Source organism: Euprymna scolopes, chromosome 16, assembly GCF_053919585.1.
Source record: "Euprymna scolopes isolate OS-2025 chromosome 16, ASM5391958v1, whole genome shotgun sequence".
NCBI classification, from domain to species: domain Eukaryota; kingdom Metazoa; phylum Mollusca; class Cephalopoda; order Sepiida; family Sepiolidae; genus Euprymna; species Euprymna scolopes.
Window position 1 is genome coordinate 19,867,182 of NC_136497.1, and position 65,919 is coordinate 19,933,100.

The 65,919-nt window shown below is 35.2% G+C and overlaps 1 protein-coding gene across 1 annotated transcript; it reads right to left on the reverse strand.

Moving 5' to 3' along the window:
• Positions 1-30,099: 30,099 nt before the first annotated feature.
• Positions 30,100-60,477, reverse strand: LOC145295862 (uncharacterized). The gene is made up of 5 exons (XM_080141594.1): positions 60,158-60,477; positions 50,036-50,109; positions 40,832-40,931; positions 33,145-33,266; positions 30,100-30,427 (listed from the first exon to the last, which is right to left on the reverse strand). Exons 1-5 carry the CDS (start codon positions 60,270-60,272, stop codon positions 30,287-30,289), a joined length of 552 nt encoding a protein of 183 aa, XP_079997720.1. The 5' UTR covers positions 60,273-60,477; the 3' UTR covers positions 30,100-30,286.
• Between the last annotated feature and the right edge of the window lie 5,442 nt (positions 60,478-65,919).

Genomic DNA, 65,919 nt, shown 5'->3' on the forward strand with positions numbered 1-65,919 from the left:
ATAAATATTCAATATTTGTCGCTCGCCGCATGTGGGTTATTCTTTTTCCTATAACATCTTGGGGGCGAGGAAAAAAGCGTTCAGCAGTAAATGAAATCCCGTAGTCAAACTGACCTCATTAACTCATTAAAACGAGCACCTGCTAAATCCAACTAATTAAATAAATTCAAACGTGTTTCCGTAAGCATGTCGCGGTGGGGCAATGGTTAACGTCGCACGTTTCTTCTTTTTTTTTTTTTTTTTTTCACAACTTTGCCTCAACGGTTCGAGTTCGATCCTCATACTTACTTTTTTTAACCCCCCCCCCAAACACCCAAGCAACGCCGGGTACCCCTCGCTAGTCTATAATATAAATCTCACCTTTCTGTTTAAATGTATGTATGTTTGTATATCTCGCAAAAACTTTTGACAGAGGCGACAGATCCTGACAAGAGTGGTATCGTCTTGGAGCTCGATGTCTCGGACGACGAATACCGAAAAATTAGCCAAAAACATTAATTCCTTCACTCTAAACTCGGCCGTTTTGTACAAGGAGGGGTCGATTTTTATCGCCGACATTTTAGCAAGTCATCATCACTGTTGGATTGATTTTGGTTAATTTCAACGTTTTTTGACTTCCGGTCACGTCATGGAGACATCGGCAAAGACGTTAGATTTTCTTTCACTTTCTTTTGCCGCCTGCCTACTACCATTTCTTTCTTTTTTTTGTTTTTTGCTCAGCACATACATCCAAACACCCGGGCAACGCCGGGAACCCAGGCTAGTATAGTATAACTCTTTTTTTTCCACCTTGCTGTTAGTGCAATCAATGGTCCAACTTTTTAAACGTAAAGAAATAAATGCGAAAGTTTTCTCCATAAAAAAAAACTTACACGTATTTTAATTCTATGATTACAACATAAGATTTTTTAAATACCAAATTGTAGTTTGTTTGTATTGCCATATTTTCTTATATATATTGGCTACATCGATAATAAAACAAATGGTGTCGCTGGTAAACTGAGAATAGATAATAGTGTTAAAAATATTTATTTGCAGAAAAATAAAATACTAAAGAGCTATAAAAATAAGACTTTCAACGCTGTGTATATCTATCTATCTATCTATCTATCTATCTATCTATTATATAAAAAGAACTTTGTGTATGTGCCTGTGTATAAGTTCGTTCCCTATGAACTCGAAAACGGCTTGGAGGATTTTTATGAAATTTCACACAAATATACTTAATGTGTCTGGTAGTGGTCTTAGATAGGTTTTGTATCGAAATGTCTTCGATAAGTATCAATAATCGATAATTGATATAATCTGATGAAAGAAGGAACAGGCGATTCTCACCAAAGTTATACAGCCTAACATCACAAGTGCATTTGATAAGTTTTATTACTATACAAGCAATAAGACTCGGCATATAAAATAAACAGTATGTTCTTTGATATGGCAGGGGTGCGTCCGAAATGAATTTTTCTGTTTAGAGCACAATTGAACCATGATACTTGACTTTTGCATTTTAAACTTTAATTCAAGATATCATATATAAAACATAATTTTATAAAATCGACAGTAGGTTCTCCACAGTTAAACGTAGGCTACAATGTGTAGTGGACTTAGTCACTGCGAGGAGGCATTTGAAGCTTCCTTAAGGTGTACCGCGGTGTGTCCCTAACTAGAGTAGGCCATCAATCGATTTGATTGAAAAATGGGCGATTTAACCGATTTCGATGACAATAAAAATATGGGAGTATGAAAAATTCGTTGATAATCATTCAACTCCGGGCAACGTCGGGTGACCTGCTAGTTTTAAATGAATGAAAGAGAAATTATTTAATCTGGACTTTTATTATCTTTTAAAGAAAAATGTATAATGTAATAGCGTTTCTCACAAATTACTTTCTACTTTTTAAAACGCTAATCCTCCGAGGTATTAGATCCTCCTTTAAAGAGAGGGAATAAGTTAGTATTTGTTAGTATTTATTTGCTTCCCCACGAAAGCAAAATGTAACACGAGATCGTTTTTAATGTGGGGAAAACCAGCTCCCCCCCCCAAAAAAAAAAAAAATAAAACAAGGCAAATTGGCCACTCTGGTAAGGACCAAAAATAATAATTGTCTCAGTATAGAGGGTTTCCCCTCCATTGACCGAGACAAATTACCTCAAGAGTAGCATCGGAACAGATACTACACTTTGACCTTGGCCCGAAGGCCAAGAATACCAGTTAGTATTTGGTCTGTTGTCATGGGATCATCTCATGGATTACTTTCTCCTTATAAGGAAGATAGGATGAATAAAATATCGGTTTCTATGCGACCATGTTCGCGGCTATCGTTTTCGCCTTTTATGGCGGATCATCCCAAGTATTACCTCATCTCTTTAAAAGTAGTAGTATGGGTTCTCTTATAAAGATAACATCCTCCTTTGGGTATGAATAGTGCAGTTTATGTTCATTCATACTATCTTGCCAGACTCTCCTTGTGGAGTGAATCCTTTACTTTCTCCTTTTAGAATAGTGCGGTAAACTTTTGTCATGATAAATCTCCCCAGATATTAGCTCTGTTTACGTGGGGATAGCAGTATAGAATATGTTTTGCTCTTCATAATGCTATCCTCCCAGGATTATCTTCTTCGTTTTCTTTTATTTGCTCTGTTGTTATGAGATGCTTACTAGAATTAACATGTGCTTTTGTATAACATCCTCTTAGAAATTACGTCCTTTAAAACGCTAGCAATAATATGCGACTGAATGAACACATGTTTGCTATATGCATATATATATATATATATATATATATATATATATATATAGAGAGAGAGAGAGAGAGAGAGCAAATATATGTTCATTCAGTCGCATATAAAATATGTATATATAAATATATATATATATGTATAAATATATATATAAACATATATAAATAGACACGTTCATTCTAGCTACTTTAATAAAGACAAGAATATCTAGCCACACATCTTTTACCAACCAAATTTCTAATAATAACCAAGGAACTTCTCTAACCACTTTAATCAAAACACTCAAGTCTAATAAACCTTCTTTCTCAATTAAATAGGCTATCCTTAAAAAGGTTAAGTCTTACACTCCAGGCTCTAAGTCATGTTACCTTTGCACATCCGAAACTATAACAATAATTACTTCCCCCAATGTAGCAATATAATAAACTCCAAAAGTGAACAAATGTCTCATTGCAAACATGAAACTAAATTTAAGTATGGCCAATTTGAAATTATATAGCTTTAATATTAGCCCCTTAAATACATAATTTCATAAATTATAGATTTCTTTTACACACTTTCTGAGCACTACAAACTATGAGAAAGAAATGAATTTTCTTATTCCCTAGAAAAACTTATAATAAGTACATACTTAATTATTTATGGCAACAAAGATGGATCCTCACACGTAGTTAATGTATTCTGTAATAGAAACTTGATTAGTATCAAGATAATTAAGTTCAAGCAAGCGTGTTTTTGTTCTTGTTGTTGTTGTTTTGTTTTGTTTTGATTTTTTTTTTTTTGCATGGAGTGATCTGTAGTTTCACGTCTGCGCGTAAATTTCTTGTTTTTTATTAACTGCAAAGAATTTTATAAGATATGAAAATTTACGTGTGTTTTTGTTTCTTTTGTCTTGTTTTTTTGTTGTTGTTGTTTTTTTGCGTGACGTAATGTGTAGGTTCAAACCCTGCACGTAAATTTCTTGACGTTTTTTTATTCATTAACTGGAAACACGTTTATATAAAATAATTTTATAAAAGAAACAGTAGGTTCTTCAGAGTGCAATGTAGAAGAACATATATTTTGGACTAAGTTACTGCATGGAGGCATGTGAAGCTTCGTCCCGGGCGATTTCACGGATTTCGATGACATATGAAATATTCGTTAATCATCATTCAATCCCGGGCAATGTCGGGTCTCCCTGCTAGTCTTATATAAAACCTGTACCAAAACTGATTTGGAAAAATAGAGGTCAATATATAAGAATGCATGGTGTGCCTATTACGTGATAAGGATGGTCTGGTTCTTTTTTTTTTTTAGCAAAAGACAAACGTTAGAATTAAAAAAATTAACTTCTGTGTTTTATGCAAATCGATCATCTTTAGAAAGTATTAAAATAAAGACGAAACGTCGATGAATATTTTAAACAATTTTAAGCTTTCGCTTTCGGTTTCCATTGAATGTGCGTGTGCGTGCGTGCATGCGTGCGCGCGCGTGTGTGTGTGGGGGGGTGTCTGTGTAACAAAGCGAAGGAGAGAATAAGTTTAAAAGATAAAGAATAAAGTTACATACGAACTTTATCACATTATCATATTGATAAGGATTGCAAAAGATTAATAAGAGAGAAACCTCTTCAGGCTATGGGATTTTGAAGCCGAATGCTTCTCCTCAGAATAGGCGAAAAGGTCGGCTTTATACAACTGTAACGATAAAAAGACAACACCGACTTTAAAAAAAACACGTTTCAGATTAGAAATAGAAAAGCTTTACAATTAATTTTTTTATTGGGGAGAGGGCAATATGGTGGATATAAAAGAGAGAATAGCCAAAAAGCTAAAACATATTTTAAAAATATATAAAAAAAAAAGTAATAAACTAATAAGAACAGTTTTTTAATTTACAATTTTTTTTAATTTTAATAATCTTAAAAATTCTTGAAAAATGAAAAAAAAATACATTTGGCTTTGAAATACCATGATATAAAGATGTTTCTCCACTATCCTCCTTTCTGTGAATCTCATTTACTTGATAATGTAATAAAATTCCCATATAACTTTACTTTTTATCTTTTTAACTTATTCTGTTCTTTGCTCCTCTTAGCCGGGTTGATAAGTGTGTCTCATCATTGAAAAGTTATTACCATATATATATATATATATATATATATATATATATATATATATATATATATATATATATATATGTGTGTGTGTGTGTGTGTGTGTGTGTGTATATACATATATATATATTGTAATAATATATATATAATTATTTCCACATCCAGAGAAAGTTGTAGCTTACAAGAGCCATGAAAGCCAATAAACTGGAAGTCCAAGACTCGAGTTTCGCCCACATTTGGGCTCATCAGTAAGTCACATCCGAACTCGGGATTCGAAACACGAGCCTCTTGCATGCTAGCCAAGCACTTTATCAACTGAACAAACGTGCCGCATATAAGAAAGTCTTATTAACTCACACAGATCAAGCAAACCGCAACGAAATCCGACAGTGAAATATATTAAATATTTAGAGATCTATAAAAAATCGGAATCAGTAATTGTATCGGAATCGAGATTTTAGCATAGAATCGGGAATTTAGCACAGAATTTTTAAAAATATTTGAATCGTCCCATTATATAAATGTGTGTGTGTGTGTGTGTGTGTGTGTGTGTGTGTGTGTGTGTGTGTGTGTGTGTGTGTGTGTGTGTGTGTGTGTGTGTGTGTAAGAGAGAGAGGTCCATTGCCGACAAAGAAGGTAAATTATGGTGGGTGATGCTGAAACTTCTTTTTTATATATTGTATTAAATCTGTCGTCTGTTATTAAATATTTTAATGTTTTATTGATTTCGACATCGAAGCACTTAAGATCATCTTCAGAAACATTTGTTTTCAAATAATAAGATATTATCGAACTAAGATGTTATTGGATTTAGAATAAGATTTGCTTCGTGAATGAAGCATATGTGCAGCCGAGCGGGCATCGTTCATTAAATCGTTTGTTTGGGATTGTTTTCTGTTGATCTAAAATGATTTGAAAATGTATTCGACAGAAAATGTAATTCGCCGATAGCATGCATCTCTTTCAATTAAGTTTTGAATTCTTTTTCTTTTTCTTATTATTTTAAAGAATAAAAATTACAAATTAAAAGTAAACAAAATGCAGAAAAACAATTTCAGATTTTATTTCAATAGACAAGATCAAAGAAATATTTAAAAATGAAAAAGAAAGAAAGCGTACTTTAAATAATATGTAGCAGCTTTTAATATCTAATCGATATTTTTAGATTCAAAAAATGTTATCGATTAATACAGATTACAACCAACTTTAACATATAATCAAAATAATGTGTCTTTCCTGTGGAGGGAGATTGGTTCTCTATATAAATATCTAAATAAATCCAAACTGATTGAGACTAATCAAAATAAAATGGTCATATTTAAAGGTCGCGATTAGAAGTGAATGCAATAACAATTTTGTATAGGCATTGAAAGTTGTTTTATGTCGTTGTTTTGTTAAATATTACTAATTAAGCAACCATTTCTATTTAAAACCAAGTTGGTTTTGTACATATCAAATTGAGAAAAGCGCGCTTTACGCGTGTACACATTATATGAATGAACGTAACCAAAACAAAATGGCCACCAAATATGACCTGATGTTGTGTTTATCTAAAAAAAACATCGAGATTAAAAACAAAATGATTACTTATCTGTATTATTATATAAAACGAACTTTGCGTGTGTGTCTGTGTGCGAGTTTGTTCCCGATGGCTTCAAAAACGACTGAGCCGATTTTTATGACATTTCACGCAAATGTACTTTATGAATCTGGTAGTGTTCTTAGATAGAGTTTATATTAGAATGTCTCCGATAACTATCGATAAGCGATAATTAAAAAAATCCGATAAAAACAAACATGAGATTTTGACCAAAGTTAACACTCTGATACAGCCTAACACCACAAGTGCATTTTAGAAGCCTTATTACCGCACAAGTAAAAAGGCCAGGCACGTAAAATCAACAGTAGGTTCTTTGATACAACAGGGGCGCGTTCAAAATAAATGTTTCTAATTAGAGCACAACTGAACCATAATACTTAACTTTTGCATTTTAAACTTTAATTCAATCCGTTATATATGAAAACAGTTTTATAAAATCCACAGTATTGTCTCAACAGTGCAATGTAGATGTAGTGTGGACTAAGGCACCACAGGAGGTATGTGACGCTTCGTCTCAGTGCACCGCGATGGGTCCCTAACTAGAGCAGGCAATCAATCAAATTTGATTGAAAAATGAGCGATTTCACCAATTTCAATGATAAAAAAGTATGGAAGTTAACCCTCATTCAATTCTGGGTAAGGTCGAGTCTGTCTGCTAGTTTTATATTTATTAATAATATTATAAATTAATAATATTTATTAATAAGAATATAAATTAATAGTATTTATTAATAAGAATATAAATTAATAATATTTATCAATAATATTAGAAATGAATAATATTTATTAATAAGAATATAAATTAATAATATTTATTAATAAGAATATAAATTGATAATATTTATTAATAATATTAGAAATTAATATTTATTAATAAGAATATAAATTAATAGTATTTATTAATAATATTAGAAATTAATAATATTTATTAATAAGAATATAAATTAATAATATTTATTAATAAGAATATAAATTAATAATATTTATTAATAAGAATATAAATTAATAATATTTATTAATAATAATATAAATTTATAATATTTTAAAAAAAAACAACATAAAACCATTTTTAATGTATATACAGAATTTTTCTTGCGTTCTTCTATGAACACACAACTTTTAAACGTTACCAAATAAATCCATATTTTTGTGATTAAAAACAACTGATTTTGCTTTTCATAGATTAAGCACTATACTACACAATTTTGTAAATATTAGAAAAAATAATAATTTTCATCGTTCATTTGAAGCATTTTCAAAAAATATCTTCTTCATTGGATTTGGATTATTCAAAACTGTTGCACTTATCTTAGATGTTTTTATCGCAACGTTTCTGCCGACGTTACCTGAAACCTTCTTCAGGTTCGCTTAATCGAATTCAAAAATCTTTTTATCGAACTAGGGAATCTATACTTGATTTTAAATGGTAACCTTTAATTATACTCGGGTGTAAATTGTTCTCGTTACGTCAGCCATGACCAAGTAAAAGTCTTAAGTAATTATTACTATTTGTACTCACTAGGAGTTATCGCACAGGTCATCATCAAAAATTGCTTACTGGCAAGTCTCCCCAGATTTTCAGTACTTTCCACCTCTTTCAATAATCTTTGCAAATCAATTTGCGTTATCGCAGCAGCCGATTACCATTGACTTCTCACTATCAATGACCGTTGATCATCACTGGAATTTGGATGGCAATAAGTCTCCCTAAGGTCCCAGTTCTCTTTGCACTCATTCAGTAGAGGTCTAGTTACGGGCTTTCCATCCCCCTCGTACACTTCTCGACTCTTTGCAGTGGTGTCAGTTGATAATGGCACTAGAGTTTTTGTTTTTTTGTTTTTGTTGGGGGAGGAGTATTAATTACAATTATACAGTTTCAGTTTTCTTAGTTCCATGTGATGTTTCTCCATCTTTTTGTTTCACCTCCGTTGCAGTTTCCATGCAATCGGCTGGCACTTGTAGCTCATGTGTATTAGTCTTCGTATTCAAGGGTTTTCTTTAATATTTCAGCCGTTTTCATTAAACATATATATATATGTGTGTTATTATTATTATTATTATTATTATTATTATTATTATTATCATTATTATTATTGTTATTATTATTATTATTATTATTATTATCATTATTATTATTATTATTATTATTATTATTATTATTATTATTATTATTGGCTCACAAGGAGCTCTCACACAGGTCTTCAGAGATCTTTCCCTGAAAACAGCCTGTGGTGTTCCCTGGAAACTGAGTGACGACAAGTCTCCCCAGGTTTCTAGTACTCTCCACCTCTTTCGATAATATTTGCAAATAAATTTGCATTATCGCAACAGCTGCTTGCTGTTGATTTCTCGTTGGCAGCGGCTATTGGTCTTTGCTGGGATTTGAGAGGCAATAAGCCTCCCCAAGGTCTCAGTTCTCTTCGCACTTATTCGGCTGAGGTCTGATCAGTTCATCGGTTTTTCCTTCCTCCTTGACTCTACTTGGTTATTTGATCTCGCTCTTTGTTTTGGGAAAGGATCAGTGATGTGGCAATTCGGGATATGGGTAGGGTTGGGTCAGAGATCATAGAGATATACGGTTCGAGTTGCCTCAGTTCTTCTTTAGTCCACCCTATGAACGGTCCAGAGTATCTTACTAGCGATTATTATTATTATTATTATTATTATTATTATCATTATTATTATTATTATTATATACTCTTAGCACGATATGTATCTCCAGAAGACTTTCACTTAAGACTGTAAAAAAGTCATTTTCTACTCCGTTGGCTTGTATTCAATCTCCAGGTTACTGGTCATTAGCACAAGATGTGAGGGAAATAAGTTTTATTAATGCCAATTAGGCGGCTACAAGCAGTAAACGGTATGATAGCATTCAACAACTGATTTCGGAATATTGCGTGGAACTTATGTTGACCTCTTATTCTATTACTTAAAATAGGCTTTTAACAAAAAAAATCATAGTAAATGTTAATAATTATTTTTAAACCTCCAGACATATGTGTTTCAAATTTCGTTCTTATCAATGTATGAAATTATAATTATTCCCCGTCGTGAGATTCGAACCCAGTCACAAAGTCATTACTTGCTTAATATAATATTCTGTTCATACCTTCCTTATAAAGTCCGTCTATTATGCTTTACATATACGCCATATACAATTTTTGAAGGATAAACTGCTTCAAAAAAGGCCAAATTCTAGAATTTTGGTTTTAAAAAGGACAATGTGTGAGAATATTAGAGTGACCTCTTTTTAATGTATCCTAATTTTCGAATGTCATTATTATTATTATTATTATTATTATTATTATTATTATTATTATTACATTCAAAAACGAGGTAATATCCAAAGTGAAGTCACTCTCATATTCTTGTTCAAGGTTGCTACATTGGTATTTTAAAGCCAAAATCCGAAAATTTCGTTTTTTGTTGTTTTTTTTTGTTTGTTTGTTTTAGCAGTACGGCCTTTTCAAATCATAATCTACAAACTAAGAAAGGAACATGCAGAATATTTTAGAGACGATTATTGTTGTAATGGTGTGAGAAATGAACTCAGAAATTTCGATGTGCAGCGGTTCGTTGATGAAGAAAGAAATCAGCAAAACCTTATGTCAAAAAAGAAACATTCAAAAGAAACAGAGCAAAAATAAAAACATTGTCTGACAAGAAAGAGTAAATTAAAGATTGTCTCTTACAATGTGATTTCATTATTTTTATCGAACTGTGTAGCACAATACTATTTTCTGAGCAGTTTTTAGTATTTATTGATTTTTTCTTATTTGAGGTGATTCGATATTTAAAATACAATGGCTACTATTTTCAAAGAAATGTAAATAAATTCATATTTGATGCGTTTTATTAGTATTTCTGTCAAAAAAGATTTTTTTCGTTATCCAGAAAAAAAATCAGCTCTATCAGAACATATTTGTTTACCTATTATATAAAAGGGAACTGTCTGTGTGTTTGTGTGTGTGTTTGTATGTCCGCTAAAAACTTTTCCCATGCACATTGTATATGCACGAGTACAGCATCGTTAAAAAGTGCGATCTTTCGGATAAATAATATCCAAAAGTTAGAAAAAATTGTCAATTATTTCATGTAGAAAGGTTTTCTTTGAAAGGGGTTACCTAAAACTGTCCATTTCTAAATGATTTCAACATCTGCGCATACTTAAACCATTGCTCTCCGAATTAGTTTGAATACAAGAATTTTCAACGTGATGTCGTAATCAGCACTATGGTCGAATGCATTAGAATGTTGTCTCATAACCATTAGTTTCGAGGTTCGTGCATGCCTACCGTGGACGTTTTTTGTTTTTTGCTGTTGTTTTGTTTTGTTTTGTTTTTTTTTCATTTGAAGAGGGCTGTTTTGTAATTTGTACTATCTACTGGACATTTTTTATGCACGACTAATTATATTAAAATAAAAAAATAATTTCCTTATTTTGATTTTTTTATCAGCGGTTTAAATGAATTGAGAGTTAATTTTTTTATTTAAAAGAAACAAAAATTCCAATTACGATTTTTTTAATTAAAAACAAAAAACTTTCTTTCATTTTCATTTTTGTAACAGTTTAAAACTTCTTTAATTCTTTGTTTCATACGACAATTTTGAAGGCTAAAACCAGCGCAAAAAAAACATTAATAATATAAAAAAAAAGGTTGATGAATTGCAGAGTCAAATGTTTCGACAACTTTTTTATGAAACTAAGTTTATAACATTAGGTAAAAGTGTTCTAAACTTTTGGGTATTTGGGTTTGAACGAATTTAAGCAGTTTTTTTTTCACATTTTTAAACATTTTTGAACAGTTTATAAGCTTTTTTTTTCATTTCGTTATATTTAGAACATTTTCCCATGCAAACATTTTAATTTATCTGTTTTCATTTTTACTTTATTTTACAAATTTAGCTTTTGGTTTCAATTGTGGCTAATGAAGCCCTAAATCGCATTTATATATATATATATATATATATATATATATATATATATATATATATATATATATATATGCATTAAAATATCATACTTCAGCGGATTTTACTATTGATCACAACACCCCCACCCACCCCTGTTGTTACAATTTATTTTTTTCTGGATAAATTAAAATATCATATTAAAGTGAATTTTACGACCGAACAACCCTCACTGGAACAAGTTTTTTTCTGGATGAATTAAAATATCATATTAAAGCGAATTTTACGACCAGGCAATGCGTTAGTGTAGAGTTGAATGTAATAATCAAAGAGGAAAGCGCCTTTGGATGGGATCTGAGAGAAAGAGAAATTAAAGATGGCAGCCATGGATTTATAAGGTGTAGTCTCGTGAAATCTCACAAGATTTCATCTTCCACTACACATGTATGCAAATGGAATGGGGTCAGTTTTCTGATAAAATGTCTGTGGGGAGAGACGTGCTGGAAGTTGAGAGAGAAAGTTGTCAGTGACGAATTCTAGCTGGACTTTTGCGTCTTGTATTTGGTTTATTTTGTTTTGCTGTTTACCAGCCCATTTTTTTTTTTTTTTTTTTTACATTTTCACCCCAAACAAGGCACATTGTCACTTTGGTGTAGAGGGCTACTATCAGGGGCAGCAACTACTGGGGCACTATGTTGGGATTTGGGCAACAAGATGTCGGTTCACGTTACACTTGAACTTCTGCATGTCAGTACAGTTAGGGAAGCAGGGACCTGAAATGGAATTCCAGAGTCTAGCGGTTCTGGGGAAGAAACTACTGGAGTAGAAAGATCTTTTACATCTAGGGATCTCTATTGTGTGGGGGTGGGATTTAGCTGCCTGTCGGGTTTGTCGAGGGTGTCTACGTCGTGGGGGAGCAAGTGTCTGCAGTTCGTCAGTGCATTCACCATTAAAATACTTGTAGAACAGGCAGAGGGATGCAACATTTCGTAGATGGGACAGAGGCTGAAGCTTAGATGCTAGTTCAGGGCCTATCAGATTGGCGACTCTCTTTTGAACCTTGTCTAGGAGCGAGAGACTAGCAGCAGATGCACCAGCCCAAATGTGACAGCAATACTCCATACATGGGCGAATGGTGGCCTTATAGAAGTACAGGATACTTTCGAGTGTCAGTAGTTTCTAGCACTGTAGAGAGAGCCTACCTTTTTCGCAGCGGCCCTGGCAATGTTTTCAATATAATTGTTCCAACTCATGTTTCCTGTGAACGTTAGGCCAAGCAGTTTGAAAGATGTACTTTCAGACAGGGAGTCACTAGCCATTGATATTGGTGGCAGAGAAGGTTTCTTGTAATTATTGAAGGAAACCAGTTTAATCTTGGCAGCATTGAATGTGACCATCCATTTATGTCCCCATTCCACTACAGACTGGAGGTCATCCTCTAGTGTTTTTGCCATTTCTTTAGTTATGTGTTCATTTGTTTTCCTGTCATGCCTGTTATAGAGCATGGTGTCATCAGCATATATACCCATCTCAGAGGCAGTTTTGTCGGGAGGTCATTAATAAATATTAGGAACAATAGTGGTCCAAGGATAGACCCCTGAGGTACTCCCGCATTTATATCACACTGTTTAGATGTACGACCGTCGAGGACAACCTGGATTTTTCTCTTATCTAAGAAGGATTTAATTATGTTAAGTATTCTTCCAGTGATACCGTATGATTTAATTTTCCTGAGGAGACCCTCAACGTCAGTTAGTTAAATACATTTCGTATTCAGTGGAATTCTCACAATATTAATGAACTCTAGATAAGTGTAATACTCTGTTTGGTTATGATGTTAAAAGTAACACTGGCCAACACAGTTTTGAGGCCAAAGGTTTTTTAAGCTTATTTACACTAAATTGGAGTGCTGATTCTGAAAATCAAATTAATTCTTTCTCATCAAGTCAAGTTGTTGAGAAATTTGCTTTTTGATACCTTTCTTACTTTAAAACTAGGTGTTCTGCTTCTCTATTTTGAATCCATTATCTCCCTTTAAGTTACTCTTAACTAAAAAGTTACTTTTTTCCTAATTTCCTCTTCTGGTTGGTCTCTACTTCCTTTTTTTGCTACCACTGGCGACACAGCACACCTTTTTCTTCTTTATCCGCTCCCATACTCGGCATCAACGGTATATTTTACTCATTTCCTCTTCTGCACAATGTGTTGTTTACTTTATCATGCAACGTAACATTTCATGATCCATTTCTTTACAAACTTATTTTATCTTTCAATTTCTTTAACTTCTTCATTTTCCTACGCTCGTTTGTTGTTATTGTTTTTACTTTCTCATACTCGTCATTTTTTCTCTTTATGTTTTTACTTTTTCTCTTTAAATAAATCTACCTGTGGATTATGTACTAGCTTTCAGGGTCGTTATTTTTTTTTTAAATAGTTTATCTGACTGTAAACCGTAGGTGCGTGCGATGACAGTACATTAGGCATGTTTCTATATACACTTTAGGTACATAATTACAATTTTAGGTTGTTATTTTGATGTATGTTAATTGATTATGACATTACAAACCTTAAAGTAAAAGTCAAATTTGATATACAATGAAGTTGTTGATAAGAAGTGGACACTGAGTAGTAAATAGGCCTATCGATTGTGGCATGTTTTTATTGATTTCTGGGTCAAAGAAAGGTTTATTCTCTTAATGTTAGGAATTCATTCATAAGTCAGACAGAAAATAATTAAACTGCATTATTTTACTTTCGTTGGATTTTTGGAGCAAAAATTAGGCATGAGTACATCATCTCCTAGGCGACGTTGTTTAAACAATCCAAATATGTTTTACTATATTTGCTGTAAATATACCTTGCAATCCAACATGAAAAGGGATCAGTGAATTTATGAAGTGTGCTTATCTTGCTTACTTCAAAGTAATGCTGGTGATCAAGATAAGGCATTGGCACCCTATATTGTATGCAAGCAATGCGTTGAGTTTATTCGACTGTGGACAAAAAAAGGATAGAAAGTAACTCCACTTTGATATTCCAATGGTCTGACGTTAACCGAAAAAAACATTTCGATTACTACTATTTTTGTGCAGTCAAAATGAAGAAAATCAAGTCTCTGTTTTATCCACTGACAGTAATTAAGCCACTGTTTCAGATGTCGGTTTTCCTCTTCTTCACTACCACAGCTTTGTTCTCAAGGAGAACTTAATAATCTCAACCTTTCCAAAGAATCTCCTGAACATTTAGTTCAAGACTCAAAGAAAACAATCTACTGTGGTCTGGAATATTCATAATCTTCTATAGAAAACGCCATATTGAATTCTTGCCATATTTCACTCAGGAAAATGACATCGTATATTGCAATGATGTTGCCGGTCTGCTGTATCAGCTTGGTGTCAAACAACATTATTTTCAAGATGTCAATGTTCTAACTTCTCTTTTGGTGAAGCGTTCCAAAATTGTGTTTTCTCCTCTTAACATAAAGTTTGGCATCATGAAACAGTTTGTGAAGCCACTTGAGAAAGATGGCGACTGTTTCAAATATATTTGCATGAAATTTCCAAGCCAAACCATGGAGAAATTTTTTATGGACCCCAGATTTGAAATTTAATGAATGACACAAATTTTTGTAATTTTATGAATTCTGCAAATATAGTGCCTATGCGGCATTTACAAATGTAATAAAATTCTTTTGGGGACAATAAAGGCTCCCAACTACAAGCAGATTGTTGAAACTTTACTCATAAGTAGGGCTACGACAACAGCATATTCTTTTTCTTGTTTTGATTCTCAAGTATATATCCATTGATATCTTAAATATTTTTATGTAGAGTGATGTGGTTCTCGATTGATTAATTGTGTCTAACTGTGTCGGATATATACTCGAGAGTAAAAACAATGAAGAGAATATGCTGTTGGCATAGCCCCACTCATAAGTCTCCATCAACCGAGTGCAAATATGAGCATCAAGTTACATTTTTTGCCCAGCCATCTTGCCCGTTTTCCAGAAAATCTAGGTGATGTGAGCATTGAGCAAGGGACGCACTTCCATCAAGACATCAGTGATGTGGAAGTTCGCTATCAAGGTCGTTGGGATGATACCATGCTTGCAGGGTCTATCAAGCGCGATGGTGCCGGAGCCCTCATTCTAGAAAATCAGTAAAACGTCAATTTATGGATGATGATACAACTTCAAGCTTTAATTATGAATATTTTGGCGTGATTTCATAAATATGCGTTTTAAAATTACATAAAAAATATTGTTTCTTCGATTTTCCTGTTTTTATTGTAGCTATCGGCTTCCTACAGCATAACAGAAAGACTAGATCTGATAGAAAAAAGTGGCAGCATTTCTAAACGAGCGCCCTCAAATTAGGTAAAAACACTTGAAACATCTTAGGCAACATGGCAATTTTTTTTTTTTCATCGGCCAATGTAATGCACCCAAAACAGGGAAAACGTGCCAAATTCTGATTCAGGATTGGAATTTGCATCACGATTTCCTGTTGGTATTCTTTCTCATAATCAATACCGAGCGAAACATAATTCTGATATATTTAAAGATGGTCGCCTTATTTTTAAAAAAAAAAAATGGCTACCTACTAGGCATAAATGTATTTGCAATCACTTTACACCTATTTATTCACATCAAACTGCTGCTAATGATAAGTCTGATAAATATATTTGATAATAGTTTAATCTACCTGCAAATAGATTTAAATGGCCGCCATGAAATAGTGCACTTTACAGATGTTGAAGTAATAAAACTTTTATATGATTAGTTTATTCCATTATGTTTTGAAGTTATTATAATCCTTTAAGTAAAGCTAACATGGTTTGTTACCGATTTTAGATTAAGACTAATTGTATGTGATAATCACATACAATTAGAAATCTGCTGTCATCTAACTAACAAGTCACACTGGTTAAAATTATAGCTAAAATCCTTAGCCTAGGATTGGTTCATAGTTAATGTCAGATGTCTGTCATTAGTTGCGGCAGATGATGTTTAGTTTGTATTGAGAAAACAAATACATAATCAACATTCGCACATAGATTTCCAAATACACATGAGGCCAAGGGTAAATATCCTCATATATTTGGGAAAGTTGTACAGATTGCACATGAATTAAATAGAATTTGGTTGGTTGGTTGGTTTTGTTTTACGGCATATCAACCCTTTTCAGGTTATTTAATGCCGAATCCAGTGATTTTGAAAAATACTGTTTTTAATAGAATATATGTGGGTTTTTTCAAGTCAGTTTCTATTTAACCCATAGTTAGGACCCTAACAGGTACTACCACTTCGGGTCAGAATGGAACTGGGAGCAATAGTAATTAAGGGGTGGCTCCACACTCCCCAAAGCCCGCAAGCTGGGGCCTCAGCATCGGATATAGTTTAAGGTCAGATCCAGAATCAGAATTTGGTGACTGTCCATATATATATATATATATATATATATATATATATATATATATGTGTGTGTGTGTGTGTGTGTGTGTGTGTGTGTGTGTGTGTGTAAAAGAGATTTAGAAGGCTGTCACAATGCATTATAGTCGCTGTTGGTAAGAGGAGACGAGAACAAGTGGTGATTTACAAATCAATAAGTACATACATATATATATATATTTTTTTTATATATATATATATATTTATTCAGTTGTATGGTAAAATGTCTTACTTGTAAGCCTATGCGACGTATTCCATTATTAATTTCGGAAAAATGTTCCCTTTTCAAATGGTGTGCATAACATAACAAAGCATGCTGGGTGAAGGACCGGAAGAGATTCAAGGAAGGCAGTGAGTCTGTGATGGATGATGAGAGGTTTGTGAGGAGTAAGAAAGTCAGAACACTAGAGTTGATTGGACAAATAAAGAATTTCATGGATAAGGACGTCTGTGTGTCTATATAGACAATAAGTGTACAGTTTGATATCAGTGTGGGAACTGTACACACAATTATTTGTGAGAAACTGAAGATGCGGAAGATTTGCACAAAGTTTGTCCCAAGGAAGAGAAGATCAGAAAGAAAGACATTGTCATGATAGCAAGGAGAGCTGATCAATTCAGATCTCGCAGTTCTTGATGCTTTGGTGACTTGCGATGAAAGCTGGATCTACTGATATGACTCAAGGACAAAAAAGGTAAAGTTCCCAGTGGAAGCATGCTGGCTCTCCCAAACCAAAGAAGGCCAGATAGAGCAAATCTACTTAGAAATATCTGATGATACTTTCTTTGACAGCACGGGTCTCTTCTACATGCACTGGGTTCCTGCTAGATAGACAATCAACAGAGAATATTATGTTGAGATTTTAAGGGAGTTCAGGAAAAGATTCCTTCGAAAAAGGCCAGCACTCTTCAAATCGGGTCAGTGGCATTTCCACGAGAACAATGCACCAGTCCATCCTTGTCACAGACTATTTGACCAAAATGGGCATCAGGACAGTTTCTCATCCTCCCTGTAGTCCAGACATTGTTCCCTGTGACTTTCAGTTATTTCTTAAGCTCAAGGAAATAATTAGAGGCTGTATTTATGGGACAATTGAGAAGATGAAAGAGGCTGTGACGAGGGTTATTGACATGTTCACACAAGAGGACTTCTATGGAGCCTTCCAGTTGTTAGAAACGGTACAACAAGTGCATTGCAGCCAGATGAGATTACTTCGAAGAGAACTAGAGTTTCATGTGTGTACTATCAATAAAAGTGTCTTTACAAAAATATCTTGAAACTTATTGAAAGCACCTCGTAGATACATAAAATTTTATGTACATAAATATAACATATCTATATTTATCTGTGTTTGTGCATATATATATATATATATATATATATATATATATATATATATATATATATATATATATATATATATATGTATATATATAAAAATCTATTTTTATTAGAATTAAAATTAAATATTTCAATTTAAAAGATTAAATTAATTAAAAAGTTAAATTTATGTAAACATTTTAAAACTTTTGCATTTAATGTCTTAATTCCAGATATCAAATTGTCAGTAAGCTAAATAAAATATAATTATGTCAACATATATAAAGAATTATAAATAAACATTATGAGAGATAAAATTCACGAAAATACATTGAGAAAGAGAAGAGGATTTTTTTAACTAGTTAAAACATTTGGGTTTGTATAACTGTGCGCATAGATTCAAAAAAGTTGTCAAAAAACAAATATATAACCAATAAATGTTATCAAAGGCAATATAACTTACTTTTCTACCTAACTTGATAATTTTCTAGTGTTTTTATTTAATGTAACATGTTTATTTAGCTCGAAAAGCTTACAGTGTTTACCGATGTATTGGAAAATCTAAAATGGCACCGAACTCTGCTGAACAATTTGCGAAAATGAGTTAAAAATGAAAACTATACAAAATATTGTTAGAAACTCGCTCAATATATGTTACCGTGGCATAGGCAGATATATATTCGGAAGGTTTTTAACAATATTTTGTATAGTTTTCATTTTTAACTCATTTTCCCAAACTTACCGTTTTCAGCAGAGAGTTTGTCGCCATTTCAGATTTTCCAATACATCGGTAAACACTATGTTTTTTTCGAGCTGAATAAACATGTTACATTAAATAAAAATAAATAAAAATATCTAGTTAGGTAGAAAAGTAATTTATCTTGCCTTTGATAACATTGTTTTTTGACAACTTTTTCGAATCTATGTGTATAGTAATACAAACCCAAACATTTTTATAGTGTGTTACATATCTATATTAAAACTAGATATATAGATGAAAACCGAAAAAATGCTCTAAAAAAAGCAATAAATCAGAAAATCAGAACAAATTAAAGGAAAGGAATTCAAAGAAATCCTAGCATAGCTGAATTCAATACATTAAGTGCTTTTTATATATTGTGGCAAAATGAAAAATTCATAGAGTATCATATAGTTTAGTATAATCTAAGGGAAATAATTGTGTTATTAGGTGAACACGAGTTATTTCCCTTCAATTTTGTATTTGTTCCAATTACTTGTTGTATATCAAGACATACGCTACTGAGCACAAATTAAAGCATGGTCTATTTATAGAAACAAATAAAATCGTGATTATATTAGTATTGGCAGCATATTCAGCTGAAGTTTTACATTAACAGTTGATAATTATTAATCACTGTATATCCTGCTTTGGAGACCACTGAAATCGATCAACAGTGTTTAGTCTAAACACTGTTTAGATTTTTTGAATCATGCATATTGCATAGTCGTTTAGACTTAATATGTATTTCTTACATAGAGTCAAATAGAACGGGGATAAAAACTGTACCATCAGATAGAAAGAAAAAAAAACTCCTTCGACTGAGGAAATCGTGTGATTTTTTTTTTTTGTTTTTGTTTTTGTTTTTTGTTTTTTTCTTGTTTTGTTTTTTGTTTTTGTTTTGTTTTTTGTTTGTTTTTTTAGAGAAAAATGTTTCTTCTTTTTAAAAACAAAAACAAAATAAAATTTGTTACATTTGTCAGTTCAGTAATGTGACAATTTTGCTCAATAAATGTGTCTGATGTGACAAAAGGTTATTTAGGGGTGGGGGTAAATCCAGTGAGATTTTAGCGTTAGTATTAGCTGCAAAAACATATTTTTTTTCCTTTTGTGTTTGCGCCATGTGGCTTAAAAAGAGGAAAAGAGTTAATTCTCGTTTGATATGGTACTTCCAAGTTGAGAATTTAGGTGTATGATGTGCAAAATTCTGTTGGTGGTTTTACGTCCCACAAGATGGAGTCAGCCGGCGAGTTGCTTACTGCATCCTAAACTGGTTTGGATTTTACAAACAATGCCTTCGACCGGCTCCCAGAGGAGGCTATCAAAAAAAGAATTTTAAGAAAGTGTTTGCTTTGAGCGTTGACTGGATAGAAAGTGGACACCCTGTCACGTGGTATAGTCTTCAACGGCGCTTATGTCAACGGATCATTAAATCTAAGGGAGATAACACAGCTAAAATAAACATACTTTGCAAGATATAATTTGGGACGCTGAAATAATTAGTACAACAATGAAAGAATGTTTAAAAAGAAAAAAGAATTTTTTTTTTCTAATTTTTGGTAATCAGTCAGCGTCAGCATGATTAAAAACAAATTGAAGGAGATTTTGAAGTATTTAAACCGTCAATTTCTGGCTATGATTGAAGTTTAATTTAATTTTTTTTATTTATTACTATTCTGTAGTTTCATTTTGCAAGGTATAATAATTAACGTACACAAAACAACAAAAATAGAAAACATTTTCGAAGAAGATTTTAGAGTATTTAAACCGTCAATGTAATTTTTTAAACGAAAATAAAAAAAATAAAAAAATAAGAAATTTGTTTTTCTTTATTTTAGGTAATCAATCATTTTTGTCTATGATTAAAGTTTATTTATTTACTATTAGGTACAAATCCATTTTTAAAAAAAGAGGAAAAATTACAAAGTTCAAAGATTCTGCACAAGATAAAGTGTTGTTTCCTCACTCACTCTCTCTCTCTCTCTCTCTCTCTCTCTCTCTCTCTCTCTCTCTCTCTCTCTCTCTCTCTCTCTCTCTCTCTCTCCCTTAAATATGGGGAAGCATTTTTTTTTGATAATTGGACAACAACTTCTTGATTAATTAACAAGTTTATTTAAATTTTGTTGATTAATTAACAAGTTTATTTAAATTTTGTTGATTAATTAACAAGTTTATTTAAATTTTGTTGATTAATTAACAAGTTTATTTAAATTTTGTTGATTAATTAACAAGTTTATTTAAATTTTGTTCATTAATTAACAAGTTTATTTAAATTTTGTTGATTAATTAACAAGTTTATTTAAATTTTGTTGATTAATTAATAAGTTTATTTAAATTTTGTTGATTAATTTACACCGTTTCATTGTAACAGATAGCTTACTTTTGTTTTGTGTAATACGTTTGTGGGAACCTTTCCTAGTCTCACACAAAAACACGCGTTCACATCTTAAGCTATATTACTTGTCATATACATACGTGCACACAAACATACGTGCACACGTCCACGTACATATATTCACGTTCGCGTATATACTCTCACATTCACGTGTATACACACACACGCTAACGTACACATATGTACTCACACATGCGCACATGTACGCACACAAGAACAACGTAACTTCCCCTTTCAAAGGAAATCCACAAATGCGCGAAAGACCACCGGAAACAAGTATAAAAGCAAGAGCAATAAGCGGCATCTTCCCTTTTCAGACCAGCTTTCGAGCTGAGAGGTTCGGCGAACCAGCCGCCTCCCTTTCAGGAGGTGCTCGCCCGTGCACCTCACGCCACTGGCTACTATGTGGGGCAAAAAGCTAACAAACAGCCCGTACACTTACTATGCTTTCTTTCTCCATGAACTGGATTGACATTCTCACTCTTTCTCTCTCTCTATCTACAACTTGTGCCGGAGAACACCTCCGCATAGCTGACTGCTAACATGGCGCGCAATTTAACTGATGTCAACCCTCTATCTTTGTCTTTGTCTACACGCTGGACTATCATTCCCATTTTCACTACATTACTCACTCTTCCCACGCGCGAACAAAAGATAGTGACCGTACTATCTCCATGGCCTGGATTGACTTTCTCTCTCTCTCTCTCTCTCTCTCTCTCTCTCTCTCTCTCTCTCTCTCTCTCTCTCTCTCTCTCTCTCTCGCTTTACTACAGTAGGCTTTCCTCCTCACCAGCTAATAGCAAGAGACGCACACCAAACTGGATTAACTTTTTCTCATTTTCTCTCTCTCTCTCTCTCTCTCTCTCTCTCTCTCTCTCTCTCTCTCTCTCTCTCTCTCTCTCTCTCTCTTTGAAGAAAGAGTCGGTATTTAATTAGGGCTTAATTTCAGTGATGTGATCTAAGGGAAATAACTCTGCTAACAGTTGTACATTATTTATTTCCCTTCAATTGTATCTAGGTCAAGAATGATCTATGATTTGAACCAAAAAATATTGAGAATTATACCATATTCAAACATTAATACTTTTATTCCCTACGTTTAAAAATAGTTATTAATGCATATTATTAACAGACTCGTATTATTAACTTGCAAGATGTAATAAGTATAATATTGTTTCATTTTCTGTGTGTGCGTGTGTTACCGATTGTCCAAGTATACGTCTTTGTTATAATATTGTTGTAAGAAATAAATAAAGAAATAGTTAATTATTACAGTTTTTTTTGTTTGTTTTTTTACACAGTGATCACAACTTATCAAGGCCCGGAAGCCACTCAGGGATAAGGGTTATTGCAAGTACATTACGTTAGTGTGGAGATTTGATAAGGGGGCGGTTCATTAGGAATTTGTTAACATTGGACTTGGACACATCCAAGTTGTAGTCCGGTGGGAAGCAGGCAGACGGAACAGAGTTCCACAGGCGTGCAGTTCTAAGAAAGAAGCTTTGTTCATGGAATCCACGTTTTGATTTAGGCACAGATATAGAGTGGGGGAAATTTTTCACAGTGGATTCAGCTAGACGGGTGTTTTTCGTGAAAGATTGGCGAGGGGGGACCAGAGATTGGAGCTCAGACGAGCACCTGCCATGGAAATAACGATAAAACAAGGATAGGCTCGCAACGTCTCTTCTGTGGGAGAGAGGTTGCAGGGTAGAGAAAAGGGCATCCTCCACTAAGCCACGAAGTCTATTTTTTACTCTGTCAAGGCAGGATAGGCTGTTTTTAGCAGCTCCTGCGCAGATATGGCAACAGTATTCCATCCTTGGACGTACTTGGCTTTTATATAGATAGAGAATAGTAGTGTAAACCACCGATTCGTTTATTATGATTATGCATATATTCTATAATGTATTATATATAAATATATAGTATATATATATATATATATATATATATATATATATATATATATATATATATATATATATATATATATATATACACTAGCAAAAGTGCCTGTCGTTGACTTGGTTCAAAAACAGCCTACAGAAAATGGACTCTGATTGATGAAAGCACTAGCAAGGGGTACCCGGCGTTGCCCGGGTGTTTGGTGGTGTGTGTGGTTTTGGGTAAATCAAAACTCCGGTGGGGGGGGGGGGTAAAATAAATAAAAAAAATGTTTTGGTAGGTAAGTAAGAAGGTCGGACCCGAACCCTTAAGGCAAAGTTGGAAATTAAAGTGTGAAAAAAAAAAGAGTGCAATGTTAACCATTGGGCCACCGCAAGATGCTAATGGAAACACGTTTGAATTTATTTAATTACTTAAATTAGCAGGTGCACATTTTAATGACTTAATGAGGTCAACTTTTGACTGCGGGGTATCATTTAGTGCGGAACACTTTTTTTTCTTTTTTTTTTTTTCAAGATGTTGGGGGTAGGGGGAAACAGCTCCACTTGTCCAAATTGAATAGCAATTGTCTTCTGATATAAGGAAATAATATTTCCACATTGAGTAAAGCTCATTGCTTTCGGACATTTCCGGCGATCGAGACCATACCTAGACGATTAGCGTCGCTTTTATTATAGGAAAAAGCCTAACCCACATGCGGCGAGCAAAAACTGTTGAATATTTATCTTCCTGAAGTCGAGCAAATTAAATAGACAGGCGAGCTCCGTTGTTAACTCTGAGATATTACGATTTACATGTGATATAAAAAGTTTTAAAAAGTTGTTAGGCGACCGACCGCTTCTCTGAAGAAAAGCCTTTTGTAGACATACAGAAAAAGCGAAAACACACACACATACATACAGTTTCGCTTTTATATTTATAGATGATAGGTTATGAAAAGGAAGGGTTGTAAAGAGATAGCTTCCAATTTGGGGGTATCAAAACCAAAGCAAAATATGATGAAAGTAAAAATAAAATAGATAAACCCCATAATTTATTATACCATACCTGTTCACACTGAAACACTTATCACAATATTCTGTGGATATATATTAAAAAACCTTGTTAAACTTTGTGACATATTTTCATTCTATGAAGGTCAGGCGCGAACGTACACCCCATAATTTTATTATGCCATATTTCTTCAAACTGAAACATAATTATCAAAGTATATTTACGCAGATAGGTATGAAAAGTCTTTATTAAAGTTTGTGCCTATTTCCATTCTATCGAGGCAAGGCGCAAACACAGACCCCACAATTTTATAATACCATCCCTATTTAAGTTAAAACATACTTATCAAAGTATTATTCTGTACATCTATATCAAAAACACTTGTAAACGTTTTTTTTTTTCATTTTTAAATTGTTTATTTCCATATTTTGTGGACCAGGCGTGAACGCAGACCCCACAATTAAAAAAAAAATAATTTACATAAATAAGGGGGTAGAGTCGACCAACCAGGTTTAGCCCTCACTTTTCAAAGCTGAATCAAGGGATTTTTTTTTTGGGTGGGGGTATAGGGAAACGAATTTAAACAACGAACGACTAAAATAAAATCAAACTATCGGAAAGAAAAAAGAATGTGGGAATGACTAAAATAAATCTATGGTTTGGCATTGGACAGATTATTTCCCTAGATGAGTTCGTAATTAAAGGATACTCTAACTTAACTTCCAAATCTGACCCCCAATATCACCATGGGCATGAAATATGTGCTTATATTAAAGATGGCTTTTCATTTAGGGACATCTCAAGAGTAAATCCTAACTTACCCTATATGTTCTTCCGGGTTGCACTAGCATGGAATATGTACATCAAATCTGTTGCCAAGGCTGCTGGGAAAATGGTGGGATCCTTCTATCGATCCAGTAGATATCTCACTGCTGATACAATTTTCTATCTATATAAGAGCCAGGTACGTCCAAGGATGGAGTACTGCTACCGCATCTGGGCAGGAGCTGCTAGAAAGGGCTTGTCCTGCCTTGATAGAGTTCAAAATAGCTCCCGTACATTTATATCAGATCTGCCTCATAGGAGATGTCCTTTTCTCTTCCCTGCAATCTCTATCTCACTGAAGAGATGTTGTGAGTTTGTCTCTGCTTTATCGTTATTTTCATGACAAGTGCTCGACTGAGCTTCAATCTATGATCCCCCCTTGCCAAACTTTCACAAGAAACACTTGTCTAGCTGAAAACACTATCAATAATTCCCCCCCACTCTTTATCTGTGCCTAAACCTAAACGTAGATTCCATGAACAAAGCTTCTTTCTTAGAACTGCACGCCTGTGCAATCGTCTTCTGTCTTCCTGCTTTCCAGCTAACTACAATCTGGTTGTCTCCAAGCCCAACGTAAACAAGTTCTTGATGAGCCGTTCCACTTAAGTTAACAAATTTACCGAATTTCCATTACTAACTTAATTGTCCAATTGACTACTGTACACTCTTAACTCTTATCCTCAAGTGGTCTCTGGGCCTTGATAAGTGGTTATGCCTATGTAAAAAGAAAAAAATCGTTATGATAATTATACAATGGAGAGATAACACCTTAAAGACTAATAACGTCCAGACCCAAAAGACAATCTCTTTGCTTACAGAGAGAAGGTCCCTTTAAACAGACGTGAATAATCTCCAAGACTTTCAGATGAAATAATGAATGAGCGTGACTTAGAATAGAAAATGATTCACTGCTGAAATTCACTGCATATGGGTTTTTAAGCAAATGGCCTGTTCTAGCAAAACCATACATATTACTCAAAACATCCGTTGGTCAGTAGATACCATTCCTGATTTTGCTGGATACGTGACCACCTAACCTTAGGGTCATTCTGCTAACATAGTTGGCACTGCAACTACATTTAAATTGATAGTTTGATTTTATTGTAGTCGTTCCCTCGTTTAAATTAGTGTAAGTTAATGATCATTCTTGTGTGTGTGGCGTGTTTGCTCAGTTGGTAGAGTGCTCGCAAATCCCGAGTTCAGATGTGTCTAACTGATGAGCTCAAAATGAGGGCGAAACTCGAGTCTTGGACTTTTGGCTTGTTGGCTTTCTTGGCTATTGTGAGCTGCGACGTTGTCTGGCTGTGAAAATAATTATGTATTCTCTCACATTCTGGAGATTATATATATAGTAAGTTATAAAATATATATGGCGATTAAGCCTAGGTAGTAAGTTATAAAATATATATGGCGATTAAGCCATATATGGCGATTAAGCTAGGTAGTAAGCTCTACATACGTATTGAGCACTGTTGAAGTAAATACTTAAAATTTGGTGTGTGTGTGTGTGTGTGTGTGTGTGTGTGTGTGTGTGTGTGTGTGTGTGTGTGTGTGTGTGTGTGGTCACGAATAGGCTCCTATATGGTTGACTCGTTTGAGTATGTTTGATCTGGCAGAACGGTGGTTCATTAAAATTGTGGGGTCTGTGTTCGCGCCTGATCCACAAAGTATGTAAATAAACAATTTAAAAATTAAAAAAAAAACGTTTACAAGTGTTTTTGATATAGATGTACATAAGAATAATTTGATTATGTTTTAATTTAAATAGGAATGGTATAATAAAATTGTTGGGTCTGCGTTCGTGCCTGGCCTCCATAGAATGGAAATAGGCACAAACTTGAATACAGACATTTCATATCTATCTGTGAAAGTATACTTTGATAATTATGTTTCAGTTTGAAGAAATATGGTATAATAAAATTATGGGGTGTTCGTTCGCGCCTGACTTCCATAGAATGGAAATAGGTCACAAAGTTTAACAAGGTTTTTTTTTAATATAGATTCACAGAATATTGTGATAAGTGTTTCAGTGTGAACAGGTACGGTGTAATAAATTATGGGGTTTTTCTATTTTATTTTTACTTTCATCATATTTTGCTTTGGTTTTGATACCCCCAAATTTGAAGCTATCTCTTTACAACCCTTCCTTTTCATAACCTATCATACTTCCATAAATCAGAATCCATTTTCTGTAGGCTGTTTTTGAACCCAGTCAATACAGGTATTTTTGCTAGTATATATATATATATATATATATATATATATATATATATATATATATATATATATATATATATATATATATATATATATATATAAAATAAAAATCTTGTTTTTTAATTTTGTATACCTTTCTTACAGGTTTATAAGTTTTTTTGAAAATTTGAATAAATTTTCAAGAAAAAGGGTTTTATTTTATATTATATTTAAGCTCTATTTCCTTCTTGGATTTATTGAGCTTTACATCTTGTTTGGATTATTATATAAATATCTCTATTACATTTATATTCATTTTGAGTTTACATTTTTCTATTTGTAAACCTAATATTACCCTTATATATATATATATATATATATATATATATATATATATATATATATATATATATATATATATATATATATATATAGTTTTGAAAATAATGAGCGGAAGTTTCTCGAGAGCTCTTTCGGCTATCATCTCATCAGGAGAAAATCGATAGCGTACAAAATAATATTGTGTCGAAAAATAAAGAGTTCTAATGGGGAACTTATTAAATGTGCCAAAAGTACGGGGATACTAAAATAAATTTATTAACGTTTAAAAGCGATTAAAATATTGGCACAACGAGGGAGGAGAAAAAAAAACGATTCAAAGTTCCCCAAAGAGAAACAATGCATGGTTTTTGGAGTCCATTCTATGTAGCACCTCGAACCAATCTATTTCATATCTATCGGCACAGCACGGGTTGTCAACCAAATGCTGGCCAATAGCAGAGTCCAAGGCTGCAGAAGGAGGGAGACCACCAGACCCCATCCTCTCTTGTCTGATCTTCGAATTTATAGGAGTGTATATATATATATATATATATATATATATATATATATATATATATATATACACACTCCTATAAATTCGTTTTTCTTTTGTGTGTATTGATATTCATATAAAAACCCTATTTTCTATTTATTTAAAAAGAAAATACAATTTTCTTATAAAATATTATTGTGGATGTGTTCAATTTACAATAAAATAGGATGTGCCATTTTTTAAATCCGTGCATGTAATCGCTCGGTTTAAGCGTGAAATTTAAGAAATTTGTTGTTAATATGTTTCAATCCTTTTAAAAATAGTTTTAATTTTTTTTTAAATAAATATATTTATGAACTGAAAATAAGGCTATAAATTCATTTTTTGTGAGAGAACTATCACAAGGCATAAAGTCAGTTGAAAATTTACAAACATACTTTTCGCACTTTTTTTTCCGGCAAAGTTAACAATAACTGTATCAAAATTCACTCTATCCACAAGTTCTCTCTCTATGGAGAGAATTGCTAGGTCTGTAAGCCATGTTTGTCTCATTTTTGATTGAAGGTAGTTTTTTATGAGCTTCAGTTTCGAGAAAGAGTGCTCACAGCTGGCAACGCTAATAGCTCGAGTAAGGAAAATGCGCAGCAAGATCACAATATTGGGGACATTATTCCCAAGGTGGTATCTCTGTATAAAGTTCAAAAGTTCAAGAGGTCCATTGAGTTTATCTTTTCCTGAAGCTTTCACAAAATACTTTAATCCCTCCGTTTCGACAAAGAATTTATCTTTATCTATATCTCCGTCAACTTCACCAAGCTGATAATCATAATTATCATCACGCAGATTTGACGGTGTAAGAAAAATGTGTTTACTTGCAAGATTGTGAACTTGTTGACATCTGCGAGATATTTCTTCAGTCAACCTGTCTTTGACAGACAGCATTACCTGTCTCAACTCAGTATCAAACCCAGTGCTGCACCAGTCAATCGTTCACCATCCATTCGTTTCTTTTGCGGATACGATGCTCCATGCTTATCCCCATTTCAGAGCAGAGTTTTTTTGACTCGTCTATTGCAGTGTCCACCATCTTTTCTCTGTTCTGAAGAAGGCAATCTCTCAAAGCCGTCAGTCTAACAGAAGTTGTTGCAGATCCAGATCCTTTTCTCAAAGATACTTCTGGGCATCATTGATTTCTGGGAGAATAGTTTTCCAAACGGTCAGAAATAAAAGAAACGGAAACGACAATACCGAGTTGAGAATTAAAGACGCATCTGATCTTTTGGTTTAATTTTTCTATTTTCTATTATATCCTCACAAAATGGCGCGTCTCTGGTATGTGCCGCTCGTAAAATATGGACACATTTTTTTATTCCAATACCTCCAAAAGTTCCGATTTTTTACAAACTTTTCGGTATAAAATTTAAGATTTTTTGTTAGCTTTTACTTATTTTTTCTATTTTCTATTTTTAACCTCTCAAAATGCCGCCCCTGACATGAAAAAGGGACACATTTTTCTTGATTCCGATATCTCTAAATGTCCCAATGTTTTACAACCTTTTCAGCATAAAATTTCATATTTTTTGTTAGCTTTCATTTATTTTTATTTATTTATTTTTTACCCTGTCAAGATGCCACACCTTGGCACGTGCCGCCCGAGGCAGACCGCCCCCCCCCCCCGCTCGCTACGCCACTGGTCAAGCCCAAATATCAGCTGACATGATATTGTAAACAAAAACAGACAGAATTTGATGAACGACATTATCATTATTATTTATTTATTTATTTATTTATATTTTCGAATCAGTTCACCGGGCAAATTATTCCTCAAATATACAATAATCAATAAAGAATCGATTCTATAATAATACATACGCAATCTGCATGAATTAAAATAGCATGTTTAGCTGTATTGTTCGACCGGGCAACACTGGGATATCAGCTAGTACCACAAAAAAATACCGAGGCTAGAAATCTACAATATCTGCCACTTCTGGTTATAAGTACACCGGATGTTTGAATATTACCTGGATAACTAAAAATATTTATTTCTGAAAAATAAAAAGTAATGCCGAATGGCATAAAAAATAGATAAAAGACTGCGTACTATGTTTGGTTTTATCATGGATTTATTTTATCTTTAACTTGTTGTAATACACATCCCAAAGTGAATTCATCGTGAAATTCATTCACTGCCAATATGGGTTGTACAAGTGAAATGCATTGGAGACAGATTCGTTCACAAGATTATGAACAAAAGTAATGATTTTTTTATTAGTTTTGGTGGAGATACATCCCTCAATTCTGTGGTGCTAGTCTCTTCAGCTTACATTCTCGGTAGGATTCATATCCTAACACAGTGCAGTTATCCTTTTTCTTTTCATAAAACGCATAATGCCAAATACAAAAGTTAGAATTATCATACCCGGGGATTTCTGACTGTAATAAAAGAAAACATACATATTATAAAATGCATTGGATTAATTAGGAGTTGGGTTGGGTTTTTTTTTGTTTTGTTTTTTTGGGGTTTTTTTTTGGGGGGGGGGGTATGCATTTTGGTACCACACTATTTTTTTTTCTTTTTAACATTTTCACCCCAAAGAAGGCACAGTGTCACTTTGATGTAGGAGGCTACTATCAGGGACATAAGTTGCAGGGGTACTATGTAGGGAGTTGAGTAGCAAGATGTCTATTCACATCACACTTGAATTTCTGCATGTCAGTGCAGTTGGGGAAACAGGAACTCGCGAGGGAGTTCCAAAATCTAGCAGTTCTGGGGAAGAAACTATTGGAGTACCTATTTACAATGCGTCTCCACAGGACAGAGTTAGACACCAGGGTCATTTTTTAATGTGGAGAAAAGGAACAAAAATTAAAAATTGTCTCAGTCGCGAAGGATTTCTCCTCCACTGACTGAGAATAAAAAATTGAAGTGTAGCATCAGAACAGATGCAACACTTTGATCCTGACCCAAAGGCTAAGAAAGCTCTTCTTTCTTATATCTAAAGATCTCTACTGTATAGGAATGGGACTTTTCTGCTTGTCAGTTTTGTCGGAGATATTTACAGTGAGGGGGTACAAGTGCTTGTAGTTCGTCGAAGCATTCACCATTTTTAAATATTTTTTCAGGTTAAATTCAAGTTTCACTATTTTTTTTTTAATTGTTAGGTGGAAGCACAGAATAGTTACAAAATACCCATTTCTCCCCATGTTTAAAATGGCTTTCAAAATAATAACGTTATTATTTCAGCACGGTACCAAAAATACAAGTACTGTGTTTTTTTGTTTTGTTTGTGTCTTTCGTTGTTTGTTTTTGTTTTGTTTTTTCTTCTATGTTTATTTTTTTTATTTATTTATTTATTTTTTACTTTAGATGTCTGCTTCTCAAGGCCCGGAAGTCACTCGAGGATAAAGGTTAATGAGTAATAGCTAGACGGTCAGGCAACACTGATTATCAGTAATGGTGGAAATTGGATACTGTATAATTATATAAGAGAATAGCTTAACAAGAACTTATTTACATTAGACTTGAAAATGACCATGTTATAGTCACGGTATTGTGTTTCATGGATGGACAGTTCTAGGAAAGAAACTCTGCTTATTGAATTTCCGTTTAGTTTCTGGAATTAAATAGAGTGTTAGCAAAATTGTTGACGATCATTGTAGCTAGATGAGTATTTATTGTGATAGTTTTGTAGGGTGATCATAGATTAAAGCTCAGTCGAAATTTCTACCATAAAATAACGAAAGAGCAGAGATTAATTAATTAATAATAATTTTAATTAATTAATTTGAAAGAAAAATTAACAACGAATTTGATTGGCTATATGGCTTGATATATGAATGGATGCCAAAAGTAACCGCACTTTGCATTATGATTCACTGATATGATGAAATATACACGCCTCCGTGTGACTTAATTATTAACAACATTCTGGGCATAGACAGTTTATCTAATATGTGTGTGTGTGTGTGTGTGTGTGTGTGTGTGTGTGTGTGTGTGTGCGCGCGCGCACATGCCTAAATTATAAATTAAATTAAAAGTAAAACGTACTTCCTTTTCACAAATGTCACGTTCAAATGTATACCCCAGAATACCTTCGGTCCTGGATATGACCTTAAACTATATCCGATGGTGAGGCCCCAGCTTGTGGGCTTTGGGGAGTGTGAACCCACCCTTTAATCGCCATTGCTTCCAGGTCCACTCTGACCTGGAGTGGTAGTACCTGTTAGGGTCCCAACTATGGGTTAAATAGAAACCGAGTTGAAAAACAAAAAAATATATATATATATTCTATTAAACTTCTCTTCAAAATAACTGGATTTGGCATTAAATAATCTGAAAAAAGTTGATATGCCATAAAACAAAAACAACCAACAACAAAAAAAAACAGAATACTATCATTATATTCTTTGAATCATGAGGATGGGTCTCCTTGCTGCTTCAGTTGTTTGGAGATTTGAATAGAAAGTACCAGCCAAGAAGCCGTTCTTGACAATTAACCAGATAGGTGCGGACCAGGAATCAGCCCAGTACCTGTCGGACTGAGGTACGTTGCCTGGGTATTACCTAGAAGGTACGCTCTCCCAGGTCTTGCCACCTGGCTTTCAAGTGGTGCAAGTTGATTGCTTGTTACCTGAGGCGCCACTATCGAGGAATTTTGAGAGGTTGATGCCCAGGCAATTTTTGCCCTGCTAGAGTGCCCCTCTGTTAGAGCTGCTGGCTTAACATCCCCACCTCTGACCTTGTGTCACATCTTGTTGTAGTGGCCAGCAAGTAAATATCTACTCGAGAATGCTATCAGTATAAATAAATTAAAAGTAAAATGCATTTTCTTGCGATAAATGTCAAATGCAAACGCAGACTCCACAATATTATTGTTATGAATAAATTAACATTAAAATTATTTATTTAAAAACTATTCTTCTTTGTCTTTTGGCTAAATTAAAAATGTAGTAACTGTTATTCACAACATCAGTGCCGTTTGAAGTTTTCATGTAATTATCTCCCTTTAAAATATAAAAATACAGATATATATTTTTTCTACTTTTATTACCGATTTCAAGTATTGTCTTACTTTTTCACTACGACAATATAATCATAAGAAAAAACAAGATTCTGCACAGTCCTACACTTAGATAATACGGATACTTACTACGCAATCGCAACCAGATTCATAAAAAGCAAAGAAAGCATCTTTCTGGAACAATGTAAGACCCAACCACGGATATTCTCCATAACAGTCATCAGTCACAAAAATTCCATATTCAGCATCACCTGAAAAGAATATTTACAAAATGTGTCATACATAAAAAAGGCAAATTATTTTTAAAACATGCAGTTGATATTATATTCTTTTTATCGCTACAATAGTTTCCTCCTTTGCACCGGATGCCGGAAAATATAAAGACAGTTTTTATTCAAAAATTTTCTTAACTACAAATCAGTTTAAACAGCGAGTTGCTGGCATTCAGTTGGTGGACTGGATCGTCAAAGAGCAGCTGAGAATGGTGGCCATGGTGTCAGGCGCATTTACTTCATCCACCAATTGAAAGAAAAGGATTATCCCATCACCTTACCTGATAATGGACAACTGTTAACATGCTATGTGAGTGGCTACAGATCGATATCAAGTAGTAGATCGATAATGAAACATTGTCTGATTCACTGTGAGGAGATCTGGAAGATAATTGAATGCTATGTTAGTTGTGATCTGCGTCAACAAGAAACTGTCCATCTATGGCAGATTGAATAAAGATAAATTTTAATATGGATCCATTTATATGATTTTCTTCACAAAAACAGTTGTACTGCGTTCATACATCTGTAGCATTTCCATAATCAAAAATGTTTAATGAAGGGAAGCACATAGTCTTTTCACACAAACTCGTACTCACTGCACCTGTGGATTATCGCCGGTGAGCGATCGAGAAACAAATCAATTAATGAAAGTCTTTTTTACATATGCGCGCAGTCTTCATTTTTTTTATCATCACTTTTCTATATATGTGGATCTGTGTTGCCATATTTCATAATGGGGTAGTTATTTATCTGCTGTCCACCACAGTAAAATGTGGCACAAGGCCGGAAAGTGGAGAGTAGGCAAGCTCCCCTAAAGGAGGGGCACTCTTGCCTCAACAAAAATTGTCTGGGTACCCCCGTCGGCATTCCCCGGTAGGGGCGCCTCAGGTGACAAGCAATAAACTTGCCCTATCCGAAAGCCGGGTGGCAAAGCCTGGGAGGGTGGACCTCCTAGGTGATACCCAAGCAGTGTACCTCAGTTGCCGGCTCCTCATCTGTCGGGCTGAGTGTCAAGAACGGATCCTTGACGAGTACTCTACCCTGTCTCCCTGCAACCGAAGCCGCTAGGAGACCATCCCATCATGAGAGTTTCATAATGGGGTATGATCCTGCACAGTTGGGAGATTCTATTTATAAACGATGCAGCTAGGAACTGACGAATCGAATTAATTCACGTTCTGCTACCAACCAAACCAGAATTGCTCCATAAATATTAAACCTTTCTGTAGCAATTTTACATATGTTTTCTTCGTGTCAACACAGGAAGAATTTTTTCCTCTGTGGATTCCAACTCGAGAACTGTCTACTGTGAACCAGTCACCTCCCATGACTTGTGTAGAACAACTAACTATCAGAAACTGTTCCGTCTACTGCGAACCAGTCACCTCCAGGACATGTGTTGAACAACTAACCATCTGAAACTGTTCTGAACCTAAACATGGATTACACTTCTAGAATCTGTATAGTTGCAAATGACTGTTGATCGGCTGTTTAACTCGGCCAAATGAAACTCATGTATGAAAAAACAATAGAAACTTGTTGGCGTTTTCAAGGGTTTTATTGAGGAGAGAAATGTCATTCATGATGAAAGAAAATAAAATTAATTCCTTTTAAAAGAGAGTCTAAAATTAATTCCTTCTTATTTAATTTTGCTACTTAACCTTAAAAACAGTCGATGAACGGACAGGCTTGAGGAATTATTCACTTATATTCCTACATTGTCGGACATGTTTCGTCTGTTTGCTTCCACACCTCAAACTGTCTCGAAACACTATCGTGTCCCAAACACGTGACCTGCTTTTAGCATATTTTGTCAAGGGAGCTAACTCTTAACCCCCTTTTGCCTCACTCCTGCTCGGTGCACTGGGTCTATTTCCTTTTGCAGGCAGGTTGTCCTGACGTACTTAATGTTTCACTCCCAAAACTTATACTAGTTAACATAATCTCTACCTACTGGAGTAGGGTACCAATGTATAACACATTTATAAGAATGTCACACCTTAATGTATGCTTAAGTAAATAAATATTGGATCCATTTGTGACGATTTTTACCACAACATATTTGAGTAGAGAAAGATGCAACAGTTATTCTAAATAAATATTATTTTCTTTTATAACTAAACATAATGTAATTATTAAATTAATAATGGAATCATTTGCACTATTATTTGTTGTTTTTTGTGTTAATTAATCACATCATCTGACACAAAAGGTCCCAAATGATCATGAATCATTTAAATATTTTTTTGTTTTGCCATTAAATTCATCTAAGATATAATGCCACTAAGACTAAACTTTAACAATTACAAGACGCTTTCTCAATCAGCGATAACCATGACTAATAACACCCTACCTTAGATCTCATCATTCAAACTCCTTGGCTTAACATTCACATGCAAAATTAACTGGAACAAATACATTGGGGACATTGCAAAAGCTGCTGCAAAGATGGTGGGTTCTCTCCGTAGAAAATTACTCACAACTGAGACTATCATGTATATTTACAAAGCCACCATTCGTCATGGAGGGAGTATTGTTGCCACAGCTGGGCTGGTACATCCACTTCCTTTTAGATATGAGCCGTAAAATAATATCTAATCTAATAGGTTCCGCACTATCAACTAAGCTCTAACCTCTGTCCCATCGTTGCAATGTTTCATTTCTGTGTCTGTTTTACAAGAACTTTTCATGCTAGAAAGTCTTCCATTCTAATAGCTTTTTTTCTCTGACTGCTAGACTTTGGAATTCCCTTTCTGCTTCCTACTTCCCTAAGTGTATTGACATGAAGTTTTGCTGTAATGTGAACAGACATCTCACTAATCGCCTTGTAAACATTGTCACAAATTGTAGTCCCTTATGTCCAAGTGGCAATATGCCTTGTTTGGGGGTGAACAATAATAAAAAAAAAAAGTCTTTTTAGATGTGTAGAGGACTAGGATATATAAATCCTAATCCCGTTACAAAAGAATATAATGAAACGAATGGACTGAAGGAAACAAAAACTCGATTGCTGGATAAAATAAACGTGTCGTTTATTTACTGTTGAAAAATGAATGTTTTAGGTATAACACGTGTTCATGTCCGCGTTCGGGTGTCACCATCGTTTGTTGCGGGAGTGGTGGCATAGAAAGAAAAGGAAATGCGTGCTCATCTCATGTTCGGGTCACCTTCATTTGTTCGCGCGTGGAAAGAGGAGTGAGTAATGTAGTGGAACAAGAAATGGGCGTCTGGCATGTAGAAAGAGAGAGAGGGTTGACATCAGTTAAGCTTCGCGCCATGTTAGCAGGTCATCTATGCGGAGGTGTTCTCTGGCACAAGTTGTAGATAGAGAGAGAGAAAATGAGAAAAAGTAAATCCAGGCTATGGAGATAGAAAGCGTATAAAGTGTACGTACTGTCTGTTAGCTTTTTGCGGCGTGAGGCGCGCGAGCGCACGTGCACCGAAAGGGCGAAATGGTTCGTCAGAAGGCGAGTTGGAAAGAGGTAGGAAACAGCTTGTCTCTTGCTTTTATAATTGTTTCCGGTGGTCTTTTGCGCATGTGTGGATTTCCTTCAAAGGGGAAGTGACGTTGCCCATGTATGCGTACGTGTGCGCGTATGTGTGCGTACATGTGTGTACGTGTGCGTACCTGTGTGTACGTTAGCGTGTGTGTGTATGCACGTGAATGTGGGTGTATGTACGTGGACGCGAATATATCTACGTGTGTGTACGTGTTCGCGTATGTTTGTGTGCGCCTATGTATATGACAAGAAAAGTGGCTTGAAATGCGAATGCGTGTTTTTGTGTGAGACTAGAAAAGGCTCGCGCAGATGGTATGACACATGAAGCCTGAAATTGTTTGATTTGGCGTACAACAAACAAACGTAAACACTCCAAGAATCATTTACAATAATTATAGCATCTTCGTTTTAAAAACACGAAAACTGTTGATATAGCATAAACCGACAAAATAAATCCATTAATAAATAAAGATTTCTCTCCGCTATTAAACTTATCGAAATTCGTGTTTTATACTGGTGAGGTACTACTTAATCAGGATAAAAGCAACTCCAGAACAAGGGCTAATAACACTGTCAGTCGGATAATACAATCGGTGGATCAAAAAACAACTAATGGAAATAAATAAACTGATGACTTAAGAAAACGATTTGATAAGTCTTTGGGTAAAGTCGATTGGCAGCGTCATTGGCCGCCTGCGGGCCACGTGACTCAAGTTTATATGAAAATCTAACTGAATAAAAATGAAGCGAAATAAATCGAACTAAAACGAAATGAAATCAAAATACAAATGAAAGTATTGTGTAATTATTTAAAACAAATTATTTTTATTCAAAATGCAGAAATGAAACAAACATAAATTAAATAAAACGATGTAAAAAGAAATAACAAATCATTTATTTAAAAAATTCTATTTTATTCAAAATCCAGTATAACTGAATGCTATGCAGCATATTTTGAATAATCATTTCACAAGATATTTTTGCTTGTTTCATATTTCACAATTCTGAAATTACACAATGTTTTGTGCTTCTACCAACGAATAATACTGAATTTCAAGTAAAACAAATGGTATCTACGTGATTATCATGCCGCAAATAGTAACATACCAAAAAAGTACGGAAAATGGTAAGATAGAAAAATAATTATTAATGAAAAACTATTTTCGGTAAAGGTTATGTGGGAAATAAATTTTGTCCGATATTTTGAATTACGTCCGTCACGTGATGTAAGCAAAGGAACTTAATTATCTCCCCTGTCAACTTATCTCTTTTTTTTTTGGTAAGCGTAACATAGTAATTTCGCTTCATTTCACAAATTTCTTTTTTCATTAATAATTATTTTTATTCCCTCTCGTTTTTCGTAATTTTTGGATACGTTGGTAATCTGGGAGAAAGAGAGAGCCTGTTTCCTCCGTTTAACTTTAGATGGCGTTACTGTTTGTCCACCCAGTTATGGAAGCACAAAATGTATATAATGGAACCCTTGAAATAAAATTTTTGTTATATTTTAATTTTAAACATGTTTTTTTTTGTTCTTTTGCAAACATATTTAAGTTTTATTTTTTCAAACATATTTACGTTTTTTTGGGGGTTTTTTTTTTTTTTTGCAAACATATTTACGTTTTGTTGCTTGTTTATTTTCCAACATTTACGTTTTTTCTTTTTTTGCGAACATATTTTTTTTGTTTTTGTTATTTTTTAAGTTATTTTTTTTTATTTTGTAAACATGCGCAATCTATTACGATCTTTGCCGCCAATTAACCCTTGCCAAACCACATGATGGATGCAATTGTTGATAACATTTTACCTCTAAGTGACATGTGTTTTCTTGAGTATTCCTTAATGGTGCTTATGCACTTATTGTACTGCGCTATTTTTTAATTGTAGTTTCAAGTTAGATTCAGGTTTTACAATATCCTTTTTCAAATATATATTTTTTTTTTTTTTTTTTTTTTTTTTACATAGGCGGCACCACTTATCAAGGCCGATAGGCCACTCAAGGATAAGGGTTAAAGAGTGTAGAGTAATCAAAAGGACAATATAGTAATCGATAGTAATGGAAGTTCGGTAAATTTTTTAACTTAAGTGGAACGGCTCATCAGAAACTTGTTCACGTTGGGCTTGAAGACAACCATACTATAGACAGCTGGAAAGCAGGAAAACGGAAGACAATTCCACAGGCGTGCAGTTCTAAGAAAGAAGCTTTAATCATGGAATCTATGTTTAGGTTTAGGCACAGATAAAGAGTGGGGAAAATTATTGATAATGTTTTCAGCTAGTCTAGTGTTTCTTGTGAAAGTTTGGCGAGGGGAGACCATAGATTGAAGCTCAGTCGAACACTTTCCATGAAAATAACGATAAAGCAGAGACAAACTCGCAACATCTCTTCTGTGAGATAGAGGTTGCAGCGAAGAGAAAAGGATATCTCCCACCAGGCCACGAAGTCTATTTTGAACTCTATCAAGGCAGGACAAGTCTTTTCTAGCAGCTCCTGCCCAGATGTGGCAACAGTATTCCATCCTTGGACGTATCTGGCTCTTATATAGATAGAGAATTGCATCAGCAGTGAGATATCTACTGGATCAATAGAAGGATCCGACCATTTTCCAGCGGCCTTGGCAACAGATTTGATGTACGTATTCCATTTAAGATCAGGAGTAAAGGTCAAGCCCAGAAGCCTGTCAAAACTTGAGGCCTCCCCAAGACGAGAGCCATTCATTTTAATTGATGCCAGATGGGGATCAGAACGTTGATGATGTAAAGATAGAAGCTTGGTTTTTAGATGCATTAAAAGTAACCAGCCACTCCTTTCCCCATTGTACAACGTGATCAAGATCAGAGGAGAGAGAATCGGAGAGAACTTGGTCGTTTACTGTCTTAGATGTGCTACCATAGATGGTAGTGTCGTCAGCAAAAATGTCTACGAATGATGTAAGGATGTGATTTGGAAGATCATTAATGTAGATCAGGAAAAGAGTTGGGCCCAGGATGGACCCCTGAGGGACTCCAGCATTTATACTGTGAGCTTCTGATTTTTGCCCATCAACTACTACTCTTATGAACCTATCAGAGAGAAATGATTTAATAATTGAGAAGATATTTCCAGCAATACCATAGCTGGAGATTTTGTGAAGTAAACCTTTATGCCATACCCTATTAAAGGCCTTTGATATGTCAAGAGAGAAAAAACGTTAATTTTTTTTTTATTATTGTTATTATAAGAGCGTAAATAATACTCGCGGAAAACGGTTGTACTTATAAATATGTTTAAAAGAATAATATAGCAAAAACATTTAGTTTATGCTTGCAAAAAAAAAACGTAAAAACAAAAAAAAACGTAAATGTTTGAAAAACAAAGCGTAAATGTTTGGAAAAATAAAACTTAAATATGTTTGCAAAAAAAAAAAAAAAAAAAAAAAAAACATGTTTAAAATTAAAATATAGCAAAAGCATTTATTTTTATTTCAAGGGTGCCATTATATACATTTTGTGCTTCCGTAACTGGGTGGACAGACAGTAACGCCACCTATAGTCAAACAGAGGAAACAGGCTCTCTCTTTCTTCCAGATTACCGACATGCTACTATTTGAGACTTGAAAATTACGAAGTTACCATTTGTTTCACTTGAAATTCAATATTTTCTTCATTCGCATAACACAGAAGCGCAAAAGTTTGTTGTTGTTTTTTTGATAAAATAAAATATTCTTTTGAATAAAATAGTTTCCGAAATAATTGCACAACATTTTCATTTAACAATATTTCGTTTTAGTTTAATTCAGTTCAGCACTGTTCAATTTTTACATAAATTCAAGTCACATAATCCCTAGGTAACAATTGACGCTGTCAGTCAACGTTGCCAGTATTTGTTACTATACTAGAAAACGACCATTTTGGAATCTGCAGAGAAATATTTTAATGGAAATTCTGGTTAGGAAAAAAGAAAATACTTTGCAATATTGTTGCCAACAAACTCTGAAAATACCATGAACTTGCAGAATGATAAAAAATTAAAAAAACAAAAAACATTGCTTTGTTATTTACCAAATATGATAAATGTACTTTTGACCACATTGTCTAAGAAGGACTTTGTTTTCACATGTATGTACGATTGGTCCCATACACGCAACCCGCTAGTATTTCCCTGAAAAAGTAAAACATAATATCTTTAAAAGGAGAGAAAAAAAAAACTCATTATGTGTAGGTGTATTTTTAATTAAAAACTAGCAAGAGTGCCCAGCTTTGCCTGGTCGTAAAATACGCTCAAATATAATAGTTTTATTTATACAGATTTCATAGTGTAAATTTTCTATTGATTATTATATATTATAATTTTACCAATATATATTAGTGATTTCAAAAGTAATATATATATATGTGTGTGTGTGTGTGTGTGTGTGTGTGTGTGTGTGTGTGTTATGTGTCTCATCAGCTAGAATTGAAACCGAAACCACCAATTACGATTACAAGATTCAAGCAAGCTAGCAAGGACGCCCGGGCAGTGTAATTATTAAGATATGCGCCTTCAAAAAAAAAAAAGAAAAAAAAGAGACTTAACCTCAAGTTAAAATGTCACATCTAAAAACAATTAAAAATTAATCAAGAATAAATGAAATATATTCAGTTTCAACATTTTTTAAGGTTAAAGAATTCAAAGATTCAACTTCGAATTAAGAGATATTTTACTTCACACCAAAAATACGCAACATCAAAGCTAAAAAGACGTAGCTTCACATAAGAATACACAAGATTACAAATCATGTAAATTTGTCTAATTGAAAGCATTTGAAAGTTTAAAATTTTAAATGTTAAGAAAATATGAGAAAAATAAGTTAAACAACTTACTTGATTTGAGGAGGTTGGAGATCGGAGGAGGGTCGGATTCGTTTTGGACTGTGCAAACCTAGTGACGTTTTAATTATAACATATCTGCTGCTGCTGCTGCTGCTGATGATGATGATGATGATGATGATTGCATACGTATGACAGTTACTGATTATTAAAGGGATTGCTTCCATTGTGGCGAGACAAGTTCTGATGACGGATGCTTTGAGCGAACATTACTTGTTACCAGCACTCGAGCTCAGACACATGGGTTTTGATTGTGTTTCTTGACTCCAGACAGAGCTGAGGGTCGCAATCTTTGAAAATTTTGCAACTATTATACCAGACCCAACTCTGATTTATCCATTATCTTTGGTGTCGGAACATTTTCGACGACTTATGGAATCAGATCTCTCTCCTGAAAACCAGATTTGAGGCAGACTAAGGAAGTGTCGTGGAGGGGGGGGGGGTACCGTTCAGTTGTTCACTATATTACAGGACTGAATGACGGAGATCGCAGTTCGTGTAACCAAATCACAGCTCTCTCCATCTCCCGGAATTGAAGTAGAACAGATAGAAGAAGAGTGATTGGCCGGGCAGATGATTTTCCACAAGGAAATGGAAGACATTGCTACTGTTCTGATTCCGGTAGATTCTTCCCAAAATCAGACTCTCTTTGGGTGTTACTGATTTCCCGTCTGGAAGCCATGTGTAACCCTCCTTTATAGTGAAACCCCTGCAGATTCAAATCGTGTGACCAACGTTCAGTGGTCTGGAGATGAACAAGGGCCACATGGGATTTCGTAACTTCCTGTTGCACTTTGAGAATTGTGTGGCAGGTATGGCTACACATGCCGAAAGATTGAATTTTCTCAAATGCTCCCTATCTGATAGACCCTTATTATTGATTAACCATCTGAGTGTGACCAATGGTAATTATAAGATTGCTCTTGAAATCCTTAAAAGTGAGTACTTGGATATCGATGAAATTATCAATAATATTTTTCAAGATATCATAGACTATATTCCCAAACGAGAAAGGTCGTACTCTGACCTAGGATGCTTTTTTTATCAAAAACTGGATCGCTGCTAAGTGAATTGGGTAGGTCCTTCACTTGTGACTTTCCTAACGACCTTTCTGCTGGGGCACGACTTTTGCCTAAAATAATCTTTTCCAAATTTCCCCAAAAATTAAGGAGAGAAGGATTGTCTTCTGTATTAAGAGATACTAGTGAAACCATAAAGCAATTACTCATCAAGGGATGCAAGGGGCTCCAGCCTCCTCTTAATATCGATCACAGTATATCCAAGAACCTCCTTCCAAAAACTAAAACCACTTATGTTCATAAGAATGCTTCTTATCAGGTAGCTTTTTACCTTGGGGCCTCTTAAAACCTTCCACCTATAGTATGTGTGGCCTTTGGTAGAAGCAGCAAAATTGTTTCTGCTTAATGTTTGTTAGATACTGATAGCGGACGCATATATTTGTCAGGAGAAGTTTTAAATCCCTTGGGATGCTTGGAATCCTTCAGCCTTGACTGTGATCTAAAGTTATCTACACTGTTGGGGAAATGTGAGTAGCGATTCCGAGAAGTAAGTTCTGCATATTGGCTTGGGTACTGGTCAAGTGCAACCTTTCCAGTCTTGGTGGATAAAATGTTAGGTTTATCTGTTCATGTATCCCAGTTGGATTCTCTCTTGGATGGGTTTTGGGAGGCCAGCTACTCCCTTGCTGGACGATTTGACCAGGATTTTGGTAACGTGTCAATTAAGGGCATACTTAGGCTCGATCTTATTAGACGCTTAGGCGCTTTGTGATTGGTACCATGTTTGCAGGGGTGCGCCTTTCAGATCTAGGCAGGGATGGTTCTCTTTGGTAGAGTCTTTCTGCTCTCCTGACCAGTCATTGCCTCTTTAGGATGCTCGTCTCTCTTTCATCTCTGTTTTGCATAATACTGCCCAGGTTAAATCAACACAGTTCTGTTAGAAAAATAAGCCACATATGTGGATCCTCTTGCTGACTTCCTTCCTGACAACCAAGTCCAGTGGGGACTCAACTGGATGTTCAGCATAGAGTCTTTAGGATTCCTGAGTAAGAGGGATTCTTCGATTATGGCTAGGAGAAAATAACTCAGTTCCAGAAGGCTATTATCCTGAGGGACAATGAATATTATGTACAGTTGCCGTGGCATGCAAATAAATTGTTGAGGATTCCTTCAACCCATGCAGTATCCCTACATATTTTGGACCATGTAGCTCGGAAATTGGAGAAGGTGGGGATCTATCAGGAGTATTTGGAGGTGTTTCAACAGCAAGAGTGAGAAGGCATTATCAAGGAGATCTTTGTGCCCCCCCCGTCTTTTTAAGAATTATACTTGGATCCTGCATCGACCCGTCCTTAAAATAGATCCTCGCCAACAACTAAATTATGTCTGGTCTTTAATGGCCTGAAGATTGGGGACTCTGTATTTTTAAATGAAGCAGTCTATCCAGGCTTGAATATGACTGGCGACATGCTAAACTTGTTGCTGCCTTTCCGGATGGATGAGTACATTCTCCTGAAAAGGCCTTTTTGATGATTTGCTTGGAATTAAGGCTGACTGGAACAGATTCTGCTTCTTTCTAAAGGATGGAGACTGGTTGCATTGTTTCCACTACACTACAATTATTTTTGGATTCGTTTCTTTTATCTTGGGCTGTATACTTAAATTTCATGCGGCCCAGTTTCCTGTAGATCCATAGAGAACCATAATGAAAAATTGTTTCTATGTGAACAACTTAGTAACAATTGAGTCAAACCCCAGAAGGTTGGCAGATTTATATACTCAAGCCAGAGAGCGATTGCTGAAGAGTGGATTTGAGCTTCAATCATAAACCTAGTGACGTTTTAATTCCAACATATCTGCTGCTGCTGATGGAAGTGGTTGCATACATATGAAATTTACTGGTTATTTAAAGGAATTTAATGGAAGCCATTTCCATTGAAGCGAGACAAGTTCTGATGACGGATACTTTGAGCGATCATTATTTGTTACAAGCACTCGATGTCAGATGCATGGATTTTGATTTATAGTTTTGTGTTTCTTGACTCCAGACGGAGCTGGGGGTCGTAATCTTGGAAAATTTCGCAACTATTATACCAGACCCAACTCTGATTTATCCATTATCTTGGGTGTCAGAGAATTTTTGACAAACAACAAAATAGGATATTTTTTTTTTTTTTTGTAAATAAGTGTAATGTTTATTTAAATACAACCTCGAAAGCCGTTCTTAACATTGGAAGGTTGGGGGTGTTTATTTCTAAAGCTATTCTTAACATGGGGAGGTTGGTGGTATTTATTTCTAAAGCCGTTCTTAACATGGGGAAGTAGGGGGTGTTTATTTCTAAAGCCGTTCTTAACAACGGGATGGTTGGGGTGTTTATACTACACTTAGTACTCTAATAAAAAAATCAAAGCACCTGTAGACCTTGAATTCAAAACAAGGCTTGCTTCTTCCAAAGAAGATGTCGCCATTTTTTATTTGTTTTGTTTTTTAATCCGCTCGGAAAAACTGAATTTTTGAGTTTAAATAAAGAACAATAAAAACCACTGGAACACCAAAACAAATGAGCCAGATAGGTATAAAATTAACATTTATTGGTTACAATAATATTTGATTTCTTGTATATATATTTTTTTTCGTATAGTTGTTTGTTGGCTTCTCTGCTAAATACCCAAGAAACCTTCTTCAGGTATTAAAGTGTTTTTTTTTGTTTCTTCTTTATTGTCCTGTCTTGGTGTTTTATTTTACGGCAACGAGTCTCTGGTGTAATGAAGACTTCTGGGTTTTTTTTATGTAAGTCCGATTTTTACCCAGATTATATTTTAAAAGACTTAACATAAAAGTTAAGAAAGATCAAAGGATAAAAGAATCAATTTCAATTAAAAAAAAACTCAATGCAGGGTGGAAATATAAAATTGTCGCTCTAAAGAAAACAACACTACAGATATATTTTAAAGCTTTTAATGAAAAGATCAATTCAGGTATTTGATTACGTAATAGAGCTGACACCTATTCAATGTAGCCGCCTTTAGCCTCAATCACCGCCTCCATATGAGTTCGGAACTTGGAGCATGCCTTTTCCACAAGTGCTGGTGGGAACTCTGCGAATACTTGGCAGATGACAGCAATCAGGCTGGCTTTAGTATCGTGGGAGGTCATGTTGGTGATGTTCTCGACATATGATCAAACAAAGTAGTCCAGTGGGTTCAGGTTGGGGTAGGAGGGGGCCAGTGAGAGAAGGGTACAAAGCCATAGCACTCCTTCTGAAGTCCAGCCTGGGTCTCTTCGGACTTGTGGGTTAGCGCTGAGTTCTGCTACCACACCCAGGGTCTGCCAACGGCCACCTGATTGCACCAGGGGATCGCCATACTCTTCAGCACATCCAGGTACACTTTGGTGTTGACTTTCAAGCCGACTGAAGATATAAGGTGGCATGATGTAGCCCTTACATGAAACTACTCCAAAAACCATAACCATGACCGGAAACTTTGTTTTCATCACCATGAGCACATCCCTGTTATTTGTGGCAATCCAGCGATGCATTTTGAGGGCTCTGGCAATGGTCCTGTTGTTATAACTTGGATCAATAGAGAGCATGAGTTGTACAGTGGTGCATCTCTGATCTCGCTTGTTGAACATTGTGTCACTTTCAGATATGATAGAAGGCTTCTATCGCTCTTGGAATTTGTACACAACTAGTAGATGGTCTGCAACAAAAAAAGAAAACCGGTTTTTATTTAATGGAAATGGAATCATGTCGTCTTTTCTAGGCCAATAATTTTATCGTTTCATCTTGTATATGCAACCATGGAATACAAATAAAAGGATGAAATTCAAATTAACAAAAGATCCACATATTTCACTTATAGCAATACAACTTCTGGTAACAATGGACATTTTTTACTGAAAACAAAAAACCCTAAAAAAATGGTAAAAAAACAAATATATAACAAATAATTGTTACCAAAGGCAAGATAAGTTATTTTATCTGCAGCAGAGAGCAGACGTGCGTATGTAAACGCATACGAAATGCTAAATGACGTCATTATAAGAAAAAAGTTATAACAAAGAGAGAGAGTACATTAGAGAGAATAATCATGTGGGAGACGTCGCAGCTGTTACGAGAAGTCACGCATAACATATATAAATAAATGTTGTTGTTACATGAAAAAGTTAGTTTGAATTATTCTTTCTCTTGGTCTCCTTTGTAACGTAGACTTCCTTCAGTCTTGATAGACTATGGATACCCACTTTTTAAGGGTGTCTGCACATAGAATGGTTGTTCGTGCTTATGTATTTTTGGTATCATGCTATTTTGAAATAGTTTTCTCAGGTTAAATTCAAGTTTCACTATGTCCTTTTTTATTAAATTGTTCGGTTGGAAGCACAGAATACTTACAAAACACCCTCCCCTCCCCATGTTAAGAATGGTTTTCAAAATAATAACGTTATTATTTATTGTGGCAAGAGTTGCGCAATTTCCAACCACACCTCTCCTGAGTCGGCATTGTTAAATACCAGTGACAAGTGGAGGTTCAGGACGACTGGAAACAATGCAGAAATAAGCGGAGAGTACATATTCAGTGCCTAGAACTCCCAAATGGTCACCCATCTTGTACTAACCAGGCTCAACGTTGCTTAACTTCGGTGATCTGACAAGAACCAATGTGTCAATGTGATTATGCCGTATGCCATAGACTACATACAACGTGTTGGGTCCCATGTGTAACGCTACGCATCTACTTGGATAAGTTTTGGTGACATTTACTGGGTAGATTTCTAACATTATTTTGTTTTGCTTTCGACTTTTGAATGATTATCGAGATTCTAGAGATGAAAGCCTCATGTCGGCCATCATGCTGTCGAAGTCTACTTAGTAATTGATTGTCACTTATTATATGTGTTGCTTCTTTGAGTCATCTTGCTCTCCACCATTCTTCTGTCTATAATTTTTATTTTGTCCCATTAGTGGATGATTTCCCATCCATATATGGTCAGCCAAACTGACAAAACCTTTGACCAGAGCTGTCCATTTAAACAATATGCAATATCACAACAATAATTAATATTAATATTATTACATCACATCCGGATACAATGCGGATGATAGAACAAGATAGTGAACTGAAGGAGTCAAATTTCGAATTCTATTTTTTTTATTTTATTAACGTTACAAACGCACGTTTCCTGAGTGTAACGTTCTTAACGCGAGATTAATAACGGGTTATAATTGTTTTTACTTTTTTAAATACGGTGATTTTTTTGGTTATTAATATGACATAGAGGCGGCGAAAGTGGGAGAGCACATCGGTGTAAATCTATGTATTTATAAAAGTGAGAATGTGTGTGTGTGTATGTGTGTGTGTGTGTGAGAGAGAGAGAGAGAGAGAGAGAGAGAGATAGAGAGGACGACTCTCAACCTATATACTAAATGAATTTTTGAGTTTCAGACTCGAAATTTGGTATATATAATATTCAGATATGTGGAAAAAATTTTAATCGATTTTCATCTGGAAAAAAGGGCTGCGAAAGAGTCAAAATTGAAAAACTAATATTTTGGGGTCATCGGATTTTTATCTTTCTTTCAACTGTTTCACAACTGTGCATGCACAAATCGTTCATATGACAGCTTCCTACATTAAGTATAAGTAGGTTTGAAAACACATTAAAGATAGAGACAAGCTGGCCTAATCCTTACCATAATTGGTTCACTGTTTTTAGGTTTTGTTTTTGATTTCAGCTTGAGATTTTTGGGTTTTTTTACTTACAAGAAGTGAACTGTTGAGAAAAAAAGACATAATACTCGCATGCATATATCTCAGTTTTTTTACGTTTTTATTTTTTTTACTTCATTTTTAAAAAGGAATTTAACGTTATGTTTAATACCAGGCAATGCAGGGTACATCTGCTAGTGTGCTTTAAATGTAAATATAAAGCCAGGTGTAGACAATACACAGACATGACAGGAAAGAATAGACACTAAAATAAATAGTTTTCCTAAGATTAATATATGCTTATTTATATTTACAGATAAGAATATGGCTGAAATAACTTAGAGTATCTCATAAAAATTGCATCTAACAACATTTAAGCATGACACAAACCAAAGGAGCATCAGAATTATCAGAATTTCTGTATGGGCAAATCGTGGGTCAACATGAAGGGGGTTTTGGTCAACGCAAAATAGGAAATCTTTCAATACTTCTTTTTACTGTTAATAGAGTAATCATACGATTCACAAGAGAGGACAAAAAGTGCATAAAATCTCATCCAGGTTGCCCCGGGTTCTCTGAAAAAACATTACATCTTGTGAAAAGAAATGTTGAAGAGGATCCTTGTTGCAAAGCCTCTGACATTGCAACACAAGCTGGTGTCAGTCCCAGAACAACTGTCAAGTATCTTCACAAGCTGAGCTACTATGGTAGAGCTGAGAGAAGGAAGCCTATTCTTTGTCTTGCCAATATCAAGTGCAGAAAAAATTAGGCTTGTGAGAGTGTGGATAGACCTATAACTTTTTGGACCAAAGTTATTGTCTTTAATGAGTCACGATTTACAATTTTCCCCCACAGTGGAAGGGTATGAGTATGGAAGCTACCTCAGCAAGAGTTTGACTTAAAAAAACTGCAGCCAATGCTGAAACAGAAGGGGGTTCTCGGTTATGGTATAGGGTGCAATTCAAACCTGGTGGAATGCAAAGGAAACATCAATTCTGCTAAATATGTTTCAATATTACATGAAGGACTCCAACCAGTATTCTCAAATGGTAAAATGAACTAAGTTAACTCCCTATTTATGGAAGACTCTGCTATGGTGACACAATATTGGTTAAGCCAAAATAGGATTAATAAACTTCCATGGCAAAGTCAGTTCCCGGATATGAACCCATTGAAAACCTTTGGGATATATTAGACCGGAACCTTCGCAAAAAGAAATGAAAGCCATCTTCTAATGTTGAACTTTTAGCATTATTGCATCAGAAATGGCAAGAATTTATTCAGGATGAGATTCGTTAACTGATCAATGCCATGCCTAGAACGGTCTTAGCAGTAAAGGGAATGTCAACCAATTATTAGTTAATAAATTAGTGGCCATTTATTTTGAATTTTGTTTTATAAATTATATGTTTATTGAAATAAACTGTTTCTATGGATGTCTATTCTTTTCTGTTATGTCTGTGGAAATGTTGAAAATTAGACAAATCCTGTTTTGTCACTGCTACAAATACGGTATTCAAAGTAAAATTTTATTCGTTCAACTCTTTAAACGGTTCAAATTTCATCCGGTGTTTCAATATTTGAAGGTAAAATAACAAATCTCTTACTCATCTCGTCTATTTACACTGTTCTCAATTCAATCGGATGATGACCAAATTATACTTACCTTAAAATATTCCAGGATTCTCATTACATATGTGCCAAATACATATTCTTTGCTCTGAATCTTTACCTTAAACACTGAAAACGAAATTAATGAAAAATATTATGTTTCTGGTTTGTTCAAATCAGGATTGATAATTAATATTATTTGCATTATTCGAACTACTATTCTCATCATGAGTTTTATTTTCACAACGTTTCGATCGATGTATTCTTCAACCTACTTCAGGTGTAACTTGTCAAACTTAGGAATGTTTCTTTTTTTTTTTTTTTTTTTTTTTTTTTTTTTACACAGTGATCACCACTTATCAAGGCCCGGAAGCCACTCAGGGATAAGGGTTATTGCAAGTACATTACGTTAGTGAGGAGATTTGATGAAGTGTTTAATTAGGGGGGCGGTTCATTAGGGATTTGTTAACATTAGACTTGAAGACATCCAAGTTGTAGTCCGGAGGGAAGCAGGCAGACGGAACAGAGTTCCACAGGCGTGCAGTTCTAAGAAAGAAGCTTTGTCCTCATCTTTTATAATTGTTGTTTCATGACGCTTCGAGCAATTTATTTCACCAGGCAGGTGGTTAACTGCTATGGGATAGGAATGTCGAATCCTCCAACTACATCCACAGCAATTACTGCCTTTTTTTTTTTTTTTTTTTTTTTTTTTTACAAAGGCATCACCACATTATCAAGGCCCAGAGGCCACTCAAGGATAAGGGTTAAAGAGTGTACAGTAGAAATTGGTCAATATAGTAATCATTAGTAATGAAAATTTGGTAAATTTAATAACTTATATGGAACGGCTCATCAAGAACTTATTTACTTTAGACTTGAACACAACCATATTGTAGTCAGCCGGAAAGCAGGAAAACGGAAGACAATTCCACAGGCGTGCAGTTCTAAGAAAGAAGCTTTGTTCATGGAATCTACGTTTAGGTTTAGCCACAGATAAAGAGTGGGGGAAATTATTGATAGTGTTTACAGCTAGACGAGTGTTTCTTGTGAAAGTTTGGCGAGGGGGGACCAAAGATTGAAGCTCAGTTGAACACTTTCCATGAAAATAACGATACATCAGAGACAAACTCGCAACATCTCTTCTGTGAGATAGAGGTTGCAAGGAGGAGAAAAGGACATCTCCTACGAGGCTACGAAGTCTATTTTGAACTCTATCAAGGCAGGACAAGTCCTTTCTAGCAGCTCCTGCCCAGATGTGGCAACAGTATTCCATCCTTGGACGTACCTGGCTCTTATATAGGTAGAGAATAGCATCAGCAGTGAGATATCTACTGGATCGATAGAAAGATCCCACCATTTTTCCAGCGGCCTTGGCAACAGATTTGATATACGTGTTCCATTTAAGATCAGGAGTAATGGTCAAGCCCAGAAGCTTGTCAAAACTTGAGGCCTCCTGAAGACGAGAGCCATTCATTTCAATTGATGACAAATGTGGATTAGAATGTTGATGATGTAAAGAGAGAAGCTTGGTTTTAGATGCATTAAAAGTAACCAGCCACTCCTTTCCCCATTGTACTACGTGCTCAAGATCAGAGGAGAGAGAATTGGAGAGAACTTGCTCGTTTACTGTCTTAGATGTGGTACCATAAATGGTAGTGTCGTCAGCATAAATGTCTACAAATGATGTAAGGATATGATTTGGAAGATCATTAATGTAGATCAGGAAAAGAGTTGGGCCCAGGATGGATCCCTGAGGGACACCGGCATTAATACTGTGAGCTTCTGATTTTTGCCCCTCAACTACTACTCTTATGAACCTATCAGAAAGAAATGATTTAATGATTGAGAAGACTTTTCCAGCTATACCATAGCTAGCGATCTTATGAAGTAAACCTTTATGCCATACCCTATCAAAGGCTTTAGATATGTCAAGAGCAATTGCTCTAGAAAGATTGCCACCGTCGAGAGATTTGCTAATCCTATGCGATATAACTGTAATGACATCTGCTGTAGATCTAGCAGAACGGAAACCATATTGAGTGTCACTAAGAAGGTTATTTTTGTTGAGATGTTTGATTACTTCTGTATTTAACACAGATTCTAGCAACTTACTCATGACGCACAAGAAACTTATTGGCCTGTACTGAGAGGGGGATGAGCGATCACCTGAATTCTTAAATACAGGGCATACTGATGAGGTTTTCCAGGGAGATGGGAAACTATTCTCCTTAAGACAACGTTTAAACAGTTTTGTAAGTATGGGCGCTAATTCAGGTTGAAGTTTTTTGAGTACTATAATTGGAATACCATCAGGGCCAGTTGCTTTACTCGAATCAAGGTTTTTGATTAGCTTCGCAACATCACGTACAGATATACGTATATCACATAGCGTGTTTTCTGATACAGGAGGAAATATTGGGGGTTGGCGGTCTTGGTCGCAAAGGGTAGAATTTGCTGCAAAGTTCTTGACAAAGAGTTTGGCTTTGTCTGATGCTGATGAGATTACCTCAGGTCCATTGATAATAGTTGGGATGGAGCACACGCTTCTGTTCAGGATTCTGTTTGCTATTTGCCAAAACTGGTGGGAACCAAGCCGCTGCTCAGCTACTTTGGACTTAACAGATTGAGCATACAACTCTCTTGCGTTCCTTATTACTTTCTTACAATGGTTGCTGGCAGTCCTGAAAACGGCTTTAGTTTCCATACATCTATTACGTTTGAAGCAGTGGAAAAAGTGATTTCTGTGCGCAATGGCAGCAGCACATTCTGGAGAGAACCATGGCTGGCTGTTAGGTTTTTTCTGAAACTTTTTAGAGGGTATGAAATGGTCAATACCTACAATTAACCATTCAGTTAGGTCTAATACTATAGAGGACACATCCTTTTTAAACATGGAATGCAGAGGTAGATCAGATATAAATGTACGGAAGCTATCCCAGTCAGCCTTAGTGTATCGATATACTGTACGATGAAGAGGTACATCTGGGGACTTATTACATTTCATTTTTATCTTAATTGATACAACAGAATGGTCGGAAGATCCAAGAGGCGACAGAACAGAAACAGTTTCTGTCAAACTCTGGAGTCTTTACAGTATTGTGAATAGAACCCTTTATTTAATCCATGGGAGTAGAACGCTCTCGTTCTGTTAGTCATGACTGGATAGAAGTCCTAAGTATGGAGTACTAGCGCCACATCTGGGCAGGAGCTGCTAAAAGCAGCTTATTCTGCCTTGACAGAGTTCAAAATAGACTTCGTAGCCTAATAGGGGATGCCCTTTTCTCTTCCCTGCAACTTATTTCCGACAGAAGAGACATTGCTAGCCTATCACTGCTTTATTGTCATTTCCATGGCAAATGCTCATCTGAGATCCAATCTATCGTCCTCTCTTGCCAAACTTTCACGAAAAACACTCGTCTATCTTAAACCACTGTCAATAATTTTCCCCACTCTTTATCTGTGCCTAAACTAAAATGTAGTTTCCCTGAACAAAGCTTCTTTCTAAGAACTGCACGCTTGTTGAACTCGCTTTCACTTGCCTGTTTTCCATCTGACTACAATTTGGTTGTCTTCAAGTCCAATGTAAACAAATTCTTGATGACCCGTTCCCTTAAGTAATCCAATTTACCAACTTTTCACTACTAACGATTACTATGATATTATCCCATTGACTACTGTACACTCAATAACCTTTAACCACGAGTGGCCTCCGGGCCCTGATAAGTGGTGACCCCTATGTAAAAAAAAAAAGTATTTTGAGTGTCGCCCACACTGAGAATTGAACCTTCAACTTCCAGCAAGAAAGGATTTTATCGTGTCGATTAACATTTCTTGCAAATATCTTTCCCAAATCATAATTTTTTTTTTCATGTCAGCCTATCAGCAGTTTTTATGTTATTGGTTTGACTCGGCTGACAGTAGAAACGAAGAATAACTCTGAAACTGATTTAATAGACCTATTGATCAATTTACATACAAAATGTCGATACATTTGTATTAGGTTGACAAGAAGGTTTTGATTTCAAATGATGTATTTTCAAATACCTTTACTGTATATATTATTTTAAAAAGTGGTTTTCTTTCTATTTGATCCTTTAAATTACAATCATATTAATACTATTATTTCTTCTTTTCAGAATGTTGAATACAAAATGGAAAAAAAAAGCAAATTCGTACAATTTTCTTATTTAAATTCAAGCTAGGCCGAAAAGCTGTTGAAACAGTTCACGATATCAACAAAACTCAACAGTACAATGGTGGTTTAAGAAATTCCGTGGCGATGACGAGAATCTTGAAGATAATGAGTGTAGTGGTTGGCCATCGGATGTTGACAACGATTAATTAAGAGCCTTAGTCGAAGTTAATCCATGCACAACTGTTTGAGAACTTGCTTCTGAATTAGACATAATGTATACGACAATTTCCAACCACTTGAGAAAGATTGGAAAAACAAAATAACTTGATAAATGAGTGCTTCATGAATTGAACGACAACAAAAAAAAACGCCGCTATGAAGTGTCATCTTCACTTCTTTTATGCAACAAGAACGTTTCATTTCTCAACAAGGTTGTGACTTGTGATGAAAAGTGGGTTCTTTATGACAACCAGCGACACTCAGCTCAGTGGTTAGACACTGACGAAGCTCCACAACAATTCCTAAAGTCAGTGTTGAACCAAAAGATCATGCTGACTGTTTGGTGATCTGCAATCAGTCTCATTAATTACTGTTTTTTTAATGCAAGCAAAATCATTACAACAGAGAAATACTGTCAACAAATGGATGAAATGTATAAGAAACTTTGACAACATCCAGCATTAGTAAACAGAAAAGGCCCAATTCTCCTCTACGGCAATACCCAACTGCACGTTGAAGGTGAACAAATTGGACATTTAAAGCTGCCTCATCCGCCATACTCTCCAGACCTCTCACCTACTGACTACCACTTTCTCAAGCATCTCGACAACTTTCTGCATGAGAAATGCTTCAAAAGGAGAAATGCTTCAAAAACGCCTTCAGCGACTTCATCGCCACTAGAATGCAAGATTTTTATATTACTGGCATAAATACACTTGTTTTGCATTGGCAAAAGTGTGTTGATTCTGACAGAGCTTATTTCGATCAATAAATTTATGTTGAAAACCGCAAAAACTTTCTTGTCAACCTGATACTAACATGTCTATGGCATAAGAGATTGGGCAGTCCCAGGCCTCCCTCATTTGGAATTTGAGTACATCCATCCTAAGTGTTTCTGAACTCTATAAGTTTGAAACTGAAAATGCTTCATCATCATTTAGTCATCAAATCATTACTTTGTGTGGTGAATCAATGAGCGTGTGAATTCCATTATCTCGACTACGGTTGAATGATGATGATGATGATGATGATGATGATGATGATGATGATGATGATGATTTGGCCTTTATGAGAACTGTGCTAGGCCGATCTGGGTTTGTGTAAAATGTTTTTGACTCCTAATGGGGGTAGATATTTATTTGCTACCCACCACTGCAAAATGTGGCACAAGGCCGGAAGGTGGAGAATAAGCAAGCTCCCCTAAAGAAGGGGCACTCTCGCCTCAACAAATATTGCCTGGGCACTCCAGTCGGCATTCCCTGGTAGGGGCGCCTCAGGCGACAAGCAATTAGCTCGCCCCACCGGAAAGCCCAGTGGCAAGGCCTGGGAGGGTGGACCTCCTAGGTAGTACCCAAGCGGTATACCTCAGTCCAACAGGTGCTGGGCTGGTTCCCGGCCCCTCACCTTTTGGGCTGAGTGTCAAGAACGGGTCCTTGACGAGTACTTCTACCCTGTCTCCCTGCAGCCGAAGCAACTAGGGGACCTTCCCCATCATAAGTAATGGGAGTAGAGATTTAATTGCTGCCCATCACAGCAATATTTGGCACGAGGCCGAAAAGTAGGGATCTAGGAGGCTCCCCTAAAGGAGGGGCACTCCTGCAATTGTAAAAATTGCCTGAGTAACCCCGTCGGCATTCTCCGGTCGAGGCGCCTCAGGCAGTAAGTGATAAACTTACTCCACCGGAAAGCCCGGTGGCAAGGCCTGGGAGGGTTGACCCCTAGGTATTACCCAGGTGGCGTACCTCAGTTCAACAGGTGCTGGGCTGGTTCCCGGCCCCTCACCTGTTGGGCTGAGTGTCAAGTGACGAATCCTTCACGAGTACTACTACCCTGTCTCCCTGCAGCCGGAGCTGCTAGAAGACCTTCCCCATCAGACGAGCTGGTGGGGGTATGTTGTCAATGATTTTGACAATCGTTTTTATAATCACCGGTTGTGGTAATCAACCCATGAAAACGTTCCAAAGTTACTATAAAAATTGTTGAATTTTAAATTCAATAAGTTCGCCGTCGGCTATGTCACAAACCGCATTTGAATACTTAGCCGCCATCTTTGTTACTGGAAATTACTTCACACTCAGTATCGAGACTGCACTCTGTTCAACATAATGTTTCAACACTTAACAGTTTGTATTAAGTTTACTAATTGTACCTATTTACAATGCCTCCCCAAGGGACAGAGTTAGACACCAGGGTCGTTTTTTAATGTGGAGAAAAGGTACAAAAATAAAATTGTCTCAGTCGTGAAGGATTTCTCCTCCACTAGATTCATAGAGAATAGTTCTATTTCATTAATCATTCTTTCTTTTTTTTTTTTTGGGGGGGGGGGTATGTTCTTTGTATTTTCGATATTATAGCCCACTTTTTCATGACTTTCTTACTAATCTTTTGTGTATACATATTTCACCTTTAACTGGTGTGGATATGTACTAGGATTTTCTTCCTTCTTCTCTTATCAACCCGACTTAAACCGCCTGTCATATTGGTATCATTTCAATATGATTCTAATTTTTTTAAATTTGTTAAGTCCGTCAAACCCATTTAACCCTTTATGACCTGTATTATGATGTAGATGTCACTTCACGAGGGAAGAGAGAGCGCCAATCAAAGAAAGAGATATATTTATATCACAAGTAACGGCACAGTCCTGAACATATTCGTTCATGCAATCCCAAGCAATACCACCGAATCGACACACCATGCCATGAAAATTATTGTTGAATTGACACAAACGCTCCCGAGCAACACCGGCAACTGACGTAACATGCCACCGAACAATCTCATCGAATCAACACATCACCGAACAATATTGTTGAATTGATACGCCACGTTCCCGAGCAACACCGAACAATCTCATCGAATCAACACATCACCAAACAATATTGTTGAATTGATACGCCACGTTCCCAAGCAACACCGAACAATCTAATCGAATCAACACATCACCAAACAATATTGTTGAATTGATAAGCTACGTTCCTGAGCAACACCGAACAATCTCACCAAATCGACACGCCACAATACAAAATAAAGTAACACGAGACATTTTATCAGAGCAATGTATTTCAACCACTCCAAAATGACTTATCGGCTTGTTTTTTTTAGCCGTTGGGCAAAACTAAATCGTCAATTTGGGGTAAGATGAATGTAGTTCATTTGTAGACTGAGTTGCAATCGAAAGGTCCCAGATTTGCTTTTCACCGCAGGTAGGCCTAACTCATACACTTGTGAGCTTCTGTGCATGCTCGGCACAGTAGACGATTAAAAAAATATTTATTGTTAATTTTAGTCAGTTTAAAGGGTAATGATGCAATGATTGTCTTCAAACTGGAAAACTAATGAAGTTCAATAGTCAAACAATCACTGAGAATTTTTGCATTTTATGAACTTATCTTGATTATTATCCATAGTGTTTGAAAAGAGTGTGTTTATAACAACAAACGAAATCCTCCACTCTCTGAGAGATGGCAGCATACTGAATGTTAGTAATGGACAATTGAAATGTGGAGGTATCTTGCATCTACCCAGATACTGAACTAATACGTACAAGGCATGTTTGAATTCCCATTTTATTTATGCCGATATTATTTATTTATTTATGACTGAATGAATTAGTTCAAGCAGGTCACAAAAGGTTAACAATTGATTATCTAAGATCATGTCCTCTTGCGACGCATGGGTTTCTAAAATATACAAATGATTGCTTTTTAACTTGCTATTTTCATTTCATCAGGATGCCCATGTTTCAAGACGATTCGTGGACATTACAAATTTAAAACAGAAAATACCCCCACTATCATTTATCATTCATATGATTAGCGAATAAAATTTGAGGACAAAACGTTTGACTTTTACAAAGGGTAAAGAAAAAAAAAACAGAAACATTAATACATTTAATCATGAAACCGATACTTTCACCAAAAACCAAAAAATAAAAGATCACAAAATCTCAGCATGAGTGTAACAGACTAGTGACGAGGATATTTCAAACATGCGAGGTGCCTTCAATAAGTTTCCAGACTTTTTGTACAGGCATTTAAAATTGTTGTAGACTTTTGAAAATTTAGTATGTTATTGCTGTACATCTTATGACATGACTGGTTAATTTTTATGATTTACGGTTCAAATGAACAGCTACACCAGGATTGGAATACACCCTACTAAAGCCTGATTCTTATAGCTGGTGAATTTCCAAAATGCAATCTGAACGTGAGGACACTTTAGGAAAAAAATATGCGATAAAAACTGTTTTAAACTTGGAAAATATGCCACAGAAAAAATGTCACAGAAAAAGTGCCACAGAAACGTATGAGATACTTCAGACTGTTTTTGGACCATCTTGCATGAATTGAGCATCAGTTTTTGAATGGCATGAGAAATTCAAGGAAGGCTGTGAGGGATGATGAGAGGTGTGTGAGGAGTATGGAAGTCAGAACACCAGAGTTGATTGGCCAAATAAAGAATTTCATGGATAAGGACCGTTGTGTGCCTATAGAGACAATAAGTGCACAGTTTGATGTCGGTGTGAGAACTGTACACACAATTATTTGTGCAAAACTGAAGATGTGAAAGATTTGTGCGATGCACCAGTTCACAACTCCATCCTTGTCACAGACTATTTGACCAAGATCGGCATCAAGACAGTTCCCCACTCTCCCTATAATCCAGATTTTGCTTCCTGCGACTTTTGGTTATTTCCTAAGCTCAAGGAAACCTTAGAGGCTGTCGTTATTAGACAATTGAGGAGATGAAAGAGTCTGTGACATGCTCACACAAGAGGACTTCCATGGAGCTTTCCAGAATTTGTTGGAACTGAACAACAAGTGTGTTGCAGCCAGAGGAGATTACTTCGAAGGGGGCTAGAGTTTTAAAAGTGTACTATCAATAAAAGTAAGTGCCATATACAAATATTTGAATGCATTGAAAGCAAAGTGCTTCAATTAAACACTAATTAAACATATTATTTTAAACGTAACCTTGACAGACTAAGAAACATGTTATCTATCTATCTATCTATCTATATATATATCTTTTATATAAAAGGAACTCTGTGTGTGTGTGTGTGTGCGTGTGTGTGTGTGTGTGTGTGTGTGTGTGTGTGTGTGTGTGTGTGTGTGTGAGTTCAAGTCCGTTTCCTTATAGACTTTCAAACGACTGGGCCGATTTTTATGAAAATTTACAAAAATGTGATTTATGTACTTGACAGTGTTCTTAGATACGGTGTATATCAGAATGTCTTCGATAAGTATCGATAATCAATAATCGAAAAAATTTAATAAAAGAAGGAACAAGCGATTTTTACCCAAGTTAACACCTTATACAGTTTAACATCCCTAGCACATTTGAGAAATTTTATTACAACACAAGCAAAAATGTGAGGCATATAGAATCAACAGTATGATTGTTTGATAACACAGGTACGTGTTCGAACTGAATGTTTGTTTAAAGCACAATTGAACCATGATACTTGACTTTTGCATTTTAAACTTTATTTCAAGCCGTTATATATAAAAATAATTTTATAAAATCAAAAGTAGATTCTCTACAGTGCAATGTAAACTACAATGTATTGTAGACTAAGTCACTTCAGGGAGGCATGTGAAGTTTCCTCCCGATGCACCGCGATGGATCCCAACTAGAGCAAGCAACCAATCGATTTGATTGAAAAACAGGTGATTTCACCGATTTCGATAACAGTAAAAATATGGGAGTGTGAAACATTTGTTGATCATCATTCAATTCCGGACAACATCGGGTTTGCCTGCTAGTTAAAAACTAACGCATAGCACACTGCGATAAACATAGAAATAATAGTGTTTTACTTACCCTTTTCATTGCGGCAGTAAGTTACTTGGAAATGCGGTTGCTGGCATAATTTTGATGACACTTCTGTTATGACCGTCTTTAGGATCAAAAGTGTCAAAAACATGCCCACAAACATTCTGGGCTCGAAATAGTTTTTTTTTTTTTGTTTGTTTTTTCGAATGGACGAGATATGAATTTGCAAAATCAGAAAATATTAAATATTCCCGTTAAATACTGAACACAGAAAACTCTTCTGTTGTTTTTTGTAAGTCACAGAGAAAGTGAGAAATTAGCAGCTAGTTTTCAAATTAACACACACAAAATAATATATGACATAGGTATTTTTTTTATTTAATCATTAATTATGAATGTCACGATGTTTAATCAACGTTTAAATAATTTATTTATAAGTAGCAGCATTTATAATCGAAGTTAATCGATTTCATTTGAGTATTTATTAAATATCTATAAATCATTTCAACACTCTCACTATATATATATATATATATATATATATATATATATATATATATATATATATATATATATATATATATATATATATAGGAGTGGAAAATGAATTCACAAAGACTATATATTGGTAAATATAGAATGAATCATTTATTTAATAAAGGTATACATACATTTAGTTGGAGGATAAAGGGGACTCTTTATACCAAAGTATTTCGAAGCCTAATGCTTCTCATCAGAAGAGTAGGTACTAGGTAACATAATGGGGATGTGACGTCTAGCAAGGGATTCATCAGGAATAAAATAAATTAATAAAATTTCTCTACTCTTCTGATGAGAAGCATTAGGCTTCGAAATACCTTGGTATAAAGAGTCCCCTTTATCTCCCATCTAATTGTATGTATACTCTTATCAAATAAATAAATCATTCTATACATACCAATACATAGTTTTTGTGAATTCATTTTCCATTCTTATTATCTCCTATATAAGCTCCATTGAAATTTGCTGAGCTTTATATTATCCTGATAAATCTACTCTTAAAGAATTGAATTTATTCTCTTCTTCTAACTCACCAAGCTAATACCAAAGTGGAGAAGGATATACTCTTTATTTGCTTTTATATAAACAGTAATATGTTGCTACAGAGTCATGAGCATGTTTCGGTCAGCTAGCTATTATTAACTAGAGACCTTTGCAGGCGATACAGCTTATACAAAAGCAAACATTGTTTTCGTATAGGCTGTATTGCCTAAAAAGGTCTCTGGTAGAAAAAATGGACTCAAACTGGCAAGGTCTGGCACATGTTGTAGCTTAGCTACTAATTTTACCTTTTTTATCCACCCGACTGCATCACCTCCACTAAAAGGTGGTATCACATCTTTTTCTAATCTCAGCATCCTGGGTTCAATGATCTGTTCTCTGCCGAAATAGCTTGTAGTTAAATATGTTGGTATTATGAAAATCTAATGCACATCCGACAGAATTCACGTCAAAGAGACACCATCGAAGAGACACTGTCAAATTGACAGAACACAATCCCAAGCAATGATGTGATTCATCAAGATCGCCCATACTTTTACTTGTACTCCACATACTTTTATATCCACTTTCCTTGTTCCTTTACATTTTTTGTCCCTTCCATCAACTGTTTTCCCTGTGCCATTCCTACCATATCCACTCATGAGTTTTGAGTTGATTAAAGTGGTTGTGCATCCAGTATCAACAAGTGCGGTCATTACTGAATCATCTACCAACACGTCTATTATAGGAAGATGCCCATATATGCTGTCTAGGAATTGGTGAACTAGAAGAGTTGCATGGCATGTACCACATGGAAGTGGAAAGAAGATCATATTTGGTGTGGAAAGTTGATCTCCATATAAAATGGGAAGAAGTTCAGAAGGTAGTTAAGAACTCGCAAATATACATAATCCTGGGAAAATTGAAATTTCAAAGAATTGGACAAGGTTAGCTATTGACATAACACACTATCGTGGAGGAGCGTGCTTGTTAGTGATTGAATGTGGATCAAGTAAACTGGCGATATGGAGGGAGTTAGATACGGAATCTGCGTCTGCAATTGCAGCCAAATTAGAAAAGGTGATGCTTGAACGAGGTGAGGGAGGTGATAATGGATAATGGCACTGCTTTTCACTCTATAATCTTTCAGACTATGCTAAAAAATGGAAGATAAAAAGTTATTACAGGGAAACCTATAGACCTGGAGAAATGGAATAGTGGAGTAACATCATCGGACAGTGAAAGCAATAGCCGAGAGAGGAATGATATCACCCGAAGAAGCCATGTTCTTGTACAACATGGTCCCTAAGGTTGGACAGAGAGAGGACACAGTGCCACATAGATCAATTTTTAATTATGAATGGAAGCGCCCAAGAGATATGTTCCCAGAAATTGATGAGCAAGGATCAGCCAAAATCCAAATAGGAGCAGAGGTTTGGGTGAAACCTCCTAATGCATGATGCACAATGCAATGAGGAAGAGGGGTGATTACGGGCTGCAATTTAAGGCGCATGGTTCATATAGATGATGAGGATGTCGATGCTGAGTCAGAGAATAATGAAGGTGAACCAGTGCTGATACAAAGACTGCAGAGAGAATGTAATGTGCCTATCTGAGCACAGAATTATGTAATGTGAAATGATCTTTAATGATCATGGGAGCGTGTATTCTAAAATATAATTTTAAAAATTAATACAGTCCTGTGGTGAGGAGCAAACCCGAGACCTTTTGGTTACTGATCTGGGGTTTGTCAAAGGGTTACATCCATCCTGCCCACAGCAACGGTTTGGTTTCATCCGACAGCTATAGAAAAAGAGCCAATAGGTCATTTGGCATCAGTTGAGGAGGATTGCTCTGATTGTGTGTTACTGCGTTCGTGCTCGGGATTGTGTTCTATCAATTCGATGGTGTTGCTCATGATCATTGTTGTGTCATAACACAATAGTAAAAGAAGAAAATCAAGTCGAGGCTGGTTTAACAAACGAAGTGTATTAACATAACAGGTAAAAAGGTAGGAATAGGGGTATAACTGACTAGTGCTCAGCTAGGCAGTGAAGTACTGTCACTCCTCACCGGTGTAGTCATTACTGGCATTATATATATAGTGAGAACCGGTGTAATTTCCCTTATGCATAGAAAGGCTAGTATAACAATCGTGTTGCTTGGAATCTTGTTCTATCAATTCAATGGTGTTGCTTGGGATCTTGTCCTGTCAATTCAACGGTGTCTCTTTGGCAGACATGTCTGTTGGATTTTCATAATGCTAATATATTTAACTGCGGTTTAGTTCCTTGTACATGAGCTTTTTATAAGTGGGGTAATGCATTTTGTAGCAGTTTTTCTTTCTTGTTTTATTAACTGGGACAAAGATATGCAATTTTGATTGAACTTTTTGAGCAAAATTATTAATTTTTCTTGTGATTGAGTTCAGAGGATATCTTTATGTTTTGAATTTGATTCTCCTAACCAAATCTATCATAGAGTTTTCAAAGTCATTGAGGTGGGGATTATAACCGGGGTGAGATATTGTTTTAAGACCATAGAAATTAGACACTCTTTTTTCAATCCTCTTCAGTTCCCTATTTGAATTAATTAGAAGTGTATTTTTTAGGTATTCAGGGTATGGTGGAGTGTCCGTAGAAATGAGAGTCCTTTTTTTGTTATTGGAGTTCAGATCGTAATGGAAAGCTTTCCATTTTATGTCCACGTAAATTTTATTAAAAGGCTATAAAGGATATAATATTTTATGTATAAATTTTTAGTAATTAATGCGGAGATTTTGGAGAAAATGTTTTGTTTCAAGTTTTTTACATCTTCAAGTGTCAAATAAATAATTCATGGCTTTTAGTTTTGTTGTACGGCATATAAACCTTTTCGGGTTCAGCTACACATTATTGGTAAAAAATTTAATGCTTCAAGTTGTTTATTTATTTGAGTATTTATTCATTGTGTTTAGTTTGTTTTGTAAAGAAAATTGTTGTATTTGTTTTTGGCTTTTGTGGTTAAATTAGTCAAGTCTCAATTGTTAGATTTGACACACTGCTGCCAAAATTCCTTAGTCCAAAAACTCAACTCTCTGCTATTACTTTCTCTTCAAAGGCACTTCTATTGATCGAACTCACTTCTTCAAAATCCAATTCCAAAATGATCACCCTCTCTGAAAAATCAAGCCTCTCTTATGTCCAACCAGGAACATCTCATTTACATATCAGGTGGTAACATTGCAGGTATATAAAGAGATAAGGCAGCCATTTTTATTTCTTTTTTCTTCATTCATTTTTGGTCCACCCAGATTTGTACAAGTTGCACAAGGCAGGTTTGTAACAACTTTTTAAACATTTCAGACCATATCTTTGTAAAACATAGGTGAATGAATTGCATTATGAGTTATTTCCATTTCGCATCATTTACATGTAGATTGTAATTAAAAAAGACACTTTTTGTGTTCTTCTGATGTTACCAACTTGTTCCCAAATGTAACCCACAATGAAATCATTCAAATATGTGATATGTTTTATTGTAGCACATTAACTGTTTCTGCTTTCCATAAAATATTTTTCAGAAATTTATAAAAATACCTACTAATCGGTTAGTTCTAGTTTCCATAAGGAACTGTAGTGATGGGGTGGCGATAAGTGGCCCTTTGTGTGCTATTCTAAAAGTCATTTTCCTAGGTCATCAGGAATCTTTACAGTTCACTCGAGTTCCAAGACCCTATTTATTATTGGCTTTATGTAGTTGATACATTTCAGATTTTTAAATAACTTTTTTAATAATCAATTACGCATTTGAAACAGATTAAATTCCAAATTCTGCAAACCTGCGACATCTACAATAAAATCTGTCATGCACGTTTGAATGTCAAATACATGCCTGACGAAGAGAAGACAACCTGAAGTATAGCATCACAGATACACAAGCTGACCGTCTGATGCAAGTACGAACATTGTACATGTAAAATATTGTATATAAAAGGAAACATATGAATTGGATCAATAAAAATGAAACTATATAGCTAGTTCCACCATTATATCTTAAGTTGCGTACGTTTGAGTCTATCTGTCATATTTTTAATTGTTCTGCATTCTATAAACTTAAATTTCTTCTTATATACGCAATGAGGCACAATGAGACAGCTCCCTTTTGGGGAGCTGGGGGCTTTCCAGAGAGTAAACCTTGTGCCAGACTTGTTACATAATCGTGGGGAGATGTGCAACGATGATCTGCTGCAAATATTGAAAATGTCAGGTCTGCCAACTCAACAGTTTGACAGGCGATGTGTGTGATCCGATATTATTTATACAATCGGATGTACCATCAAGGTGTCTCCAGAGATTTGAAAAACAAAATAATATTTCAGTCACTTTATTTTCTTAGCGTGTATGCATATCTCCATCTCTTTATCTCTCTCTCTCTCTCTCTCTCCATTTCTTTTGTTTTCTCTTTTTCTTATCAATCTCTTTTTCTCTCTTTTTAAAAAGAGAAAAATTGTTTTATACATTTGAATTTGTGGCATCGAACAAGATGCCAACGACGCTCATAGCAGTTTTCTACCGGCCGACGACAGACGTGGGTCTACAATAAATATGCTCCTTTTAATTGTTAGAATAAAAATAATTCTATTTTTTATAGAAAAAAAGATGTCTTGTGGCTTTTTTTTTTGTACAAGCGTTCAATTCCAGCAAAGCAGTCCCTGCTATCAATAACAATAATAAAATCCTGCCCGTAATGATATGAAGAAGAGAAGTAGATGTGGCTGACATCAAATCGATCCTCAAGTCAAACCTAGG

Excerpts from the sequence above, each read along its gene's own strand:
- LOC145295862 (XM_080141594.1), bottom strand. The coding sequence starts at position 60,272 with ATGTTTGTGGGCATGTTTTTGACACTTTTGATCCTAAAGACGGTCATA. Across the intron at positions 50,110-60,157 it reads TTACTGCCGCAATGAAAAGG|TGTTTAAGGTAAAGATTCAG; the intron begins GTAAGTAAAACA and ends TTTCGTTTTCAG. Across the intron at positions 33,267-40,831 it reads AAGTACATTTATCATATTTG|GTGATGCTGAATATGGAATT; the intron begins GTAAATAACAAA and ends TATTCTTTTCAG.